Source organism: Schistocerca serialis, chromosome 3 (genome assembly GCF_023864345.2).
Source record: "Schistocerca serialis cubense isolate TAMUIC-IGC-003099 chromosome 3, iqSchSeri2.2, whole genome shotgun sequence".
Taxonomy (NCBI): Eukaryota; Metazoa; Arthropoda; class Insecta; order Orthoptera; family Acrididae; genus Schistocerca; species Schistocerca serialis.
Genome location: NC_064640.1, coordinates 691,122,245 through 691,194,333, shown reverse-complemented (window position 1 = coordinate 691,194,333; position 72,089 = coordinate 691,122,245).

The following is a 72,089-nucleotide window of genomic DNA, read 5'->3' as shown; positions in this document are numbered from 1 at the left end:
CATCTGATTCCCTCTCTCATTACAGCTCCTTTTATACACGATTGTCATGTGCAGTCACTGACGTTTTGCTGTCCAGTGCCATCTGTCTGAAATTTTCTGAACTTTGTTTTTGTTCTAATAAAACCCCATGTCATTCCAAGGATGTATGTCTATTTTTACCTCTTTATCTACATTATTCCATGGTTTATTAAGTTTTCAAATTTATACTGACTTTTTGATCACCCGGTACTTTCCTTTGCAAGTAACCACGCAAGCACGTGTTTAAAATTGCAATGGTGTGATGTAAAATTTTGCGACAGGATTTTGTACCCATCACGTTATCGGATGGGTAACTAAGTAAAATCAAATGATAGATATCGAATTCACAACTCTGATCCTCACTCCCCACCTCCTTTCCTCTGTCCTTTTCCTGGGCACCCTCTCCCCCCCTTCCATCCTCTTTTTTACCCACCTACCCTCTCTCTGCCCCTCTTCTCTCCCCCGAGTCCCTTTGCATTTCCCTCCTCTGCCTTTTCCCATTCCCTCTCGCGTCTGCCCTGCCCCTCTCCCTCCTTTGGTTCCCCCCCTTTCGTTTTTCCTCTCCTCCCTCGTTGTTTCCCCCCCCCCTCCCATCTGTCCAGGTCCCGCCCCATCTGCCCTTGGCTATGGAGTGTCATCTTTGTGCCGACATTTTAGTGCAGTGTTTACTGTTAGTGTTCAGTGTTGTGTGTCTTTTCCGAAGTGTTGCGAACGGACATCATACTGTCGCTGGGTGTGATTTTTATATCTCTTGCGATCAGAAACCAGACTGTCGCCATGTTTTTTAACTGTCTGTCTACTATGTTACCTGTCTGCTTCCTGTGTATTTTCTTAGCTTTGCCAACCCTTTGCTTTATGTTTTAACTTTCCACAATTTTCCGCCGTTTTACACTTTAAGTCACCGTTTTATCGCCTGCTTTTATTGTTTCTTATCTTCTTCTTGTGTTTTAAAAAGTGTGTAGACTGCAGAGCAGCGTAATAAGCTGCTGCCAGACCGCCCCCTTCGGGGGGAATCGAAATTCAATAAAGGAAAAAAAAAAACAATCGAATTCACCAGCAGCGAGATTTATCAGTATGTAATAACAATACACTCATTTTCTGCCCAGGAAACGAACCCGGCACCCACTGTCACCTTTATCAATCCATAAACAGATGTAAACTATTACCCGCTTGCTCACCAGTAGTAAGATGCTCACATATTTGACTAGAAATAATGGCAGCTATTGTTATTGTTGACAATTCATGAAGGGACATTAAAAATGAAAATTATTTTTCGCTGATAGTCCGGTGTGCACACACTATGGCTTACAAGGATATTATAAATATATTTGTACTGGACCAGGATTCCAACCCAGATACGTTCCATTCATAGAGAACCGAATTCGAACTCCATCACCAAAATTTTTCTCCGTCTCAAATATACATCAAATGTGAGCCCTGTGAACTAATGCCCATTGGGTCATTAAATGAAAAAAAAATTGTGTATGTTTACCCAAACAGAATTTCTGTCTTCTGCGACTACCGAATTTATTGTGGTGCAATTTGAACAGGCTCTGACCCTGGTGTTGGCGAAGGGATATGGTGTTTATGCGGATCCTGAACTATGGTGAGACATAATATTCTTCACTCGGCGTTACCAGAGATGCCGTAGATCCGTTAGTGAGTGTTAAAAATGAACGATCTATGTGAAAATCGAACCCACACCACACGATTATCAAACTAGGATCCACAACTATACCGTAACAGTAATTTCGTGTGCAATGGATACATACCGATTGTAGAAGTTAAGAATTGAAGGCTCTGCATCAATTCCGGTTCAGGTAGTGCAACATCATACACCAGCAGTGTACTCGTGATCCCAACTGCATTGTTCCTTTCACTTGATTCTGTAATCACTGAAATAAAATCACGTAACCTCCCAACACGAGAGGATTAATTTTGTTCCTCCATTCCTGCTGGGAGATTTGTTTTATTATTGATCAGCTCTTTTCCTTCCTGCCAGCGAAATGTGGCAAAATGTGGCCTGTAATAGATCCACAGCCCGCTATTTTAATGTTGTTGTAGGTGAAGGACTTTTGTTACCTCTTAAAACGTCTTAAGCAACAACGTTCTCTGATTTACCAAAAATGAAATGCTCATTGTCGAGGAAGGAAGAGTTTTAAATCAAAGTCCCCAAAGTCTGTCGGCATTAAGTACTTATCCTAAGAGGCATCACAAGTTCTGTTCGTATAGCTGTAGAAATCATTAGTAGAAGCAGAGTATAGCACCTGTAGGTATGGTACTGCTAGAAATACAGACGTATTATATACTGAAGGCTGAGTTCATCTTGAAAAAGAGCCGTATTATAATACGGTAGCTGCTGGAGATTAAATGTTCTTGATTTCCTCCACAGAGCATTCGAAGGCGTATACACACAATACTACAAATAATGTAAACGATAAAAGTAGCATTGTCCGTCTAAAGTAATAACTCGCTGTTTACATAAAATTATAAAATAATTACAATGGCAGGATTCGTACCTCATTCTAAGAGTTTTCAAACCTAGCGCTTGAGCCACTACGCTAACCCGACACTGGCTGAATGTATTGTTACAGACGTGTATGGCGTGCCTTAGCGAGAGCACCGTGACCTGAATCACTACATGAATCTAAATGTTGCTTTAAATCTCAGCAAACGATTTCATTATTACTATATATGAAGATTAGAGACAAAATAATTGTCGGTTCAAATACTGGTGGCGACCACACTTTTTCCTCCTCTGTAAAATAGAATCTCTAAGGTAGATCAACAATCAGTAAAGACATCGAACGAAAATCTCTCCGCCATTATATCACTATCTCTATTCTCTAGTCCGTGGATGTATAGACACAACATTTACAGAATTGGACACATGCTAATCCCTTTTTTTCTGCTGCTGTCAATAATATTGACTTAAGTGTGGCACTGAATGATTTTTTAACTTTATCTTGCTAATTTGTAATGATTTGGGGTATTCTGCCTTAAGAAGGCAGACTTTTTTTGTACCATTATCATGATAAGTTGTAATCAATTTTTATTACTATATTGCATACTGCATATGGTATTTTCGGTAGTTTATTAAACACAACACACAAAAATGAGGGAGATATTAATCAGCAGCAATGTAACTCCCATATGATTCACAACAACCTGACCAAGTCATCTGTAAAGCATACACTTGAAATTTAGCAGCAGACATTAACATCCCTGCATTTTGAATAGTGTTTTACCTCCAGATTTCGCATTTACAAGCATCGTTAGTATTGGGACAACCATCATACAACCCCAAAGTACCGTTATCCAATATGGCGGCGATGACGTCATTCAAGATGGCGGAGATGACGATATCCAAGGTGGCGGATTTTGGCGGCAAGCTTTAATTTTGGTGGGAAAGTGCCATGCCCCTCCCCCCTCCCCAGAAAAAATGGCAAGAACTTCAAAAACAGGATAATGCAGCACACCCTGGTTATCTCTACTAAGCTAAGAAAATCGCGCGAAGATAGCTCACTTGGGCTGCTTCCACTAACCTAAGTCACCCGACCGCCACTTCCTCCTATGAACTGGCGCCGCGTTTGAAAAGATAGCGGATTTTGGTGGGAAGTTTGAATTTCGGCAGGTAGAAGGTCAATTGGGCTACCTCCACTAACCAACCCCCCTCCCCCAGAAAAATGGCGCGAAGTTCAAATTTCAACAGAATAATGCATCACACCTCTACTAAGCAAAGAAAACCGCAGGAAGATAGATCACTTGGGCTGCCTCCACTAACCTAAGTCACCCGACTGCCACATCTACCTATGAACTGGCACCAAGTTTGAATTTTGGCAGTAAACAAAGGTCAATTTGCATATCTCTACTAAGCTAAGAAAATGGTGCAAAAGAAAGGACACTTGTACTAACCTCAGTCACCCGACTGCCACCTCCTCATAAGGATTCGTGGGAAAAGGACTTGGACATAAGTCTTATTTAATCTTTTTCATATACTACAGCCATCCAGTGTGTTCACCACGAGTTCCAGACTCCAGCTGACTTAGTACACATCACTCTCATCTGTGACCTAATCCAAGATGGGGGCAAACAGTATGTTTGCCAAGAGGTCTGGACTCAAACTGACTTAGTACACAGTACCGGCACCACAGGGCGCTACCGTGACGCCAGCACCGTTGTCTGAGATGGAGGCACACAATGTGTTCACCAGGAGGCCTAGTACATATTGACACCGCCAGAGTGCACTACTCTGGACTTGGAATGAATTTTTGGGAATACAATGCCCACCTGGACTTGGAAGGAAGTAGTTAAAGTCTCCACCACGATCCTCAGCCGACCACCACATCCCCTTACTAACCCATGTTGTTGGGCTAACGTGCACTAACGTGTACTAACGTGAACTAAAGTGTACTACCGTGCAGAGCACATGACGTCATCCAAGATGGTGGGGCGAAATGGCTGGAAAACGACTCTGCTTATGATGGACATTAGTTTTTATTTTGAAAACATTGTCTCCACCAGGAGGCCTAGACACCAACTGACCTAGTACACATCACTGCCACCAGATGGTACTGTCATCCATCCTGGACCTAATCCCAGATTGTGGTCTGCAGGGGGAAAATGGCGCGAAAATGACTGAGGCTGCCCTGGGCTGCTGGGGAAGGAGTGCACTCTATTTATTTTCGAACATCTTATTTAGGGATGGAGTATATTTTCACACTGACACAAAACACTCATCCTGATGTGCTTGTGATCACAATACACAGTCTGTAGACACGCAAACAACTCCCATTTTTCCGAAATAATTTCAGAACAGACCTGCAAAATGCTCCTAAATAATGCAGCACAGTGATGTGCCGACACGTCCAGTACTCGTAAACTGTCCAAATAGCGCATAGCGCAGCCCACAGGCCCGTTCGCAAAATAATGCAATCAATGTACGCAAGCACCCCCCCCCCTCCTCCCCCCACACCCTCTCCACTAGAACGTGTAGTGATGCGGTCGTCAGTTGTCAAACCACGCACAGACGCCCGCACACATGAGGTGGGGACATCCCTTTCGTACTTGACACCAGAGAAATTCCTATCCAAATACGTAATCACCTAGGTATTTGTAGTGCATTCTTTCTCGAGACCATATCAGAGGTTCCACAATATACCCAGTGAGTTATAGGCGATGACTGATGGAGAAGGAACACAAACAGTAGTAGTAGATGATGTGCCCATTCAGGTCGTGAGAAGAAAAATGTGCACTAGCTTCTCAGATCTCTGGTGTTACATTATCTGCTAGAAATGATCTCAATGATTTGGAATCAGGTCTCTCCATTCGAGCACATACCTGCGTTGAATCCTATTGGCAATTCCTTTAATGAGTACAACCACTATTCAGTCATATTTCCTGCACTCTCATATCTTGCAACGAGTCACCTTTCTCGAACCTGGCTGCTACAGTAAAATTACAACCTGGTTTAAGCCAGTCCCTACACATGCTGCAGCTGCGCCCATTTCTACAGCTTCGCGCATGTCTTCATTCCATTTTAAGTCAGAACTGATCAGAAGTCAGAGAAGACCATACCCACCACCTTCTGCAACCCGTGTAGAAACAGAACGACTTGAGTTAGTACAACAGGAGCATGTTTTGACCATTCGATGGAAATGCGTGAAATGCGATACGTCTCCAAACTACACGCAAGCACTACAAATTAGCGTCCATTCAAGTCAATCAGCCCAACATGCTATCCTCTTTATTCTCTCACCCCAAACAGAGAAAAATTAAGAACTATAAAATTTCAACCGATTTAGAAGTCACCTAGGCACCGATGCTGACGCAATTACGCTAAGTTGCGGCGGGGCTCCAACACCGGGAAAGAGATTTCGCAATGCTTCCCAAGAATACCGCAGCGTGCAGGCATCCAAGCCTTCCTAACTGTTTACCAAGTCCCTCACCGAATTTACACCTCAAACTGCTACTGCTACTGCCGCCTATTAAATATACAGGCACCGCAGAGGACACTTTAAACTTTGATCACCTTTACTATAGGCGAATGATTCTATCCCACAGACTATATTAAGTCGCAAGAGAGGCTTCCTCTGGTCCTGCTTCAAACAGTCTTTCCTAACACGCTTTTCTAAAGTGCCAAACATTTCCTTTTTCTGCCTCGACTTCGAGGTCAGTGTCAGGTTCTAAACTAACATTAAGAAGTTCTGATCCACGGCCTTTCGCAGGAAACTATACCTTGCATGGTGCAAGTCATATTGTTACGGCGGATAGCATAACACGCCGCACATGGGTTGATTTTAAATAAAAGACAATTACAAGATAAGCAAAGTGGAAGAGTTTTGCTCCGTTGGCGTAGGTCTCCAAACTACAGTCCGAAGGTGATTCAAGAGCTCTACATTTAAACATGTCTCTCACACTGACGGAATAGCTGATGACTGCGTTACATTTCGACTGATTCCTCATATTGCACTCATGTACGCGATCAGTGTTACGATGCTATCCACCCCAGAAGTTGCTGTCCATCCACCAAAACTTTTTCCCCAACTCAAAGGAGCGATGTCAGTCAATCATTATGTGGTAGCCAGCGCACGGATAGGGTGGAAAAGACAACATCGATGTACTCTAACAATAAGCATCACAGTTGATAGCGCGAACAACTTTACAGTAACCTCAACACGGACCGGTAATGTGATAGCATGTTTCCCCAATTTCAGTATCACAGCTAAGCCACCCCCTTCTCCACTGTGCGAGTATCAGTGCGAACATGGATAGATGACTGTGCAGTACATCCATTCAGTGTTAATTCTCGAACAAAAAACAATGGCTCTGAGCACTATGGGACTCAACTGCTGTGGTCATAAGTCCCCTAGAACTTAGAACTACTTAAACCTAACCAACCTAAGGACATCACACACATCCATGCCCGAGGCAGGATTCGAACCTGCGACCGTAGCGGTCTTGCGGTTCCAGACTGTAGCGCCTTTAACCGCTCGGCCACTCCGGCCGGCAATTCTCGAACACATAAATCATCAAAGTATACCAAACAGCGCTCTACATATTTCTGTCACCTCGAGCATAGTTTTTAATTTACGATCTATCTCTCTGCGTATGGGAGTCACAGAGCATTCTCGCTGTCTTAGGGTAAAATTAGAGAGTGAAAGACCCTCCTCACATTGTCACTGACCAACCCACCATGCAACACCGTTAGCCAATTAATCTGCAACCGATCAGAAGAAGACAGCTGCACTCCACCTCTCGTGAATGAATCGAGTTTCTGAGTCCTCACCCGTCTCGAGATGCATCCATGTCGAGGAGCTTAGTACTCTTATCGATGTATAGTAACTGATTTCAATGTGTCGGAAGTAAAAGCAGACATTTAAGAAGAACAAGAAACGAATAATTTTAATAGGCGATGGAGCTCCTGACGGATGGAGTTCGACGCATTTTGACGTAAATCAACGAAGCTATCTGCTCTAAAGTACTGTTCTAGAGTCTAGGATCGGTACCTGGAAGGTATTGGTAAGAGAGATCATAAACACACGCATTCCTAAGGCTACAACGTTCTGCACTTAAAACGGGCCTATAATGTTAGATCACCTGCTTTTCCGACCTATCAGGCGTATGGAATGTAGCATTGTTAATATTCTTTTGTGAGAAATGTATTTCAAGCGCATGACATACATTCTCATTCCCGCTTTCTCTACGAAAATCTATGTTATCGAACGGTAAAAAACTTGCTCTGCGTGATACGAGCGCACTATAGCTTTCCGGAGATGTATAGGGTCCACTGTTCACATCCGAGCACCGTTCATAAATTATACGATGACTGCATCAGACCTATATAAAATGATCGTTATTAGCGGAGGATACATCCTACAGGGAAACAAAGAAACGCATAGCAGCAGCATCCGACATGTGAAAATTACAAGTCATTCCATCACTAACTCTGTAAACAGCACATCTGTCGGGCAAATGTGTACACGGGGATTGCACGCCTCACAAGCTTCTATCGCTAACTTAGATATGACGCTGAAGTCTCAATTTTACACCCAAAATGCGATAGGGGGGATCGCATAAATCAAAGTCCGTTTAGAGGAATGTGTCAAGTTTCATCACACATGAGATGGAAGTCCTCTGATGACCGACAGGTTTACCGTTAACGATCGCAGGTAGACAGTGCTTTAAACCGCATACAGAACACGTGGCTGTATAGGAGTAGAACGCAGTCTGTGTCACGTGACTGATGCATCCAGACAGAACACTGGAAAAAAATTGACCTGCAGCAACTACTCCTACTCCAGAATGAATCAGTCAACCATTAAATCGTACCTCGTTACAGCTCTATCTCAATCGATCGCCCCGTCCACTCTCTGTTATCCTTTAACGCAGATGCAAGTAAGTTTAGAGGTGAATGGTGCTCTGTCCTCCTGAAAAGCATCATATTCAGTAGTCAACTGGCATGTATCATTGGTACCTCAAAAGACATACCGCATAATACTGCCTCAACGGAAAAAAATTGACTACTTCCCTGATTCCCTTCGTTTCGACGTCGACGTTTTCCCAGATTCCTCCTATTGCCGCATACTTGTTGCCATGTATAAATTGTTTGCTGCAACCGGAAGATACGCAAGTACTTCCCCAATTTCACACCATTTCGGAGTATATTCGGCCAATTTATACCTATTCCCTCGTCATTTTTCGCAATTCTATTGATTTTAGGTCAGATCTATCCATGCGATCACGGCATAACATCTCGTTCCGTTTTCTAAAATTGCCTGTAAATAAAGCACAGCTACCAACACCTAGCCCAAATGCATTGATCGGGAGACATAATACAACACTATACTCGACTGTATCCAGCCACTTCCACATTCAGAGAGCGTTTGCCCTGTTTTCTGTATGCATGTGTATATAAAAGCCTAACGGACGGCTTCCAGGACCCTCAGTAGACCCGAGTTAATGCTCGGATGTGGATCCGCCGAGTGTTATATCCGGATCGGTGTTGAGATGCGGATCCACAATATGCAGCGCATGGGATAGGGTTTTAAGGTGGATCCACCGCGCACTATTTCCGGGTTGGGTTGTTTGGGGGAAGAGACCAAACAGCGAGGTTATCGGTCTCATCGGATTAGGGAAGGATGGGGAAGGAAATCGGCCGTGCCCTTTCAAAGGAACCATCCCAGCATTTGCCTGGAGCGATTTAGGGAAATCACGGAAAACCTAAATCAGGATGGCCGGACGCGGGATTGAACCGTCGTCCTCCCGAATGAGAGTCCAGTGTGCTACCACTGCACTATTTCCGGAGCAGTGTTAAGATGCGGATCCACAATACAGCGCGAATGGGATAGGGTTTGAAGGTGAATCCGTCACGCGCAATGAACGAAGCGGTGTTGGGATGCAGATCCACAACATATCACATCCGAGTTAGCGTTCAAATGTGGATCTGCCGCGCACTATATATGCGGACCTATGTTCGGAGACGGATCCACCACACGCCACATCTGCGATAGGGTTCGCGGGTGGACCAACCACGCATCATGTCCGGACACGTATTCTATGTTCGAAGTTTGGTCCACCAGTGGAGGGGGTTGGACGCAACAACACAATCAGGACGTTGCCAACTGTGAGTTGCAGTGGTCTGCTGGGTTTTCTTTATCTTTCATTTTGGATTGCATTCAACCCACAGGTTCGAATGGGTCTGTGATGAAATTTTGCACTACAAAATAAATATTTCTTTTTTATCCCAAAGAAGTGATGCACTTTGTCTTCTTACTTGGAAGTGAAGATAACTTATTTTCTTTTTATTTCTTTATTTTATGACCTCAGAGTGAGTTGTGATTTTGTATTCTAAACGAGCAGTTTGTTCTCCATGAACGGACATGGACCTCTATCTGTATTAAAGAAGAACTTTCCCAAGATTTTAGTTACTGGTCACCTGTGGCTTCTTTTAGAATTTGGATACTTTATTTTGAAGATTTACATTTGAAGAGGTACAGTGTTTTTTCTTTCCATGGAATGGATGGATGCTTTGCCTTTGCAGAAGAAGCTACAATCGTTCAATTCATTTAACAAGATCCTAGAGAGAAGCCGTCAGTGACAAGAGTCTACCACAAACGATATTATAGCTTTGAAGCTCGCCGCTGAAGGCATTATTTGGTGAGAGCAAGGAGGGCTATAAGGGGAGATGGGAGGCCCTAAAAAAAAAAAAAAAATAAATAAATAAATTCGTTGTTTGATAATTGCGGGTATAGGTTCGATTCTCACTCATGGCGTCCATTTTTAACATTCACGGAAAGATGGTAACGCAAAGTCCAGAATGTTATGTCGGACTGTGGTTCAGAATACGCATCAAACACAATATCCCTTCACTACCAACAGCGTCAGAGCCTGTTTAAATGGCGCTATGGCAAAGGTGGCAGCCGCCTAAGGCACAAACTCTGTCGCCAGTAAACTAGCACTAAACAGTTAGTTTCATTTAATTTAGGAATGGTTATTTCGTTCACAGTGTTTGTATTTAATTTGAACTTGCGACGATGCAATTTTTGGTCTTCCACTGGAATTCGAATTCGGATCTCTAGGAATGGAACGTATCTTGGTTGCAATTCTGGTCCAGCACAAACATATTCTTAATTTAATTTTACGCCCTAACATGTGCACACTGACCTACCACCGAAAAATAATTTGCATGTTTAATGTCTGTTCATGAATAGTCAATAATAACGATAGGTGCCGTCATTTCTAGCGAAACATGCGAGCATCTCATTACTGGTGAGCAAGCAGTTGATACTTAACGTCTATTTATGGATGGCAAACAGTGATAGTATGCGCCAGGTTCGATTCCCGGGCAAGTAAAACAAATTGTACCCTCATCTCGCATTGATACAGCTCGCTGCTGGTAAATAAAATCGATTTCTAACATCTGATTTTACTTAGTTAACAATCCGATGACGTGCTGGGTAGAAAATCCCGTCACAATATTTTAAATCATGGAATTCCAATTTTCAGCACACCCATACTTGGTTACTTGTGAAGGAGAGTATATTAAACGTCTTTCGTGGTTAGTTAACAGGGCGATAATGGTTTTGATGTAATAGAAATAATTTCGTCATTTCGTTTCAAGTTCATATGTGTTAACTAATACTGGTGAAAACCTGTATATTTCACGTCTCTTTACGGCTAGTCATCATTAATGATCGTTGCCTTGATCAAGTCCCGGGCACGTGCGAAAGTGTATTTTAGTTAGTAGTGGCTATATCTACTGGGTTCCTGTCCAGGTCCAGAACAATAAATTTCGTCATGTCATTTATAGTCCAAACATGTGGGCAAATAATTCTTCATAAATAATTAGTACAGTGACGTTACTGATTACACTCCATTAATATTGCGGTTTCTATAGAGCGTTTACTGTTGTTTATAGCGTATTCTTTAACTAGTTCCTTTAACGACCAGTTTATGCAAAAACCAATCGTCACTGAGACATTAAGCAGGTGCGGGAAAACCTTATACAGAGGAAAAATACTTCGAACTGTCATAGACCTTTATTAGTCCAGACATTGTCTCAGAACATCTTGTTCATGCAAACATTTATTTTGTTTAAGGATTGCTACATAGTTCATGTGCCATAGTTAGTTGTTTCAAATTGTAATGAGATGGTAACGCTTTTGAAAATCATTGTAACCTGTACGAGCGTTAGGAACTAACTCATCTCTAATTACGTGTTTTTTTTAGTTTTGACAGTATCATGGTGTGATGTTACATCGCACTGATTGCCTTAAAGAACAGTGTCGTCTAGTGGTCTCTCGTGGTATCCATTTTGTATAGTCGAACGTCTGTACCGCAAAGCGATTAGAGGACCCGCTAGACAGCTACGTTATGTTGGTTGCATGCAAATTAGGCAGATATCAATTCAAGTCGTTCGGATACTTTTGCGCATGATAGTACATGCCACCTTGCCGAGGAAAAACAAACTCCTTGTAGAGGCGAACATTCCCCAGAGTCTAAAGCTCCCTCCTCCTGCACGGACCTTTCCGACGACTGTAGCATGTTGTTTGCTTTCCGACATGCCACGCCGTACACGCCAACGGCCCTCTGCCCGATGGAGCATAAAATGTGATTCATTCGAAAAGGCTACCTGTCGCCACTAATTGGACGTGCAGTTGAGGTATTGGCATGCAAATTTCAGCCTTGGTCGCTGAAGAACAGCTTTCAGCATGGGTACGTGAAACAGCTGCCTGGTGCGGAGGCTCACACGCAGCAAAGTTTGCTGGACGGTTATTGAGGAACAGTGTTGGTAGCCCCTTGGTTGATACGGGCGTTCAGTTGCTCAACAGTTGCACGTCTGTTCGCCCATACAGATATCCGCAACCGACGTTCACCCCTGTCATGTACAGCCCGTGGTGAACCACAGTTGCCTCGGAACATGTTTGCCATGCACGATATACTGTAGCCACGGCGGCACACGAAGCATTTACAAACTTAGCCGTTTCAGAAATGCTTGCACGCTTGGCCCGAAAGCCAATTACGATGCCTTTTTGGATCAGGTGAATCGTTCTGCTTCCTCATTACGACAGCGACTGCATTGTTTTCCGCGTTCCCCCCGACACGCTTTATATAACCTCCAATGCTAGTGCTGCCACCTTCCGTTCGTGATTGGTTATTGCATGTTGACGTCGATCATAGGCGGTGGTCTCATTAATGTCTATGAACTATGTATACGGAAAGTATAACGTGTTATTGACACCTGCTTTATGAGACTGTATTGGAATGCCAAACATCTGCATATCCAAGCATGTGGTACACCTCTTATCAGTTTTATATTTGTGGCATGCCGCCTTCAAGTTGCTGCAGTTTTAATATCTCCGTGATCCTCAATGCTCCTCTCTCTTATGACAATCGTCTTTTTAATTACATGATTAGCTTTATTACATTATGCAGCATGTTACCATCTGCTTCTTTCTTCTATAAAATTATATTTCAATTAGTCGATTCTCATTCATTATGAGCTGTATCGAAACCTCCTAACTTGACGTGGGAGTCAAAGGATATGAAAAGGAGTCAGTAGTTGAGAAATTTGTTAATATCAAATATAAATTTAGATGTTAGGAAACCTTTTCTGAATATACGAGGAATTCTAAGGCTTAACTACATGTAGTAGGTACAGTTAGATGTAGGATGTAGCAGCTAGGTAAAGATGAAGAGATCTTCACAGTATAGGTAGCACGGAGAACTGAATCAAACCAGTCTTCGCATTAAGGACTTCAACAGTAAACAGCCCTAACCTTTTGTCTTGGGTGGAAACATTTTATGATACATATGCTTCGTTCTCACTTAGAGGTTCTTCATTTTAATTTTAGATATGCTCTTTGCGTTGACTAGATGTTCAACTATTTTCAGTTATAGCATCGTCAATATATAGTTTTTGGAAGTTACTCGGTTAATTACGATACTGTAATAACTTCTATCATTTGGAGTACGTTAAACTCCGGTCGGCTACCTCGATGTTTTCACTGTCACTTGCTCTAATACTTTCCGTGCTCTTCGTAATCCACCCCTCCCCCCCTACCCCCCTGTTAAAACTCCAGAGAAGGATATCTAATTGCCTCTACCACACCAAGTGTTATCTGCAGCTTCGCCTATGTCCCTTGTTAAACAATTAATTACATTTATCAACATCCAAGTAACCCCTCCTCCCTTCTCGTTTGCGGCATCGAAACCGCCTCCATCAGCTCTTTCGTTGCTACTGTTATCTTCATTGTTCTCTCACTGAATACTTTTGTTTGTTCGTGGTCTTGTACTATACTCGTGTTTCCACATTTCTCACCATTTGCTTCGTTCTCACATTTTATTTCTATAGTCTACACATTTCCAGCCAAAATTCATTCATAATTGGTTTTCTGTTTTTGCGTCGCTTTGTAGACAAAGTTTTTCTTCTTCTTGGGTGGTGCAACTAACAACGACGTTCCAATTTCTGTTTCTTATTCTTTAGTCTCTTCTTTTCTTGCAGTACTCTATCATCGGTTCACAATGTTTTGTCTTCCTGTCGTCTGAGCACTTCAGACTAGGTTATTCACTCTCCCACTTTGGAATCCTTCCACATTTAATATTTTTTCCATAAATACTTCTCTGTCTGTTGTGTCTTAAGCTTTTATATTACATTTTATAAAACCTTCTGTAGTTTGTGGCGCCCCTGGCGCAGTGCGTCCTATCTTTGACTGACACCTTTGGACTATCTTTGTTCTATGCTCTATTGACGCGCACTTTTGTCCAGCCATGTTAGTTCTCGCTTGCTTCAATGTCTAATAAATGCATTTACGATATCTAAAATGTGTTTTTACCGACCTGCGACACCTGATAACCATTACTTCATGGATCCACCTTGTTGTTGACTTCTTTTCCCACAAATATTTGAAGATCTTTTTGGTTAATCTACAATTTCACATTCGATATAAATGTCTAAGAAATATCAGTTTACTTTTTATTGTTATGTCTAATATGTTTACTATGTTCCGATAATTTTCATCGTTGCTATGTAATTTTCAACCTTACAAAGTTTCTCGTGAGCCGAATATTTCCCTAATGATTCGCCTTTCCAGCATTTATAATTTATCTAAATTATAGTTTAATGCCGTACATTCGCTTGCATATATAAGTTCTGGCTTAACTACTCTATTGAAATGCCATAGTTTTGCATTTTGGACATGCATTTTCTGTCGTAAAATTCTTTAAATCAATATATGTCTTTCCCATTTTATGTATCCTTTCCTCTACACCAGTTTCTTTCAAAGCATTTTCTAGGATTATCTCTCCAAGATAGCTAAATTTTTTAATCTTTTCAATTTGCCCAATATCTGATTGAAGAAATTTAGCTATTCTTCTAAAAGATTAATTCGCGTTACAGCAGACATCGCAATTTCAGAAAGTATTGAAAAGTCGTCTACTAATGCGAGACAGTTCTTCCTAATATTATTGTTTTCTCTTCCCAACCTTTTTGGTGAAATCTTACAGTCATTCAGTTTTTCATTCCAAATTCTAACAGTTTTTTTTTTCGAGAATACAGTTAAAAAGAACTGGGGACAGACCATAACCTTGCGTACACCTTTGTTTATTTCAAAGGGCTGAGATATTTCTCCTACAAATTTTCTTTACATACTGTGTCTTTTAAGCGTTTCAAGAATTAGATATGCTAATTAAGACCATCCACCAAATTCTTGGATTATCGTATCTGCAGTTTGTCTGACAAAGGAATCAAAGCCCTTTCTGAAATTGAGAAGCATTACTCCAATATCTTTTGAACTCGGTAATTTGTGGCAAATGACTGCCTTCAGAATAAATTCTTCTTCAGGACTTGATCTGCCTTTCATAAAACTACGTTGATATTCAAAAAAAAGATTTTTATTTTTTGTTGTTCACATAACATAAAATACTTAGATTAATGAAGATCTGATTAAGTCACTATTCCAATTTTTATTCCGTAAACGGATTTACTGAACATGAAATACATTCTTCTTTTGACAGCTGTCGTTGATCACAAAAACAATTTCGAGAAGTGTTGAACAAGTTAGTAAAAGTGGAGAAACCACCTGGGATATTACATGAAGATTTCTTACGGGAATCGGTAGATTGACTGCCGCGAGTAATGAGTATAGTGGGCAAGGGCACTACAAATGTAGTGTGTGCACAGTAAGTTGGAAATGTAGGTCTTACGGGGAGAGCGAGCCAGAGGTAAGTCCCTGCAGTCGCACTATCGACTGTGTCCTCGCTGGCTCAGACGGATAGAGCGTCTGCCATGCAAGCAGGAGATCCCGTGTTCGAGTCACGGTCGGGGCATACATTTTCAACTGTCCCCGTTCATATTAATCAACGCCTGTAAGCAGCTAAAGGTCTGGATTTCATTGCAATTTCACCTAGAATACTTGTCCTCCTTCTAACCTTCGTTACGTATAATTGTTTAAATTCTTGATAACAGATAGCAAATTTAGTCGGAGAATAATCGGTCTCTGCACTAGCCATGATTACTTTGAAAATGAATAAACCTCCGTGAATTTAGGCCTGGTACACACTTAAAGAATACCATTACCTTGCTAAATAATAAAGTTTCTTGTGAGTACAATACTAGAGATCAAACTTCAGCCCGACGATTAATTTATCCTGAAATACGAGTTTTTCCAACAGATAACGTCAACGTAGAGATGTGCAACATCAATTTCAACATTGCAGATTTGCAATAAACACTAGTGTTGGAACGAAATAGTTACTCACAATGTATTTAGTTACGGCACTCTCATTCACCACGCTTGTGGAGTACAGGAAATAAAATTAATGGAATCATTATTAATGAAATTCGTAGTTAAGAAGGGACGTCAACAGAGATCAATATCGTCAACAGCAATAACATCACTAACTGCAACAAGCTACCTAGAGTAATCTTGCTTGATAAAGCAATCGGTGGACATTATCAATGTATACACGTAAACGCCTCTGAGATGCAGTCAATAGTAGTTACAACAGTACATACACGTAAACATCTCTGAGTTCCACTCATTGGAAGTGTACAAGATGTAACATTAGATATTGTATCAGAGTCGGATAACGATTATTATGAAGGTAGTGTCGCAAAAAAAGTCATCACTTCGTTCTAGAATCGAGTGTATTATGTTAACACAATATGAAGAACAGATGGAGCTGAAATGCCTCTTGAACGGACAGAACTACTAACTACACAAAACATCCAATTTTCTCGAAGTAATAAAATATTTTTTCTACCAGGTGGTAACTCTAACCACATTGGATAAGACCGTGATTGCAATGATCTTCCAAAAATGGCGTTTCGAACCTTGTCGAGACGTAGTGAACTACCACAGTACAAGACGATTTGTTTGTCAGCTACCATATTATTGCAACGAAATTTGTCAGACAACTTTGTATATCGACCAATGAAAACTTGTGTAGCTACCAGCCACGTTACCCATTCACATACAATGATGCAGCACCAGTTATAACTGTACGTTAGCAGTACAATCCCAAACGTCTGCTACGATATTGAATAATTACATTACGTTAGTCTGTCTCATTATTTTCCTTGGGACCTCGCTAATAGATTTTCGACCACTATTTCCACCTTCATTTCCACTCCTGATGCCACACATATTTGCAAATCCTTAGGCTGGACTCAAATCTTACAAAATACATACACGTTTCATCTCATAATAACACTTATTTCTTCCACCTTTGCCATACACACAAGTAAATTACAGTTATGGACGTTTGAGCGAATGCAAATATTTTCTGATCGCTGCACTCCAATGCAGTGCCACCGAAATTATTATCTTTGACAGCTCATAATTTAATGCACTCTTCTGCACCTCTCACAACTGCGGACTCAACTCAAGCGTAAGCTTTTGGTGACCGTTGGGATTTTCATACTTTAATATTAACGATTTTTTACTCTCGTGGCCTGGCTGGAAACAGAAGGCGTGAATATAGAGCTAGTGCTAGAGACAGACCACAATAACAAACAGGGCTCAACCGACGCAGGGAGAGTATACAGGGCCGGCCGAAGTGGCCGCGCGGTTCTGGCGCTGCAGACTGGAACCGCGAGACCGCTACGGTCGCAGGTTCGAATCCTGCCTCGGGCATGGATGTGTGTGATGTCCTTAAGTTAGTTAGTTTTAACTAGTTCTAAGTTCTAGGGGACTAATGACCTAAGCAGTTGAGTCCCATAGTGCTCAGAGCCATTTGAACCATCTTTTGAGTATACAGGGTGTATCAATAGGTATGTTACAAGGCGTCATGATTGTTGGATGGGTACCGTTTGAACATATTCTCCTAATAAACATACCTTAGAAGACAGTTGGCGTCATAGCGCCTCTGAAACGTGGAAGAGGGCGTAGGCAGTGTGGACCACACAAGCTATGCGAGGCGCAACGAGATAGTGTAAATTGCATTCAAAAACTGGTTCAAATGGCTCTGAGCACTATGGGACTCAACTGCTGAGGTCATTAGTCCCCTAGAACTTAGAACTAGTTAAACCTAACTAACCTAAGGACATCACAAACATCCATGCCCGAGGCAGGATTCGAACCTGCGAGCGTAGCGGTCTTGCGGTTCCAGACTGCAGCGCCTTTAACCGCACGGCCACTTCGGCCGGCTAAATTGCATTCCAATAGCTACTTGAATGGCACGTTTGGCAACGTATGGATCGTACGTGGAGGTCTAACAGCCTACCCTCCCCGTTACGAGGACGTGACAGCGCTGGAGTTTCATTCCTGGGGGTACAAAAAGCCCTAGGCTATGAGACACCCGTAGATTGATCACGAGCTATCGTGGGATGGATACAAGTACGAGATCAAGTCATCCGTAATATTCCGGGAATTTTTCCTGATTTTCAGCAAAAGATATCAGATTGTACACAAAATGTTGATGGCGGTCATAAAGCACTTCGCGTAAATTAATTACACTGGTCTTTACTGACAATATTGTTCAGTGTCACCTTCACACCTTACCTATCTTTCGTTGTAAAAAGTTCCTTCATCCTCCTCCACACTTCAGAGGCGCTAGCATGCGATCGAAGTCCTTCTGAATATTCGGTTAATGGCACAATATGTGTACGTTTTACCCATCCACCAACCACCACGACATGTAACATATCTTTTCATATATCCTGTATACAGAGAGAGAGTTGTCATATGAAAAGTCGCAGCATATGATTGACTTTCAGCTGTGATGCAATATTTCACTAGCGGGAATATTTCGCATCGAATGCGTGGAGTGCTTTCCAATGCGGAATATTGCTTTCAAGATTCGTCGAAACTATTGCAATGCATTTGACTTATTTAGGATTTGTTATGTGCACTGTACGTGTTTGCGCTTTGGTCAGGCATCACCTCGTATACATTTTATGCCTGTGGGCGTAAGTATAAGCTGTTATCTGACAATGAAAGCTCTCTCTTCGAAGTTAAATGGTAAAGTATTCGTCATGAAAACAGCACAATTTTGACGTCAACATAGTAACATGTGTACTTGTTGTTCTTAAAGTTTCCCATGAAAGGTATTCAGGCAGAACCTGAGAACGATTCTGCAAAAACGTCGTATGATTACTGTTTGTTATGCTTTTACACACTCGTTAACCGCCAGAGACAGACAATTTCGTACGATTTTATCTTATCTGGCAAAATGCGTATTCAATTTTTAATTTTTTGAACTTGACAAAGGTAACAAATCTTACAACATATTTGTGGTATATGTTCTTGTTAGTATAGTGATGTATCTCCTTATAGAAGGTATATCCCCCTGGTACACTACAAAATATCACACAATGTAATTGTGAACTGCCCTTGAAAACAGGTAGTCAGCGTAATTAAAGTATGACAGTGTATCATTAAACTATTTCCAAATTTAAGATCAAGAGATATCGCTACTATATTTGTGTGTCGACAGCTGTTATTATTGCAGTGCAATGATACACATTTTTTTCTGTTCCTCCTCAACAGATCGATCATTGAATATAACTAACAAGGGGAGGCCGCCAATTGTGAAATTCAGATTCGATTCATACTGAGCATAATAAAAGCTCATGGCCAGAGGTGTAATGTGGCAAAGCACCAAGATGCACTTCTCAGCCGTTGTCGAGAAAATCGACAGTTAAAAGAAACCGTTGCGGTGAAATACTCTCTACGATTAATAAGTTTCTACAGCGTCGTGGCGCAGCGGTAAGCGCTCGGGTTCGTAACCCGAAGGTCACCGGATCGGATCTCGCGCCATGCTTCCCGGAAATCAGTTGCAACAATTATGCATATAGTAAGTTGTTGAAAGTCGTTTGTCGTGGAAAAATAATACTTGAAATAAAACACAATATCACAAATAATATTCAAGTGGATACAATTCATTGAAAAGTTCCGTATATACTCGCACATAATTAATAATTAGTGACCAGAAGTAGCTGGAGTATCGCACGAACCAGAATGATAGTTATCAATAGAAACATGGAAAGCAGAAAACAGCACGACATCGAGCACATCTGATAAACGATGCGTTTTTACAAGAACAATTGTTTTTTTAATTTTCTGTTGGGAAACACACCTGATTGACATTCTGAAAAATTGTTCTATCATTCGTCATGTCTGATGCACACCAAATTTTTTACCTGCCGGTAAAAATACACGTCACACGGTTGGACGAGAGGAGTGCACTTTGGAGGAATGACTTTTATAGTGCACGTTGGTAACTTCTTATCGTCCTGGAACATCTCATCGTATAACGCCGGGTTCGTTTGCCCACCCCAAGAGTCGATCAGAAGGAGAAATTCTTTCTTTTTTACGTATGGTTGCAAAGCATTACGCAAGGAGTCCATGAACAAACCCGTTGTTAGTTTAACGGATTTGGAGGATGTACTAACAACGTTGGTATACTTCTTGGCGTACTCGTCGACTGTCTTCTGTACTCTGGGGCCAAACGTTCCTGAGGACTCTTGGAGGCATACGAAAACAAGAGGCAAGACTCGTCCAGACATCGTGATTGAATATTGTGCCGTATACGAATGCGTCACCTTGTTCATGTCGTGTCGGGTTACCAGGACAGCCTTTGACCCTTTCTCGGCGAGAGCCCTGTTTAACGCGGACTGGTACTGGCACCCTGACAAACAAAATATAAAAATATCGTTTATATAAGAAATATACGAAATTTGTGTTGTCTATCATATATCAGATTATCATATTCTATCATCATGTCATATGACATTTGTGAACAGCTCTTTACGCACCTGTTTGATCAGTATTAATTATGAAATCTTTGTCGAAGTTAGTTATCAACGTTCGCGTCTGGATCCGAAATGTGTCCGCTGCGGCCAAAATTTCGTCTCGGGCAGCCGTCTCTTTCCGGGAAACAAATTTTGTGATTTTCCGTTGCCGAATCCCACGCTCCTTCTTAAATTCGGTGACCCATGTTTTTGAAGCTTTGAAGTTGAAATCTGGGAACTGACTTGCAGCGCCCAAGGCCCACTGCTGCAGGTTTCTGGTAGTAACTTGCTGGAAGTTTTGTCGAGCGTCTACGAAGCGACCACACACCCATGAATCGATGGTACAATATTTGTCAAATTTGCTACCGCCACGTTTGATTTGCTCTTTCCACCTGGATAAATGGCCCATATTTGTCAAACGAGAGCACCTCTTTTTTTTGTAGAGCTTTGAGACTCCAGCCTGGATGTTCTTTGGCCAGACTGACAGCTCTAATTTTGTAAACCAGAGAAATATAGTCGTACCCTTTTTTTTTCTTCTCGTCCAGCTCGTATTCGTCTGATGATACGTTGGCAATGGGACTCGTCTCAACGTCTTTGTAAGCATTATTATCGTCGATTTCATTAATGTCTATCAGTTCCTCATCATGAACGAGGGTTTTTTCGGCGAGCATTTGCAGCGTATTCTGGAACATTTCTTCCCCAAGTACCATGGCGTCTTCGTTGATTCATGATGGCGGTTCTGCTGCGATGCGATTACTGTTACGAAGGAGGCTTTCAAAATACACCAACGCATCTTTCAATTGTTGTTTCGCCACTTCACTGTGTGTAGAATCTTCTTCGATCACATCACTTTCATGCGAAGGGCCCGGATCGCTCTCCAATTGTACCGCCTCCATTTTTCCATTTGTTTAACAGGGTGTACCTGTAGTGGACTGACCCGACAGCCAATCCACTATGACTTGTAGCCGAATAGCACGCGTTTAAACTCACGCAGGCTGGCGTGAGGTCTGAAACAGGATACGTAATGAATGCTATAAAGAAAAGTACGTAGCTGCTGGAATACTTAACTTTAATCCATAATTGGTGTACATCGCTCTTGTTGATACAGTATTATCATCTCAATATAACTTGGTGATGGCGCCTTGCTAGGTCGTAGCAAATAACTTAGCTGAAAGCTATGCTAACTATTGTCTCGGCAAATGAGAGCGTATTTGTCAGTGAACCATGGCTATGAACGTCGGCTGTACAACTGGGGCGAGTGCTAGTACGTCTCTCTAGACCTGCCGTGTGGTGGCGCTCGGTCTGCGATCACTGACAGTGGCGACACGCGGGTCCGACGTATACTACCGGACCGCGGCCGATTTAAAAGCTACCACCTAGCAAGTGTGGTGTCTGGCGGTGACACCACATTCCTCCCCTGCAAATCGGCGGACGGTTGTGTTATAAGGCTTCCGCCCGCCGTGGGGAGGACCCCATGTTGACGTATGCGACGAGGTGGGGAGCCTAACAACAGGCGAGGCTGTGCCACCCGCACCCGGCCATTCGGTCCGAGGGGAGCTAGGAAACGCCTGAAAACCTAGTCCAGGGTGCACGCCAACATGTGGTGTATGCGCCCGTAAAGTGACAGGAGGGGCCGAAGATTCGACCTCCATCACGTCGGGGCAGCCGACGGGCGAAGACGACATCTGGTACGGAGCGGGCAAGAGGTCCATGTCGGAGGACAGCTGGTCACGGGAAGCGATCGGCGGCGCGTGACCCAGGGAGGCGCTTGGCGGCTGCAGCGACGCGTCCACTGCGGGCGGCGCCGGCGGGAGAACAGGCGGCGGCGGCGCGTCGCCATGGGGCAAAATGGAAGGCAGCGTCGGTAACACCTGGGGATGAGGCGAGCCAGTAGATGGGTCCCCAGGGCGTTGACCAGACGGCACCGTCGCTGAAAGCAGACGGGGAGCGGCAGAACCCGTGCGACGACAGAGGCGCAGCTGATTGAGATGCCGACGCACCTCACCAGAGGCCCCCAAAACCAGATACATAGCGCGGCCGAGGCAGCGAAGAATGCGTCCTGCGAGCCAACGCTGTGAACCTCGATAGTTGCGGTAGTATACAACGTCGCCTGGAGCAAAGGCAGGCGTCTGCCGCGGCACAGGAACCTGATGCGGCGGATGCAGCAAAGACATCAAGGTTCGAGGAGGACGACCGTGGAGCAACTCAGCCGGCGAGCGACCATCTCGGGGCTGAGAGCGATACGAAGACAAAAAGAGCAACAACGCGTCCTCCCGACAATGCGACTCTTTCAACTTCAACATCTGTGACTTGAAAGTCCGGACCAATCGTTCAGCGGCACCGTTTGACTGAGGCGAAAACGGCGCAGATGTCAGATGTTGAATACCATTGGTCTTACAGAATGACTGAAATTCTGTGGACATGAATTGTGGGCCATTGTCGGAAACAATAGTCTGTGGAAGACCTTCAATGCAGAAGATAGCGGATAACGCTTGGATGGTAGCAGATGACGTCGTAGAAGACATCCGGACAACAAAAGGAAAATTACTGAAAGAATCGACCACAACCAACCATCGAGCATTCCAGAATGGACCAGCAAAATCGATGTGTAAGCGTTGCCAAGGGGAAGTGGCTTTCGGCCACGCAAAGAATTTCCGCGGTGGTGCGGATTGTAGTTCGGCACACGCCATGCAAGAAGAGCACATATTCGTAATAGCAGCATCGATTCCGAACCAAGTACAGCGCTGACGAGCAAGTTGTTTCGTTCGCACTATACCCCAATGTCCTTGGTGGAGAGCCGTAAAACAGAGGACTGTAACGAACGTGGGACCACGACCCGGGACTGATCATTATCAGAACGGAACAACAAAACACCACGTCGTACAAAAAGTCTGGATGAAAAAGCGAAGTCAAAGGTTTGTAGTCTGTAATGATGGTAAAGTGACGACCATACAAGAAATCATGAAACTTTGTAATACCAAATACGAGAGCCAAGGCTTCTTTCTCTATCCGTGAATAATTTCTTTGCGCAGACGAGAGCAATTTGGACGCAAAGGCAATAGGGCGATCGTGCGCTCCATCTTTGTGCGCAAGCACAGCACCGATCCCGAAATACGATGCATCGACCATCAACAAAAGGGGTTTCTGGGGATCGAATGGCGTAAGGCAAGTATTTGAAAGCAACGCCGATTTCAACTGGCGAAAGGCGCCTTCGCATTCCGTCGTCCAGATGAACGGAACACCTTTACAGCGTAAGCGATGAAGTAGAGCTGAAATGGAAGAAGCGTGCGGCACAAATTTTTTATAATAATTAATTTTTCCCAGCACACTCTGTAGCTGCTTCAAATTCTGCGGCGAAGGCAAGTCTTGTATGGCACGGAGGTGCTCTGGACTAGGATGTATGCCTTGGGCATTGATTACATGTCCCAGATATGGTAAATCACGAGCAAAAAACACACATTTGTCCTTCCGCAAGCGAAGACCATTTTGGCGCAAGAGCTGAAATAATGTTCGGAGATTGGCTAAATGTTCTTCTGCCGTATTTCCGGAGATCACAATATCGTCCAGCTAGTTTGCTGCAGTAGGGACCGAGGCACAAACAGTTTGTAAATATTGCTGAAACAATGCAGGGGCGGATGCACACCCGAATGGCAGTCTTTTGAATCGATACAAACCAAGATGCATGTTAACCACCAAAACGCGCTGAGATTCGTCGTCCACAGGTATTTGCAAGTACGCATCTGCCAGGTCCAACTTCGAAAAATATTTACCCGGGCACAGTTTGTCAAAAAGATCTTCCGGGCGGGGTAAAGGATAAGTTGCAATCACTAGTTGTGGATTCATCGTAGCCTTGAAGTCCACACAAAGTCTCAACTTTCCGGAAGGTTTTGGCAAAATTACTAAGGGTGATGCCCAGAGAGAAGCCTGCACACGTTCAATCACACCTTGTGATTCTAAATCGGGTAATGTTCTTGCGACCTCATCACGCAATGCGTGGGGAACATTGCGCGCTCTGAAAAATTTCGGTTGCGCGTTTACTCTCAGTTCCAAATGTGCTTTATAGTTCTTAGCACAACCAAGGCCCGGTGCAAAAATGTCTGCAAATTCTTCACATAGACGAGAAACACTGGCTGAAGGCACAGTCTGGTTCACTGATAGGACCTGATTGACTATAGACAAGTTAAACAACTGAAATAAATCCAAACCAAACAAGTTCACTGCAGAAGAATAACGAAGTACGTAAAATGACACAAGTTTTGTTTGTCCCTTGTATGTGGCAAGAAGGCTGCACTGTCCTAACACAGGGATATTCTGACCTGAATATGTAGTTAGCTTAACATTTGCGGTACGCAACGGAGGTGTGCCCAGTTGTTTGTACGTGTCGTTATTGATCAATGAAATTGCAGCTCCGGTATCGAGCTGGAATGTCCAAATCTACAAAAAGTTTATTGTCCTGCTGACGACAAGAGCGACTGTCTCGTGCAACGTGAACATACACTGGTACAGAATCACTTGCTAATTGACGTGATTTCCGGCGATGTCGACGCACACTTTTTGTGGGACGAACACAGTCACTGTTAGAGAGATTGGCACTGGGCAGAGTGGAATTAACTACATGAATGTCCATGGGCGAAGAGTCACGAGCCGGAGTAGTCTTGGTTCGATTCCGGCGCAAAGCAAAGGGCCTGGAATGGTTGTTAGTGTCCGATCTGAGCTTTTTCTGGCAAACACTTTGAACATGTCCTTTTTTATTACAGAAAAAGCAAACAGCTTGGCGTGACGGGCAGTTCTCACGCGAATGTCTGGTTGCACACCGCGGGCATGATTTTAGCACTGCATTTGCCTGCTTACGCGGCACACGTGGCTGCGCAGACGGGCGCGAGGGTTGTTTACAGTTCCGTGCAGCTCGCCCGGCGGGCCGGTTAATGTGACAAACGGCTGGCGAAGGTTCAAACGATTCCTGAGCAAAGTCAAGTGTGTCTTGCCTATCCAATATGTCTATCACTTGTTGAAGGGAGGGAATGACTAGTTTCAAAATTTGCTCCCGTATACGAACACCAGAAACGTTCTGTGCAATTGCATCACGTACCATAGTATCTGAATAAGGGAGTCCACATTCACACTCAAAAGCACAATCCCTAGTAAGGCCTTGCAAAGTTGCAACCCACTCCCGATTAGTTTGACCGGCCATACGTTTTGTACGAAAGAATGTATACCTTTTTGCAACTACATTGACTGATTCCTTGAAATATGCATCTAATGCAGACAAAATTTCTTCTTAGGACAGAGTTGCTACATCGCGGCGGGGAAAACATTTCACTATCACACGGTACGTATGGACGCCGACACATGATAATAAGTGAGGCTGCCGCTCATTACCTTGAATTCTGTAGGCGGCGAGATGGAATCCAAATTGGCGTGACCACTCCGTCCAGCTTTCCATCGCCGCATCGAATTGACGAAAAGGTGGTGCACCTGCGTGTTGTGGCTGTGGTAGCGGTGGAGCGGCGGCTGCCGCATCGGTTTGCATTGCACGTTGACCCTGGACGAGCTGTCCAAGGGCATCCAATAAAGCCTGCATCTGCTGATTCTGCAAGCGATAAAATTCGGACAGTACATCTGGAGATTGTGGCGAAGCCATGACACAAGTAAATTAAGGCAAGATCAATTAGTACAAACGCGATTTAGCTCGTCGCCAATTGTAGTGGACTGACCCGACAGCCAATCCACTATGACTTGTAGCCGAATAGCACGCGTTTAAACTCGCGCAGGCTGGCGTGAGGTCTGAAACAGGATACGTAATGAATGCTATAAAGAAAAGTACGTAGCTGCTGGAATACTTAACTTTAATCCATAATTGGTGTACATCGCTCTTGTTGATACAGTATTATCATCTCAATATAACTTGGTGATGGCGCCTTGCTAGGTCGTAGCAAATAACTTAGCTGAAAGCTATGCTAACTATTGTCTCGGCAAATGAGAGCGTATTTGTCAGTGAACCATGGCTATGAACGTCGGCTGTACAACTGGGGCGAGTGCTAGTACGTCTCTCTAGACCTGCCGTGTGGTGACGCTCGGTCTGCGATCACTGACAGTGGCGACACGCGGGTCCGACGTATACTACCGGACCGCGGCCGATTTAAAAGCTACCACCTAGCAAGTGTGGTGTCTGGCGGTGACACCACATTCCTCCTCTGCAAATCGGCGGACGGTTGTGTTATAAGGCTTCCGCCCGCCGTGGGGAGGACCCCATGTTGACGTATGCGACGAGGTGGGGAGCCTAACAACAGGCGAGGCTGTGCCACCCGCACCCGGCCATTCGGTCCGAGGGGAGCTAGGAAACGCCTGAAAACCTAGTCCAGGGTGCACGCCAACATGTGGTGTATGCGCCCGTAAAGTGACAGGAGGGGCCGAAGATTCGACCTCCATCACGTCGGGGCAGCCGACGGGCGAAGACGACATCTAGTACGGAGCGGGCAAGAGGTCCATGTCGGAGGACAGCTGGTCACGGGAAGCGATCGGCGGCGCGTGACCCAGGGAGGCGCTTGGCGGCTGCAGCGACGCGTCCACTGCGGGCGGCGCCGGCGGGATGGTGCCTTGCTAGGTCGTAGCAAATAACTTAGCTGAAGGCTATGCTAACTATTGTCTCGGCAAATGAGAGCGATTTGTCAGTGAACCATGGCTGTGAACGTCGGCTGTACAACTGGGGCGAGTGCTAGTACGTCTCTCTAGACCTGCCGTGTGGTGGCGCTCGGTCTGCGATCACTGACAGTGGCGACACGCGGGTCCGACGTATACTACCGGACCGCGGCCGATTTAAAAGCTACCACCTAGCAAGTGTGGTGTCTGGCGGTGACACCACGGTACCAAAGCTCTCACGTACGCAATGATTTTCGACGATGTTACAAGTTGCGCTAGGGACCGCATCTACTTTCTTTCGAAGTTAGCAGGCAACTACGCTGTTATGCGGCGGCTCGTTTCGGCCCATTCAACATCTGTCCTTCAAGTGTAACGAGCGAGTAACGGAGTTTATATTTCATACCTGCCACAGCAAATTTGTGTTCGTAGGGTCTCTATTCTAATTCGAACGTTTGACTTACACTATACGTATTCGTTTCGGAATATCGTTTCTACGTCTTCCGTTAACTATACGTGGTAAACATTATGAAGACAGTTAATAACATTTGTGAAATACAAATTTGTTTGCAGAAAACATAATGATGACCAAAGTCGCCAGTTTTTCCATGACAAACGACTTGCAACAACTAATTATATGCATAATTCTTGCACCTGATTGCCGGGAATTATATATATATATATATATATATATATATATATATATATATATATATATATATATATATTTGAATTACAAAAAACAAATAATAAAAAAAAGTTGCATGGCGCGAGATTACGACCCCGAGCGCTTACCGCTGCGCCACGACGCTGTAGAAAATTATTAATCGTAGAGAGTATTTCACTGTAACGGTTTCTTTTAACTGTCGATTTTCTCGACAACGGCTGAGAAGTGCATCTTGGTGCTTTGCCACATTACACCTCTGGCCATGAGCTTTTATTATGCGCAGTATGATCGAATCTGATTTTCACAATTGGCGGCCTTCCCTTGTAAGTTACGTTTAGGACTGTTTGTGGACCTGACTTTCACTGCCTTGTAACCATAGAACATGTCGACTGTCATACTCATCATCTTCTGGTGATTTCAGTGGCTGTGTCTTCAATCTTGAACTGGGCATTCTGTCTTGTGTATTGTGTATTCACGTTGTCAGCATGCTGTAGCGGGCGATATCAAACACAGACCGTTGGCCCATTGTCGCTTTGTGGTTGTTTTATCAGTTGACGTTTCGACAGTACTAATGGCCGGCATACTTACTGGATGATTCTCTATTTCTCGTGGTTGGACTGACGTAGAGCTCGCGGATGTCTTATCTGCCCTCGACGGCGTTGTCCGAGACGTTTCCTTCGTCATTCCCACTTCACACTTGCTACCTGTGGATATCAGTCTCTGTAAGACGGAATTCTTACACTAGCCTTTCCTGGGGCCTTTCATTGCCTTGTCGAAGTTGTTACCGTGTTTGTAGATCTCTGTCACTTCCCACTGTGAACGGTTGTGGGAATTCCTTTCCACAGAGAGAACTTGACTTTCGGTGAATTTTATATGTTTTTTCGCATTGCGTAACGCGTGCTCAGCCACGATCGATATCTCTTCTCTCCCACCCTACAATTTTCGTTTATGTTCACTGATCGTTATATTAACGGGTCGTCTCGTCATTTCGGTATATATATATATTTGGCTAGCGTACGGATTCTGCAAACCACTGACGTTATAAATGGGCCTCGTTTTCCTTAGCCGATCTGAGGCACTAAATCATTTTCTTAATAGGTCTGTGTACTATCTTTAATCTCCATATTCGGAGTATCCCAAGATTCTATCCGTTACATCGCTAATGTATGGCAGGAAGGACGAACAGTGAATTTCCTCTTTAAATATCATATTTCGTGTGGTATTGTGCTTTGTAGCACATTTGATGTCCTTCGTGGAATATTCGTTACAAATGTAGTATCTTGCTTCCGACGTGCCGCAGCTCGTATATCCTTCTGGCTTAGATGATGATACTCATTCAGGTAACAAGTGGAGAGCCACTCCAGTAATGAGCACGGAAAAATCTTAGGATAATGCCGCCCGACGGCATATTACCGCCGCCCGCGTCGTCAACATCACACCATCACGAGCAGTGGACAATAATTCATCGCGAATACCAGCCACTCGTTCTGGCGAAACGCCAAATAATCAGTCGACATCGAAGAACGCGGAATAATAACCTACACGAAAGATCTGAAAATTGGCCTCAAAAGGCTCAAACAATACACAATAGACCTTAGAGAACCTACAATGCTTTCTTAAATCAAGCTAAGCTTGCATTATAAGGCTTTCAGAGGTAACCGTTACGAATAAGGACACGTAGAAGAAAAGGAACAAAGTTTCAACGTTATAGTTAATCCTTTGTATTTGACCATATCATCAGAGACCAAACACACGTAAACTAGTGATACTTCGAAAAATTAGAGATCGCAAAACACGGGTTTAACTGCCTCAGTACGAGGCCAGTATCATTATTGTGGCCCAAAGTACTTGTCGCCCACAGAGCTAAAAGTACATCAATATAGTTGGCGTATAGATTTTGCAGTCGTGTTCTTGATTCTTGAAGGATGGGAAAAGAAGTACAAACACATATCTGTCATCTATATCGCTCTTTCGAAAGCTGCCATACTTAATTATCACGTTTGATATGAGGATAACAGAATATTTCAAAAATTGAGAGAAGATATTGTCTCATGTTCAGGAACTGCACGCCACCGTCTTTTTACCTGTTGCCGACTAACTTCTAACGACTAAGATTTAACCAACCGATCTGAATTTAAATGTGTTTCCGTGCATGACGACATAATTTTGATTTAGCCATACAATCATCAAAGGGACGTAGGTGATGTTGTTCTATTGTAAATGAATTCAAATAACCGGCAGCTGTTTCCAAGTAGGAGACCAGATGTGTACCGCTGTGGACTCGTAAGTGTCTAGCCAAAAAATTTTATAGACAAATCCTTTTAATACTCCAGATCGCAATTGTATGACATTCGGTGATTACTAGTTTTGGTTGAATATTCAGTCATATTCAGATCTGAAATGACAACAAAAAATTGCACTTAAAGGGGAAGAACCTTAAAGAATTACCTAAAATTACAAAAAGTATAAACGAGTCCAGTACATACGAGTTATCAGAAAGTCAGCAGTGTCTGATCCTGAGATTGGGTGTAGACACATTGCCATCAGCATAGCAGTAGCTCATATACAAGACTGACCACAGTGAAATAATGGGATGCACCATTACGAAGAAACGTTATGTAAGCAAAACCTAAAAAATAAACAGTGAAATCATTAAGAAACCCGACACAAAAGGCAAGCAGCCCAGCTTAATTACTTGAGGAAAAAAACCTTTTTTTACAGAAGCCTGTTAGTACAAGGTATTCTGTATACGGTCTCAGTAACTTGCCAACAACATGTACTATGTGGTCATTTCAGAGCAATAAGCAGATTAACAGGCAATGTGTGCTCATGCTCGCAGGAAAGCGAACTGCCGATAGGTGCCACTCGTGTAGACATAATTAAACGAAAGAGTACTATAAATAGAGAAACACAATAACTGAGGAAAATATGAACGAAATAATAAAATAATGAACTTTATATCTTAAAAGCACAAATTATTTTTCCAAATATACATGCAAATGTGAAAGCAAATGTATAGAAATAATTTAATCATGTCCAGTATGTATATTTATACAACAAAGCAAGAAAGACGGGGCACTGGTTACATACACTATTGGCCATTATAATTGCTACACCACGAAGATGACGTGCTACGGACGCGAAATTTAACCGACAGGAAGAAGATGCTGTGATATGCAAATTATTAGCTTTTCAGAGCATTCACACAAGGTTGGCGCCAGTGGCGACACCTACAACGTGCTGACATGATGAAAGTTTCCAACCGATTTCTAATATACAAACAGCAGTTGACCGGTGTTGCCTAGTGAAACGTTGTTGTGATGCCTCGTGTAAGGAGGAGAAATGCGTACCATCACGTTTCCGACTTTGATAAAGGTCGGATTGTATCCCGTCGCGATTGCGGTTTATCCTATCGTGACATTGCTGCTCGCGTTGGTCGAGATCCAATGATTGTTAGCAGAATATGGAATCGGAGGGTCCAGGAGGGTAATACGGAACGCCGTGCTGGATCCCAACGGCCTCGTATATCTAGCAGTCGAGATGACAGGCATCTTATCCGCATGGCTGTAACGGATCGTGCAGTCACGTCTCGATCCCTGAGTCAACAGATGCGGACGTTTGCAAGACAACAACCATCTGCACGAACAGTTCGACGACGTTTGCAGCAGTATGGACTATCAGCTCGGAGACCATGGCTGCGGTTACCCTTGACGCTGCATCACAGACGGGAGCGCCTGCGATGTCGTACTCAACGACGAACCTGGTTGCACGAATGGCAAAACGTCAGTTTTTCGGATGAATCCAGGTTCTGTTTACAGCATCATGTTGGTCAAAATGGTTCAAATGGCTCTGAGCACTATGGGACTTAACTTCTGAGGTCATCAGTCCCCTAGAACTTAGAACTACTTAAACCCTACTAACCTAAGGACATCACACACATCCATGCCCGAGGCAGGATTCGAACCTGCGACCGCAGCGTCGTGCGGTTCCAGACTGTAGCGCCTAGAAACGCTCGGCCACCCCGGCCGGCCATGTTGGTCGCTTCCGTGTTTGGCGACATCGCGATGAACGCACATTGGAAGCGTTTATTCGTCATCGCCATACTGGCGTATCACCCGGCGTGATAGTATGGGATGCCATTGGTTACACGTCTCGGTCACCTCTTGTTCGCATTGACGGCACTTTGAACATTGGACGTTACATTTCAGATGTGTTACGACCCGTGGCTCTACCCTTCATTCGATCCCTCCGAAACCCTACAGTTCAGCAAGATAATGCACGACTGCATGTTACAGGTCCTGTACGGGCATTTCTGAATACAAAAAAAGGTTGGGCTGCTGCCCTGGCCGGCACATTCTCCAGATCTCTCACCAATTGAAAACGTGTGGTCAATGGTGGCCGAGCACTTGTTCGTTACAATATACCAGTCTCTACTCTTGATGAACTGTGGTATCGTGTTGAAGCTGCATGGGCAGCTGTACCTGTGCACGCCATCCAAGCTCTGTTTGACTCAATGCCCGGGCGTATCAAGGTCGTTATTACGGCCGGAGGTGGTTGTTCTCGGTACTGGTTTTTCAGGATATAGGCACCCAAACTGCGTGAAAATGTAAGCACATGTCAGTTCTAGTATAATATATTTGTCCAACGAATAGGCTGTTATCATTTGCATTTCTTCTTGGTGTAGCAATTTTAATGGTCAGTAGCGTAGTTATTATTTACAAGAAAAGAACAAGTGTTGATGTGAAAGAATAGTGCGTCGTAACTCGAGTCACTGTGCATCATTGGAAGTAAAGCAGGTTTCTACGCTGAGTGGCAATTAGGCATTACGAAATGAATGGCAAAAATTTTTACAAACAAGAGGGAAAGAAAATCATGTAATGATTACATAGTTGAATTAGACATATACAACATGTCGTTGACCAGTTGCTGGTGTATTGAGACTGTATACGGAATGATATATACTAATGTGTTTTAGTAAGAAAAGTTTGTTCCTCATGTACCTACCATGGACCGATAGCTGTATGTGTCACGTTTTCATTGCTTCGTCGTTTTCTTTCTCAGGTGTTGCTGACATAATGTTTCATAGTAGTGGTACATGCCATTATTTTATTGTGGTCCTTCTTATATATGAGCTACTGATATGTTGATGACACTGATAATAGATATGTATTAGAATTGTTTGTATTTTTAGTGACTGAAATTAATTCTTTATATATCTTCAACATTAAGTGCAATATCCTGTTCCCATTTCAGATCTAAAGATGGATGAAAATTAATCCGAAACGAATACTCACTGAATGTTATACAACAGCGATCTGGACTGTTAAAGGATTTTGTCATAAATTTTTTGGATTGATTAAACTTGTCTCCTCCCTGACTGTGTCAGGAAATAAGATGTTCAATAAATGGCCTGTCAACCTCTCCCTTCTTTTAGTGTACTTATACTATAAATTCCTTTGCATCAGAATTCGGTTCTCCAACTGCACATTAGTTATTCGATCCACTGATCCAATCTTCAGCATTCCTCTGCAGCACCACATTTCAAAAGCTTATATTCTCGTCTTATTTGAACTGTTTATCGTCCATATTTCACCTCCATACGAGGATACACTCAGGATAAATACTTTCAGAAAAGACTTTTTCACATTTAAACGTAACATATGTATTCCATGTCAAGAAATTTTTCTTTTTCAGAAACTCTTTCCTTGCTATTGACAGTCAACATCTTATAACTACTTAGGCCATCGCCAGTTGCTCCACTGCTCCTAGTAACAAATCTCATTTACTACATTTAGTAGTGACTTATTTCCTAAACTATTTCCCTCAGCATTACTTGATTAATTCGACAACATCTCAATACTCTTCCTTGCTTAACTTTTGCTGACGTTCATCTTATAACCGTTTCCCCCACACTATCTATTCCACTCAACTGGTCTTCCAAGTTTGAATTACTTCTCCTTGACTTTTAATTGCCTTTCCAAAACTCTCCTTGGTTTTTTGTCACAAATTGCTCACTGTGCGGGTAGGATAACACTTCCACTCTGTTCTCAACAACTGCTTCCCTTTCATGAATACTCTTATAAGTGCAATGCGGTAGCTGTAGAAACTGTAGTTAATTATTCGCTTCTCGCATATTATCCACGCTACCTTAAGTACTTCAAGGAGTGTATTCAGTTCAAAGTAGGTACATAGCTTACTAAACATAAATGGGATAACCAGTATTTACACTGTGCGATTTTGTAAAAACACAGAGGACCTAAATACGGATGGCCAACTGCCCTAGTTAATGATGCGAGTCCTGTATTCCAGTATTCTACTTTTGCGCCACCACGCTCTGTGTGCTGCACTGATAATGTTGGTCTGCAGGAGTCATAAGTGACAATACACAGTGCATTATGAAATAGTGTATTGTTCCCTATGATGCCTTGCAGGTAATAAAAAACGACGTTCCAGTCCGCCTTCTGTGGACCGTTACTCCGCGTCAACGTCCACTAGCCATAAGGTAACGGTTGTGGGCAAGTGTGTAACTCATTAAATATGAATTTTATTTTATTTTATTACTTATATGAGATGCACATAATAGAGCAGGTTCCTCGCTAGTAAGGTCCTCTACGGTGCTAATTGGAGTCTTATGCAGTGTTCACCACTGACGGTCAGGCATTGTAAATATTCGACTTTTATAGTTACAAACGAAACAATATCACACTTCTTAAGGCATTTCATTTTTATCTCAGAGTACTATTATGTTGTCGTAATAAAATACGTATAGTATATGTTTATAAACTTGGAATAAGCTTACTCATTTTTCTCAGTCCATAGATTCTGGCATCTTCCTAGGCCAATGTAGTAAGAAAATCATTTCACAGAAAATACCTTATAACATCAGTTTTTATTTTTTCGCTATAACTGGCAGGAATTTTCGTTTAGAATGAATTCCATTATGTTCTACACAAGAAACAGAGATCTCTTACGTTTGTTTTAAATTTTTACTACGATTAGAAATTATCACTAACTGAGATCGCGGTATGCAGGTGAGACGACCTTATCCATCTAGTGGCCTGACGACCACTACTGTGCCATAATAGCAGGCCATCAAGTTGAGCACTTCCTGCCACTGTTGGTCAGTTACCGACCATAAACATTTATTCTACCAATCTGATATCCATCTTATTCAAGCACATTATAGCACCATTTGGATTTAACTGTACAGGAAGTGGAAGGTGGTAAACGTGACTTTGTTCCTTACTACATAATCTTTAATAACTGGCAGCTGCTTCCGAAACGGAGAACAGATTTGTCTTAGATTTGTTCTACTGTGGTTGGTAAACTGCAAAAATCATAAGGCCCTTACACAGTGCATTAGGAAAGTCTAACAGATTTTAACGTCTTGCAGTCCATAAACAACTCCAGTCTCTTTTCTGTGTATCATTCCGATACACCATAGTTTTCCAGCCGCTGGAAAATCTTTGGGGGTAACAAAATTTCATTTTTATTGCTGTTGTTGCAGTCTTCAGCCCAAAGACTGTGTTGATGCAGCTCTCCTTGCTAGTATAGCTTGCACAAACCTAGTCATCTCTGCATAATTATTGCAACCTGTAATCACCATGAACTGAAAACAGTAGTCAAGCTTTGGTATCCGTCTACAATTTTTATGCGCCTTCTCACCACTACCTCTCGCACACTTTCCGCAATTATGAAAATGACAGTAACTGCAAGAAGTTGAATCTTCAGCAAGTACCCCGTCAACTGATCCTTTTCCTTACACTAGTTGTACCATAAATCAGATTCACTTAAACTCGATTCGATGGCCTTCCACAATTATGCGATTCAACTATCTAATTTTCAGCCCTCTTCTGCAGCACCACATTTCAGAAACTTACATTCTCCTTGTACGTAAAGTGTTTGTCGTCCACGTTTCTCTTCCATAGGAGGATACACTCCAGATAAATACATTCATAAAAGGCTACTTCTCATTTAAACATAACCTATATATTCGATGTCAAGAAATTACCCTTTTTCAGAAACACTTTTTGGCTATTGGCGGTCTACATTTCATATCTGCATAGGCCATAGTTAGAAGCTTTATTGCCCTTAGTAAAAAAAATATTGTTTCCTACTTTTAGTAGTAACTTATTTCCTAATCTAATTCCTTCAGAATTGCTTGATTTGATTCGACTGCAAGCTAATACCCTTCCTTGTTTAAATTTTGTTGATGTTCACCTTCTAACCTCTTCTCACGACACTGTCTAGTCTGTTTAATTGTTCTTTCAAGTTTCATTTTCGATTTTAATTGTCTTTTCGAATTTCTCCTCAGTTTCCTTCACAGCTCTCTCACTGTACTGACAGAATGATACCTCCAATCCCTTATGAACTACTGCTTTCCTTTCATGAATACTCTTATACCTCAGGTTGGTTGCTGTAGAAACTGTTGATAATCATGCTCTTCTCTTATATTATCCATGCTACCTTCAGAATTTCCTGTGGCGTAATCAGCATAAATATAAATACCAGCATCTGCATTGTAACATTTAGTAAAATCACGGAGGACCTAAACCTGGGTGGTCAGACGGTATTTTGAACTGCCGTAGTTCCTGATGTGAGCCCAGTGTTCTTCTTGTGCACCACCATGCTCGGTGTGTTACACTAATAACGGTGGTTCGCAGGAGCCATAAGTGGGAATACACACTGCGTTAAGTGAATGTCATTCTCATTTATGACTTCTTGCAGGCCATTAAAAACGACGAAGCAGTCTCTCTTCTGTGGCCCATCGTGCCACACGATCGTCCAGTAGCAGCAAGACAATGGCTGTGGATAAGTGTGTTGTTGTGGTCTTGAGTCCTGAGACTGGTTTGATGCAGCTCTCCATGCTACTCTATCCTGTGCAAGCTTCTTCGTCTCCCAGTATCTACTGCAGCCTACATCCTTCTGAATCTGCTTAGTGTATTCATCTCTTGGTCTCCCTCTACGATTTTTACCCTCCACGCTGCCCTCCAGTACTAAATTGGTGATTCCTCGATGTCTCAGAACATATCCTACCAACCGATCCCTTCTTCTAGTCACGTTGTGCCACAAACCCCTCTTCTCCCCAATTCTATTCAATACCTCCTCATTACTTATGTGATCTACCTATCTAATCTTTAGCATTCTTCTGTAGCACCACATTTCGAAACCTTCTATTCTCTTCTTGCATAAACTATTTATCGTCCACGTTTCACTTCCATACATGGCTACACTCCATACAAATACTTTCAGAAACGACTTCCTGACATTTAAATCTATACTCGATGTTGACAAATTTTTCTTCTTCAGAAACGCTTTCCTTGCCCTTACCAGTCTACTTTTTGTATCCTCTAAGTGTGTAGTTTATTAAATATGAATTTTGTTTTATTTGTATCGTATGCATATAACAGAGGAAGCTTCCGCTTATTGCAGTGCTATGGAGTGTTTTTGGATCCTTGCCGTTGGTCTCCAGTGACGGTCGTGGACTGCAAATCCCCTACGTTTACCATCATAGGTTATGGTACTTTACTTTTCTCTCGGAACACTTTTATGTTTTCTCGATAACATGTGTATCGCATGCTAGTGTGAACATGAAGAAAGTTCGTACCCTCTTCTCAGTTCATACATTTTAGTACTTCTGAACTTTTCGACGATCAATGGAGTAATTGATTATTCTTCTTGAATATAGCCTGTAACATCAGTTTTTATTTATTTTTTCCCATAATGACTGACAGGAAACTTGTTTTAGAATGAACTCCGTCTTATTCTACACTAAAAATGGGATGATTTGTATTTTTTTTTTCAGGTGAAACTACCATTTCAAATCTAATTTCATGACGATCACTACGGTACTATAGTAACCCAGTCTTTGCCAGACAGAGGAAAATGAATGGATCAAACGATAAGGCGGATGACTATCTGCCATTGTTCCTCTTTACTGACGACAAGCATTTATTTCTCCAATCTCAGAACAAACTTATTCCAGCACACCACAGCATCAGTCCAGTTTAATTATATAGGAAGCAGAGGGCGGTGTACGTGAGGTCGGGTCTTACTACATGATTTTTAATCAGAACAGAATTGTGACATAGATTTGTTACACAGTGGATGGTGATCTGCAACTATCGTAGGTGCCTTGACACATAGACTCTTCAATGTACGATATCGACGTTCGAAAGTATTGGGGGACTGTAAATGTTATAGTTATGATTGTTGTTGTGATCTCCAGTTCGATGACTGCGTCGATGGAGCCATCCATGTGAGTCTGTCCTGTACAACCCTATTGATCTCTGCATAATTACAGCAACCTACAACCAGCTAAACCTGCAAACCGAGAACATGCTACGTTATCCCTTTATAATTTTACCCCCTCCAACCCACCACTTCCATCAATTCCGAAACTGACGATCGCTTGGTGCGTCAGTAAGAGTCGTGTCATGACATGATTTAATTCGACTACATTCCAAGGTGCTTATTTAACTATTATGTAAGTAAATATTTTAATCTCTTCTCACATCACTAACCATTCCGTTTAACTGTTCTTCCAAGACTGAATGTTTTCACCTTGCATTATATTTGCATTTCCGAAATTCTACTAGGTTTCTTTCATAGCTTGGTCACTGTAGAGATAGGATAACAGTCCTCTTTTCTTAACTCCTGCTTTCCATTCCTGAATACTCTTGTAAATTTTGTACCTACAGTCTACTTGCAGCAGAAACAGTAGTTAATCATTCACTTGCAGTATATGATCCATTCTACGTTCAGAATCAGTGTATTCAGTTCAGTGTAAGTACATAATTTAATTAACATAAATACGAATATAAATAGCAGCAGTGATATATAGCGACTTAGAGAAACAACAGAGGAACTAAACATGGATGGATGAACTGCTATACTTCCTGATGCGAGACCAGTGCTCTACTTGTGAACCACCAGGCTCAGTGTGACACATTCATAATGGTGGTCTGCAGGAGTCATAAGTGAGCATACACATTGTTTTAAGAATATGTAGGTGCCCACTTATGACGCCCTGCAGGCCATAACGAACGCCGTTGCAGTCTCTCTTCTGCTGACTATTGTGCCACTCCATCGTCCACTAGTTGTTAGAAAATCGTTGTGGGTAAGTGTGTGATTTATTAAATATGAATTTTACTTCGATCTTCTACTTGCATAATACAAATATAATGGAGCAGGTGCCTACTTGTTGTAGTGCTATGCATTGTCTTCGACGGCTTGTAAGTCTAGTGCAGTGCTCTTCATTGATGCTCAGGAAATGTAAAACGATCTTTATTCTTATAGACGGGTCAGTTTCGCACGTCTTATGATATTCTATTTTTATCTCGGAGTACCTCTATGTTTTGTCGATGAAAAATGTACTCAAAGCAAGCAGAAACTTGGAGAAGGTTCAAACTCTTGCCTCAATTCACATATTTTAGTACTTACGGCATTTTCCACAGTCAATGGGTAAATATTAATTTTCTTGAAAATGTACTGAAACATTAGTATTTCTTTATTTTATTTAATTTTTACTGACCAGCACGAATTTTCTTTTACGATGGACACCACCGTATTTTACACTAGAAATGATCCATGCTGCATTCGGAATTTCAAGCATTGTACTCAGTTCACTGTAAGTGCATAATTTAATCAACATAAATATAAATACCAGCGTAATTAAACTTTCCCTGACACACACGAATTTTAACTTTATCTACGATAATGATATAAACTGAAGAAAATAATCAATATCTTTGCCACAGCCGATACTTCAGCCACGGTTTTATGGTTACTAAGCGCATATGCTAGCTCTCACAACACTATATCAGTACAGGTAATATACGGTCGTTCAATGCCCTCCATGGCACAAACTTCAATTCACGCCATCAGATTATTTCCCCGTCTTGAATAGTCAATATTGCCATAGTGGGAGTGCTACTCCAATACCAGAAAGCCTAGCCGAAACAGGCGATTTAAGGAGGGGAAAATAGGCTGAACTAATGTTTGCGTCAGGGAGAGTATTGGAGTACCGTAGTCAGTAAGGGTGTGATTCACGTTCTGGTGTAAGGACTAGCGCATTTGTCTAGTAAGCAGGAGACACAGGTTCAAGACGTGGAAATGCCACAAATTTTGATTTATTTCTTCAGCGTCTATCATTATTGTTGTTAATTACCACCATTGGAATTGCGAAACTTAGGGCAACCTCAGAGGACCTAAACATGGATGGAAGGATGGTGTTCTGAATTGCTGTATGTGCTGATGCTCGTCCAGTGTTCTGCTTGTGTGCAAACACACTCAGCGTTACAGACGAATAATGATGGGTTACACGGGTCGTAAGTGCACATACAGATTTCCGTAAGAAAATGTAAATTTTCACTCATGACGCCTTGCACTCCATAAATAACTACGTTCTACACACTCCTGTGGCCCTTTGTGCCACACGATCGTCCGTTTATTGTAATGCAGTGTCCGTGGCTATGTGTGTAATTTATTAAATATTAATTTACTTTATTATACTAATCTTTAGTGCAGTGATATTCAATGTTTGTGGAATTATATATAGTTTTCTCCACTGACCGTGTGTTACTGCTAAGAACTGAATTATAATGTTGTTGACGAATCATGTTCGCACCTCTTACGGTATTTTATTTTTATCTTGGAATAGTTATACATTTACGCGATATCTGTAAATGGCATGCCTCTATAAAATTGCCCAACATTCATCCATTTTCCCATTTTTGTCAGTGCATGTACTGCATTACTTCTGGCATTTTCAATAAAGTTATTCCTCTTGAAAAGATCTCGTAACGTGACTTGTTCTTTTTCTTAATGGCTGCCAAGAATGTTCATATAGAATGTACTCCATCGTATTCTACCCTACAAATAGAGATGTCATATATTTCCTTCGAAATTTTTACTACCATTTGAAATTATCACTAATTGACGATGTAGTATGTGAGGCAACCTATACTCAGCTACTTCCATGATAACCACTGCAATGCTCTAGTAGCCCATTTCGAGTAGCCATTGTCAAATGAGGTAGGTGAAAAATTTGGGCATTTTCGACCAATGCTGGTTCATTACTGACCGTAAAATTTGTTCCTCCCACATGAATTCCAAATTGTTTCAGCAAATTATGGCATCACATCGATTTTAGTATATAGGTAACGGAAGGTGGTAAACGTAACGTCGTTCTTTATTAAATGAGTTTTAGTTAGTGGTAGCAGTGTCCGAGAAAGAGAACAGAAATGTGACATGGCTTTGTTTCATTGTGAACGACGGTCTGCAGAAATCATAGTATCCTAGACAAAGTGCATTACGAAAGTTTAAATGCTTTTAACGACTTACAGTCCATGAACATGTCCAATACCTATTCTGTACGAAATTCTGGCACACCCTCGTGTCTATCCCGTGGAAAATAATGTAGTTATTGTTGTTGTGATCTTGAGTCCGAAGTTGGGTTGGTGCAACTTTCCATGCTTCTCTGTAATGTGCAATGCTCTTCCTCTCTGCATAATTAGAGCAACATACAACTATTTGAACACGTAAAATGTAGATTAGGATTGGTACCACCCTATGTTTTTAATCGCCCACCGACTTCCAAATCTTACGAACCGACGTTGATTTGATTGCTCAATACAATTTCTGTCAACCGACCTTCTCTTTTACTCCTAGTTGAACTATAATTTTCCTTTTATCACAGTTCGATTCTGTCAATATTCATTAGATATTCGATATAATCATTATTCTCGTCTTATTTGATCCATTTATCATCCACGTTTCCCGTCCGTACGAGGCTACACTGCAGACAAATACTTTCAGTAAATAATACTTCTCATTTAGAAATAACATATAAATTCAATGTTAAGAAATCACTCTGTTTCAGAAACCCTATTCGTGCTACTATTTATGGCAACTTAGGCCATCGTCACATACATTATTGCCCCTAGCAACAAATCTCAGCTATTCATTTTAGTGGTGTCTCATTTCCTAATAGAACGCCCTCAGCACTTCTTGAGTTAATGTGACTTCATTCCATTGTTTAACTTTCGTTGAAGTTCATCTTATAACCTCTTCTCACGACAATATCCAATTTGTTCAACGGTTCTTCCCAGACTCAAAAACCTTTATCTTGAACTTTTTAGCCTTTCCGAAATTCTCCTCCACTTCCTTCACAGCTTACTCATTCTGCAGATAGAACACATCTTCTCGCTTCTCAAATACTCCTTCACCTGTATAAATATTCTTAAAGCTTTTCTAACCGCTGTGTGAATACAGCAGAATGTTTAGCAAATCATACACTTGTCGTGTATGATCCGCTCTATATCCAGTATTTGAAGAAGTCTGTCGAGTTGAATATAACTAGATAATTTAATAAACATAAATGTTAATAAATATCAGAATTTGATGTGAGTGATTAAGGGGAACCAAAGAGGAACCAAACAGATTGTTTACGAACTAAATAGATCGTGTTTTGAACAGCAGTATTTCCTAATGCGAGTCCATTGTTTTACTTGTGCTTCTTCAAACTCAGTGTGTTACATTAATAAAAGTGGTCTGCAGGAGTCGTAACTTGTCGAACACATTGCTTTGAGAACATGTGTATGGCCATTTATGACGCCTTGCCGGCCATAACGAACGACGTTCCCGACTGTCTTCTGTGGCTCATTGGGCTACTCCACCATTCTATAGCTTTAAGAAAATCGTTTTGGGTAAGTGTTTGATTTATTAAAAATGAATTTTACTTTCTCCTTCGACTTGTATCATATGCATATAACAGGGCAATAGCCTGGTTATTCTAGTGCTATGCAATGTCTTCAAAGTCTTATACGATGTTCTTCATTGACGGTCAGTCATTACAAAACAACAACTTTTACCGTTGCTGACGGATTAGATTCGCACGTCTTATGATACTCTGTATTTGTCTCGGAGTACCTTAATGTTTTCTCAGTGAAATACATATTGCAAGCAAGTAGAAATTCTTTATCTTGAACTTTTTAGCCTTTCCGAAAATCTCCTTCGCTTCCTTCACAGCTTACTCACTCTGCAGATAGGAGAACACTTCTTCTCGCTTCTCAACTACTCCTTCACCTGCATGAATACTCTAAAAGCTCTTTTAACTCCTGTGTGAATACAACCGGAAGTTTAGCAAATCATGCACTTGTCGTGTATGATCCGCTCTATATCCAGAATTTGAAGAAGTCTATCGAGTTGAATATAACTAGATAATTTAATAAACATTAATGTTAATAAATACCAGAATTTGATGTGAGTGATTTAGGGGAACCAAAGAGGAACTAAACAGATTGTTTACGAACTAAATAGATCGTGTTTTGAACAGCAGTATTTCCTAATGCGAGTCCATTGTTTTACTTGTGCTTCTTCAAACTCAGTGTGTTACATTAATAAAAGTGGTCTGCAGGAGTCGTAACTGGTCGTACACATTGCTATGAGAACATGTGTATCTCCATTTATGACGCCTTGCCGGCCATATCGAACGACGTTCCCGACTGTCTTCTGTGGCTCATTGGGCTACTCCACCATTCTATAGCTTTAAGAAAATCGTTTTGGGTAAGTGTCTGACTTATTAAAAATGAATTTTACTTTCTCCTTCGACTTGTATCATATGCATATAACAGGGCAATAGCCTGATTATTCTAGTGCTATGCAATGTCTTCAAAGTCTTATACGATGTTCTTCATTGACGGTCAGTCGTTACAAAACAACAACTTTTACCGTTGCTGACGGATTAGATTCGCACGTCTTATGATATTCTGTATTTGTCTCGGAGTACCTTAATGTTTTCTCAATGAAATATATATTGCAAGCAAGTAGAAATTCTTTATCTTGAACTTTTTAGCCTTTCCGAAAATCTCCTTCGCTTCCTTCACAGCTTACTCACTCTGCAGATAGGAGAACACTTCTTCTCGCTTCTCAACTACTCCTTCACCTGCATGAATACTCTAAAAGCTCTTTTAACTCCTGTGTGAATACAACCGGAAGTTTAGCAAATCATGCACTTGTCGTGTATGATCCGCTCTATATCCAGAATTTGAAGAAGTCTATCGAGTTGAATATAACTAGATAATTTAATAAACATTAATGTTAATAAATACCAGAATTTGATGTGAGTGATTTAGGGGAACCAAAGAGGAACTAAACAGATTGTTTATGAACTAAATAGATCGTGTTTTGAACAGCAGTATTTCCTAATGCGAGTCCATTGTTTTACTTGTGCTTCTTCAAACTCAGTGTGTTACATTAATAAAAGTGGTCTGCAGGAGTCGTAACTGGTCGTACACATTGCTTTGAGAACATGTGTATCTCCATTTATGACGCCTTGCCGGCCATAACGAACGACGTTCCCGACTGTCTTCTGTGGCTCATTGGGCTACTCCACCATTCTATAGCTTTAAGAAAATCGTTTTGGGTAAGTGTTTGACTTATTAAAAATGAATTTTACTTTCTCCTTCGACTTGTATCATATGCATATAACAGGGCAATAGCCTGGTTATTCTAGTGCTATGCAATGTCTTCAAAGTCTTATACGATGTTCTTCATTGACGGTCAGTCATTACAAAACAACAACTTTTACCGTTGCTGACGGATTAGATTCGCACGTCCTATGATATTCTGTATCTGTCTCGGAGTACCTTAAAGTTTTCTCAGTGAAATATATATTGCAAGCAAGTAGAAATTCTTTATCTTGAACTTTTCAGCCTTTCCGAAAATCTCCTTCGCTTCCTTCACAGCTTACTCACTCTGCAGATAGGAGAACACTTCTTCTCGCTTCTCAACTACTCCTTCACCTGCATGAATACTCTAAAAGTTCTTTTAACTCCTGTGTGAATACAACCGGAAGTTTTGCAAATCATGCACTTGTCGTGTATGATCCGCTCTATATCCAGTATTTGAAGAAGTCTGTCGAGTTGAATATATCTAGATAATTTAATAAACATAAATGTTAATAAATACCAGAATTTGATGTGAGTGATTTAGGGGAACCAAAGAGGAACTAAACAGATTGTTTACGAACTAAATAGATCGTGTTTTGAACAGCAGTATTTCCTAATGCGAGTCCATTGTTTTACTTGTGCTTCTTCAAACTCAGTGTGTTACATTAATAAAAGTGGTCTGCAGGAGTCGTAACTGGTCGTACACATTGCTTTGAGAAAATGTGTATGGCTATTTATGACGCCTTGCCGGCCATACCGAACGACGTTCCCGACTGTCTTCTGTGGCTCATTGGGCTACTCCACCATTCTATAGCTTTAAGAAAATCGTTTTGGGTAAGTGTTTGACTTATTAAAAATGAATTTTACTTTCTCCTTCGACTTGTATCATATGCATATAACAGGGCAATAGCCTGGTTATTCTAGTGCTATGCAATGTCTTCAAAGTCTTATACGATGTTCTTCATTGACGGTCAGTCATTACAAAACAACAACTTTTACCGTTGCCGACGGATTAGATTCGCATGTCTTATGAAATTGTGTATCTGTCTCGTAGTACCTTAATGTTTTGTCAATGAAATATATATTGCAAGCAAGTAGAAATTCTGTATCTTGAACTTTTCAGCTTTTCCGAAAATCTTCTTCGCTTCCTTCACAGCTTACTCACTCTGCAGATAGGAGAACACTTCTTCTCGCTTCTCAACTACTCCTTCACCTGCATGAATACTCTAAAAGCTCTTTTAACTCCTGTGTGAATACAACCGGAAGATTAGCAAATCATGCATTTGTCGTGTATGATCCGCTCTATATCCAGAATTTGAAGAAGTCTATTGAGTTGAATATAACTAGATAATTTAAGAAACATTAATGTTAATAAATACCAGAATTTGATGTGAGTGATTTAGGGGAACCAAAGAGGAACTAAACAGATTGTTTACGAACTAAATAGATCGTGTTTTGAACAGCAGTATTTCCTAATGCGAGTCCATTGTTTTACTTGTGCTTCTTCAAACTCAGTGTGTTACAATAATAAAAGTGGTCTGCAGGAGTCGTAACTGGTCGTACACATTGCTATGAGAACATGTGTATCTCCATTTATGACGCCTTGCCGGCCATATCGAACGACGTTCCCGACTGTCTTCTGTGGCTCATTGGGCTACTCCACCATTCTATAGCTTTAAGAAAATCGTTTTGGGTAAGTGTCTGACTTATTAAAAATGAATTTTACTTTCTCCTTCGACTTGTATCATATGCATATAACAGGGCAATAGCCTGATTATTCTAGTGCTATGCAATGTCTTCAAAGTCTTATACGATGTTCTTCATTGACGGTCAGTCGTTACAAAACAACAACTTTTACCGTTGCTGACGGATTAAATTCGCACGTCTTATGATATTCTGTATTTGTCTCGGAGTACCTTAATGTTTTCTCAATGAAATATATATTGCAAGCAAGTAGAAATTCTTTATCTTGAACTTTTCAGCCTTTCCGAAAATCTCCTTCGCTTCCTTCACAGCTTACTCACTCTGCAGATAGGAGAACACTTCTTCTCGCTTCTCAACTACTCCTTCACCTGCATGAATACTCTAAAAGCTCTTTTAACTCCTGTGTGAATACAACCGGAAGTTTAGCAAATCATGCACTTGTCGTGTATGATCCGCTCTATATCCAGTATTTGAAGAAGTCTGTCGAGTTGAATATATCTAGATAATTTAATAAACATAAATGTTAATAAATACCAGAATTTGATGTGAGTGATTTAGGGGAACCAAAGAGGAACTAAACAGATTGTTTACGAACTAAATAGATCGTGTTTTGAACAGCAGTATTTCCTAATGCGAGTCCATTGTTTTACTTGTGCTTCTTCTAACTCAGTGTGTTACATTAATAAAAGTGGTCTGCAGGAGTCGTAACTGGTCGTACACATTGCTTTGAGAAAATGTGTATGGCCATTTATGACGCCTTGCCGGCCATACCGAACGACGTTCCCGACTGTCTTCTGTGGCTCATTGGGCTACTCCACCATTCTATAGCTTTAAGAAAATCGTTTTGGGCAAGTGTTTGACTTATTAAAAATGAATTTTACTTTCTCCTTCGACTTGTATCATATGCATATAACAGGGCAATAGCCTGGTTATTCTAGTGCTATGCAATTCCTTCAAAGTCTTATACGATGTTCTTCATTGACGGTCAGTCATTACAAAACAACAACTTTTACCGTTGCTGACGGATTAGATTCGCACGTCTTATGATATTCTGTATCTGTCTCGGAGTACCTTAATGTTTTCTCAATGAAATATATATTGCAAGCAAGTAGAAATTCTTTATCTTGAACTTTTTAGCCTTTCCGAAAATCTCCTTCGCTTCCTTCACAGCTTACTCACTCTGCAGATAGGAGAACACTTCTTCTCGCTTCTCAACTACTCCTTCACCTGCATGAATACTCTAAAAGCACTTTTAACTCCTGTGTGAATACAACCGGAAGTTTAGCAAATCATGCACTTGACGTGTATGATCCGCTCTATATCCAGACTTTGAAGAAGTCTATCGAGTTGAATATAACTAGATAATTTAATAAACATTAATGTTAATAAATACCAGAATTTGATGTGAGTGATTTAGGGGAACCAAAGAGGAACTAAACAGATTGTTTACGAACTAAATAGATCGTGTTTTGAACAGCAGTATTTCCTAATGCGAGTCCATTGTTTTACTTGTGCTTCTTCAAACTCAGTGTGTTACATTAATAAAAGTGGTCTGCAGGAGTCGTAACTGGTCGTACACATTGCTTTGAGAACATGTGTATGGCCATTTATGACGCCTTGCCGGCCATAACGAACGACGTTAACGACTGTCTTCTGAGGCTCATTGGGCTACTCCACCATTCTATAGCTTTAAGAAAATCGTTTTGGGTAAGTGTTTGATTTATTAAAAATGAATTTTACTTTCTCCTTCGACTTGTATCATATGCATATAACAGGGCAATAGCCTGGTTATTCTAGTGCTATGCAATGTCTTCAAAGTCTTATACGATGTTCTTCATTGACGGTCAGTCATTACAAAACAACAACTTTTACCGTTGCCGACGGATTAGATTCGCATGTCTTATGATATTGTGTATCTGTCTCGTAGTACCTTAATGTTTTGTCAATGAAATATATATTGCAAGCAAGTAGAAATTCTGTATCTTGAACTTTTCAGCTTTTCCGAAAATCTTCTTCGCTTCCTTCACAGCTTACTCACTCTGCAGATAGGAGAACACTTCTTCTCGCTTCTCAACTACTCCTTCACCTGCATGAATACTCTAAAAGCTCTTTTAACTCCTGTGTGAATACAACCGGAAGTTTAGCAAATCATGCATTTGTCGTGTATGATCCGCTCTATATCCAGAATTTGAAGAAGTCTATCGAGTTGAATATAACTAGATAATTTAAGAAACATTAATGTTAATAAATACCAGAATTTGATGTGAGTGATTTAGGGGAACCAAAGAGGAACTAAACAGATTGTTTACGAACTAAATAGATCGTGTTTTGAACAGCAGTATTTCCTAATGCGAGTCCATTGTTTTACTTGTGCTTCTTCAAACTCAGTGTGTTACATTAATAAAAGTGGTCTGCAGGAGTCGTAACTGGTCGTACACATTGCTTTGAGAACATGTGTATCTCCATTTATGACGCCTTGCCGGCCATAACGAACGACGTTCCCGACTGTCTTCTGTGGCTCATTGGGCTACTCCACCATTCTATAGCATTAAGAAAATCATTTTGGGTAAGTGTTTGACATATTAAAAATGAATTTTACTTTCTCCTTCGACTTGTATCATATGCATATAACAGGGCAATAGCCTGGTTATTCTAGTGCTATGCAATGTCTTCAAAGTCTTATACGATGTTCTTCACTGACGGTCAGTCATTACAAAACAACAACTTTTACCGTTGCTGACGGATTAGATTCGCACGTCCTATGATATTCTGTATCTGTCTCGGAGTACCTTAAAGTTTTCTCAATGAAATATATATTGCAAGCAAGTAGAAATTCTTTATCTTGAACTTTTTAGCCTTTCCGAAAATCTCCTTCGCTTCCTTCACAGCTTACTCACTCTGCAGATAGGAGAACACTTCTTCTCGCTTCTCAACTACTCCTTCACCTGCATGAATACTCTAAAAGCTCTTTTAACTCCTGTGTGAATACAACCGGAAGTTTAGCGAATCATGCACTTGTCGTGTATGATCCGCTCTACATCCAGTATTTGAAGAAGTCTGTCGAGTTGAATATAACTAGATAATTTAATAAACATAAATGTTAAAAATACCAGAATTTGATGTGAGTGATTTAGGGGAACCAAAGAGGAACTAAACAGATAGTTTATGAACTAAATAGATCGTGTTTTGAACAGCAGTATTTCCTAATGCGAGTCCATTGTTTTACTTGTGCTTCTTCAAACTCAGTATGTTACATTAATAAAAGTGGTCTGCAGGAGTCGTAACTGGTCGTACACATTGCTTTGAGAACATGTGTATGGCCATTTATGTCGCCTTGCCGGCCATAACGAACGACGTTCCCGACTGTCTTCTGTGGCTCATTGGGCTACTCCACCATTCTATAGCTTTAAGAAAATCGTTTTGGGTAAGTGTTTGAATTATTAAAAATGAATTTTACTTTCTCCTTCGACTTGTATCATATGCATATAACAGGGCAATAGCCTGGTTATTCTAGTGCTATGCAATGTCTTCAAAGTCTTATACGATGTTCTTCATTGACGGTCAGTCATTACAAAACAACAACTTTTACCGTTGCTGACGGATTAGATTCGCACGTCTTATGATATTCTGTATCTGTCTCGGAGTACCTTAATGTTTACTCAATGAAATATATATTGCAAGCAAGTAGAAATTCTGTATCTTGAACTTTTTAGCCTTTCCGAAAATCTCCTTCGCTTCCTTCACTGCTTACTCACTCTGCAGATAGGAGAACACTTCTTCTCGCTTCTCAACTACTCCTTCACCTGCATGAATACTCTAAAAGCTCTTTCAACTCCTGTGTGAATACAACCGGAAGTTTAGCAAATCATGCACTTGTCGTGTATGATCCGCTCTATATCCAGAATTTGAAGAAGTCTATCGAGTTGAATATAACTAGATAATTTAATAAACATTAATGTTAATAAATACCAGAATTTGATGTGAGTGATTTAAGGGAACCAAAGAGGAACTAAACAGATTGTTTATGAACTAAATAGATCGTGTTTTGAACAGCAGTATTTCCTAATGCGAGTCCATTGTTTTATTTGTGCTTCTTCAAACTCAGTGTGTTACATTAATAAAAGTGGTCTGCAGGCGTCGTAACTGGTCGTACACATTGCTTTGAGAACATGTGTATGGCCATTTATGACGCCTTGCCGGCCATAACGAACGACGTTCCCGACTGTCTTCTGTGGCTCATTGGGCTACTCCACCATTCTATAGCTTTAAGAAAACGTTTTGGGTAAGTGTTTGACTTATTAAAAATGAATTTTACTTTCTCCTTCGACTTGTATCATATGCATATAACAGGGCAATAGCCTGGTTATTCTAGTGCTATGCAATGTCTTCAAAGTCTTATACGATGTTCTTCATTGACGGTCAGTCTTTACAAAACAACAACTTTTACCGTTGGTGACGGATTAGATTCGCACGTCTTATGATATTCTGTATCTGTCTCGGAGTACCTTAATGTTTTCTCAATGAAATATATATTGCAAGCAAGTAGAAATTCTTTATCTTGAACTTTTTAGCCTTTCCGAAAATCTCCTTCGCTTCCTTCACAGCTTACTCACTCTGCAGATAGGAGAACACTTCTTCTCGCTTCTCAACTACTCCTTCACCTGCATGAATACTCTAAAAGCTCTTTTAATCCTGTGTGAATACAACCGGAAGTTTAGCAAATCATGCACTTGCCGTGTATGATCCGCTGTATATCCAGAATTTGAAGAAGTCTATCGAGTTGAATATAACTAGATAATTTAATAAACATTAAAGTTAATAAATACCAGAATTTGATGTGAGTGATTTAGGGGAACCAAAGAGGAACTAAACAGATTGTTTACGAACTAAATAGATCGTGTTTAGAACAGCAGTATTTCCTAATGCAAGTCCATTGTTTTACTTGTGCTTCTTCAAACTCAGCTTGTTACATTAATAAATGTGGTCTGCAGGAGTCGTAACTGGTCGTATACATTGCTTTGAGAACATGTGTATGGCCATTTATGACGCCTTGCCGGCCATAACGAACGACGTTCCCGACTGTCTTCTGTGGCTCATTGGGCTACTCCACCATTCTATAGCTTTAAGAAAATCGTTTTGGGTAAGTGTTTGACTTATTAAAAATGAATTTTACTTTCCCCTTCGACTTGGATCATATGCATATAACAGGGTTATTCTAGTGCTATGCAATGTCTTCAAAGTCTTATACGATGTTCTTCATTGACGGTCAGTCTTTACAAAACAACAACTTTTACCGTTGCTGACGGATTAGATTCGAACGTCTTATGATATTCTGTATCTGTCTCGGAGTACCTTAATGTTTTCTCAATGGAATATATATAGCAAGCAAGTAGAAATTCTTTATCTTGAACTTTTTAGCCTTTCCGAAAAACTCCTTCGCTTCCTTCACAGCTTACTCACTCTGCAGATAGGAGAACACTTCTTCTCGCTTCTCAACTACTCCTTCACCTGCATGAATACTCTAAAAGCTCTTTTAACTCCTGTGTGAATACAACCGGAAGTTTAGCAAATCATGCACTTGTCGTGTATGATCCGCTCTATATCCAGACTTTGAAGAAGTCTGTCGAGTTGAATATATCTAGATAATTTAGTAAACATAAATGTTAATAAATACCAGAATTTGATGTGAGTGATTTAGGGGAACCAAAGAGGAACTAAACAGATTGTTTACGAACTAAATAGATCGTGTTTTGAACAGCACTATTTCCTAATGCGAGTCCATTGTTTTACTTGTGCTTCTTCAAACTCAGTGTGTTACATTAATAAAAGTGGTCTGCAGGAGTCGTAACTGGTCGTACACATTGCTTTGAGAACATGTGTATGGCCATTTATGACGCCTTGGCTGCCATAACGAACGACGTTCCCGACTGTCTTCTGTGGCTCATTGGGCTACTCCACCATTCTATAGCTTTAAGAAAATCGTTTTGGGTAAGTGTTTGACTTATTAAAAATGAATTTTACTTTCTCCTTCGACTTGTATCATATGCATATAACAGGGCAATAGCCTGGTTATTCTAGTGCTATGCAATGTCTTCAAAGTCTTATACGATGTTCTTCATTGACGGTCAGTCATTACAAAACAACAACTTTTACCGTTGCTGACGGATTAGATTCGCACGTCCTATGATATTCTGTATCTGTCTCGGAGTACCTTAATGTTTTCTCAATGAAATATATATTGCAAGCAAGTAGAAATTCTTTATCTTGAACTTTTTAGCCTTTCCGAAAATCTCCTTCGCTTCCTTCACAGCTTACTCACTCTGCAGATAGGAGAACACTTCTACTCGCTTCTTAACTACTCCTTCACCTGCATGAATACTCTAAAAGCTCTTTTAACTCCTGGGTGAATACAACCGGAAGTTTAGCAAATCATGCACTTGTCGTGTATGATCCGCTCTATATCCAGAATTTGAAGAAGTCTATCGAGTTGAATATAACTAGATAATTTAATAAACATTAATGTTAATAAATACCAGAATTTGATGTGAGTGATTTAGGGGAACCAAAGAGGAACTAAACAGATTGTTTATGAACTAAATAGATCGTGTTTTGAACAGCAGTATTTCCTAATGCGAGTCCATTGTTTTACTTGTTCTTCTTCAAACTCAGTGTGTTACATTAATAAAAGTGGTCTGCAGGAGTCGTAACTGGTCGTACACATTGCTTTGAGAACATGTGTATCTCCATTTATGACGCCTTGCCGGCCATAACGAACGACGTTCCCGACTGTCTTCTGTGGCTCATTGGGCTACTCCACCATTCTATAGCTTTAAGAAAATCGTTTTGGGTAAGTGTTTGACTTATTAAAAATGAATTTTACTTTCTCCTTCGACTTGTATCATATGCAAATAACAGGGCAATAGCCTGGTTATTCTAGTGCTATGCAATGCCTTCAAAGTCTTAAACGATGTTCTTCATTGACGGTCAGTCATTACAAAACAACAACTTTTACCGTTGCTGACGGATTAGATTCGCACGTCTTATGATATTCTGTATCTGTCTCGGAGTACCTTAATGTTTTCTCAATGAAATATATATAGCAAGCAAGTAGAAATTCTTTATCTTGAACTTTTTAGCCTTTCCGAAAATCTCCTTCGCTTCCTTCACGGCTTACTCACTCTGCAGATAGAAGAACACTTCTTCTCGCTTCTCAACTACTCCTTCACCTGCATGAATACTCTAAAAGCACTTTTAACTCCTGTGTGAATACAACCGGAAGTTTAGCAAATCATGCACTTGTCGTGTATGATCCGCTGTATATCCAGAATTTGAAGAAGTCTATCGAGTTGAATATAACTAGATAATTTAATAAACATTAAAGTTAATAAATACCAGAATTTGATGTGAGTGATTTAGGGGAACCAAAGAGGAACTAAACAGATTGTTTACGAACTAAATAGATCGTGTTTTGAACAGCACTATTTCCTAATGCAAGTCCATTGTTTTACTTGTGCTTCTTCAAACTCAGTTTGTTACATTAATAAATGTGGTCTGCAGGAGTCGTAACTGGTCGTATACATTGCTTTGAGAACATGTGTATGGCCATTTATGACGCCTTGCCGGCCATAACGAACGACGTTCCCGACTGTCTTCTGTGGCTCATTGGGCTACTCCACCATTCTATAGCTTTAAGAAAATCGTTTTGGGTAAGTGTTTGACTTATTAAAAATGAATTTTACTTTCTCCTTCGACTTGGATCATATGCATATAACAGGGCAATAGCCTGGTTATTCTAGTGCTATGCAATGTCTTCAAAGTCTTATACGATGTTCTTCATTGACGGTCAGTCTTTACAAAACAACAACTTTTACCGTTGCTGACGGATTAGATTCGAACGTCTTATGATATTCTGTATCTGTCTCGGAGTACCTTAATGTTTTCTCAATGGAATATATATAGCAAGCAAGCAGAAATTCTTTATCTTGAACTATTTAGCCTTTCCGAAAAACTCCTTCGCTTCCTTCACAGCTTACTCACTCTGCAGATAGGAGAACACTTCTTCTCGCTTCTCAACTACTCCTTCACCTGCATGAATACTCTAAAAGCTCTTTTAACTCCTGTGTGAATACAACCGGAAGTTTAGCAAATCATGCACTTGTCGTGTATGATCCGCTCTATATCCAGTATTTGAAGAAGTCTGTCGAGTTGAATATATCTAGATAATTTAGTAAACATAAATGTTAATAAATACCAGAATTTGATGTGAGTGATTTAGGGGAACCAAAGAGGAGCTAAACAGATTGTTTACGAACTAAATAGATCGTGTTTTGAACAGCAGTATTTCCTAATGCGAGTCCATTGTTTTACTTGTGCTTCTTCAAACTCAGTGTGTTACATTAATATAAGTGGTCTGCAGGAGTCGTAACTGGTCGTACACATTGCTTTGAGAACATGTGTATCTCCATTTATGACGCCTTGGCGGCCATAACGAACGACGTTCCCGATTGTCTTCTGTGGCTCATTGGGCTACTCCACCATTCTATAGCTTTCAGAAAATCGTTTTGGGTAAGTGTTTGACTTATTAAAAATGAATTTTACTTTCTCCTTCGACTTGTATCATATGCATATAACAGGGCAATAGCCTGGTTATTCTAGTGCTATGCAATGTCTTCAAAGTCTTATACGATGTTCTTCATTGACGGTCAGTCATTACAAAACAACAACTTTTACCGTTGCTGACGGATTAGATTCGCACATCTTATGATATTCTGTATCTGTCTCGGAGTACCTTAATGTTTTCTCAATGAAATATATATTGCAAGCAAGTAGAAATTCTTTATCTTGAACTATTTAGCCTTTCCGAAAATCTCCTTCGCTTCCTTCACAGCTTACTCACTCTGCAGATAGAAGAACACTTCTTCTCGCTTCTCAACTACTCCTTCACCTGCATGAATACTCTAAAAGCTCTTTTATCTCCTGTGTGAATACAACCGGAAGTTTAGCAAATCATGCACTTGTCGTGTATGATCCGCTCTATATCCAGTATTTGAAGAAGTCTGTCGAGTTGAATATAACTAGGTAATTTAATAAACATAAATGTTAATAAATACCAGAATTTGATGTGAGTGATTTAGGGGAACCAAAGAGGAACTAAACAGATTGTTTACGAACTAAATAGATCGTGTTTTGAACAGCAGTATTTCCTAATGCGAGTCCATTGTTTTACTTGTGCTTCTTCAAACTCAGTGTGTTACATTAATAAAAGTGGTCTGCAGGAGTCGTAACTGGTCGTACACATTGCTTTGAGAACATGTGTATCTCCATTTATGACGCCTTGCCGGCCATAACGAACGACGTTCCCGATTGTCTTCTGTGGCTCATTGGGCTACTCCACCATTCTATAGCTTTAAGAAAATCGTTTTGGGTAAGTGTTTGACTTATTAAAAATGAATTTTACTTTCTCCTTCGACTTGTATCATATGCATATAACAGGGCAATAGCCTGGTTATTCTAGTGCTATGCAATGTCTTCAAAGTCTTATACGATGTTCTTCATTGACGGTCAGTCATTACAAAACAACAACTTTTACCGTTGCTGACGGATTAGATTCGCACGTCTTATGATATTCGGTATTTGTCTCGGAGTACCTTAATGTTTTCTCAATGAAATATATATTGCAAGCAAGTAGAAATTCTTTATCTTGAACTTTTTAGCCTTTCCGAAAATCTCCTTCGCTTCCTTCACAGCTTACTCACTCTGCAGATAGGAGAACACTTCTTCTCGCTTCTCAACTACTCCTTCACCTGCATGAATACTCTAGAAGCTCTTTTAACTCCTGTGTGAATACAACCGGAAGTTTAGCAAATCATGCACTTGTCGTGTATGATCCGCTCTATATCCAGAATTTGAAGAAGTCTATCGAGTTGAATATAACTAGATAATTTAATAAACATTAATGTTAATAAATACCAGAATTTGATGTGAGTGATTTAGGGGAACCAAAGAGGAACGAAACAGATTGTTTACGAACTAAATAGATCGTGTTTTGAACCGCAGTACTTCCTAATGCGAGTCCATTGTTTTACTTGTGCTTCTTCAAGCAAAGTGTGTTACATTAATAAAAGTGGTCTGCAGGAGTCGTAACTGGTCGTACACATTGCTTTGAGAACATGTGTATGGCCATTTATGACGCCTTGCCGGCCATACCGAACGACGTTCCCGACTGTCTTCTGTGGCTCATTGGGCTCCTCCACCATTCTATAGCTTTAAGAAAATCGTTTTGGAATAGTGTTTGACTTATTAAAAATGAATTTTACTTTCTCCTTCGACTTGTATCATATGCATATAACAGGGCAATAGCCTGGTTATTCTAGTGCTATGCAATGTCTTCAAAGTCTTATACGATGTTCTTCATTGACGGTCAGTCATTACAAAACAACAACTTTTACCGTTGCTGACGGATTAGATTCGCACGTCTTATGATATTCTGTATCTGTCTCGGAGTACCTTAATGTTTTCTCAATGAAATATATATTGCAAGCAAGTAGAAATTCTTTATCTTGAACTTTTTAGCCTTTCCGAAAATCTCCTTCGCTTCCTTCACAGTTTACTCACTCTGCAGATAGGAGAACACTTCTTCTCGCTTCTCAACTACTCCTTCACCTGCATGAATACTCTAAAAGCTCTTTTAACTCCTGTGTGCATACAACCGGAAGTTTAGCAAATCATGCACTTGTCGTGTATGATCCGCTCTATATCCAGAATTTGAAGAAGTCTATCGAGTTGAATATAACTAGATAATTTAATAAACATTAATGTTAATAAATACCAGAATTTGATGTGAGTGATTTAGGGGAACCAAAGAGGAACTAAACAGATTGTTTACGAACTAAATAGATCGTGTTTTGAACAGCAGTATTTCCTAATGCGAGTCCATTGTTTTACTTGTGCTTCTTCAAACTCAGTGTGTTACATTAATAAAAGTGGTCTGCAGGAGTCGTAACTGGTCGTACACATTGCTTTGAGAACATGTCTATCTCCATTTATGACGCCTTGCCGGCTATAACGAACGACGTTCCCGACTGTCTTCTGTGGCTCATTGGGCTACTCCACCATTCTATAGTTTTAAGAAAATCGTTTTGGGTAAGTGTTTGATTTATTAAAAATGAATTTTACTTTCTCCTTCGACTTGTATCATATGCATATAACAGGGCAATAGCCTGGTTATTCTAGTGCTATGCAATGTCTTCAAAGTCTAATACGATGTTCTTCATTGACGGTCAGTCATTACAAAACAACAACTTTTACCGTTGCTGACGGATTAGATTCGCAGGTCTTATGATATTCTGTATCTGTCTCGGAGTACCTTTATGTTTTCTCAATGAAATATATATTGCAAGCAAGTAGAAATTCTTTATCTTGAACTTTTTAGCCTTTCCGAAAATCTCCTTCGCTTCCTTCACAGCTTACTCACTCTGCAGATAGGAGAACACTTCTTCTCGCTTCTCAACTACTCCTTCACCTGCATGAATACTCTAAAAGCTCTTTTAACTCCTGTGTGAATACAACCGGAAGTTTAGCAAATCATGCACTTGTCGTGTATGATCCGCTCTATATCCAGAATTTGAAGAAGTCTATCGAGTTGAATATAACTAGATAATTTAATAAACATTAATGTTAATAAATACCAGAATTTTATGTGAGTGATTTAGGGGAACCAAAGAGGAACTAAACAGATTGTTTACGAACTAAATAGATCGTGTTTTGAACAGCAGTATTTCCTAATGCGAGTCCATTGTTTTACTTGTGCTTCTTCAAACTCAGTGTGTTACATTAATAAAAGTGGTCTGCAGGAGTCGTAACTGGTCGTACACATTGCTTTGAGAACATGTCTATCTCCATTTATGACGCCTTGCCGGCCATAACGAACGACGTTCCCGACTGTCTTCTGTGGCTCATTGGGCTACTCCACCATTCTATAGCTTTAAGAAAATCGTTTTGGGTAAGTGTTTGACTTATTAAAAATGAATTTTACTTTCTCCTTCTACTTGTATCATATGCATATAACAGGGCAATAGCCTGGTTATTCTAGTGCTATGCAATGTCTTCAAAGTCTCATACGATTTTCTTCATTGACGGTCAGTCATTACAAAACAACAACTTTTACCGTTGCTGACGGATTAGATTCGCACGTCTTATGATATTCTGTATTTGTCTCGGAGTACCTTAATGTTTTCTCAATGAAATATATATTGCAAGCAAGTAGAATTTCGTTATCTTGAACTTTTTAGCCTTTCCGAAAATCTCCTTCGCTTCCTTCACAGCTTACTCACTCTGCAGATAGGAGAACACTTCTTCTCGCTTCTCAACTACTCCTTCACCTGCATGAATACTCTAAAAGCTCTTTTAACTCCTGTGTGAATACAACCGGAAGTTTAGCAAATCATGCACTTGTCGTGTATGATCCGCTCTATATCCAGAATTTGAAGAAGTCTATCGAGTTGAATATAACTAGATAATTTAATAAACATTAATGTTAATAAATACCAGAATTTTATGTGAGTGATTTAGGGGAACCAAAGAGGAACTAAACAGATTGTTTACGAACTAAATAGATCGTGTTTTGAACAGCAGTATCTCCTAATGCGAGTCCATTGTTTTACTTGTGCTTCTTCAAACTCAGTGTGTTACATTAATAAAAGTGGTCTGCAGGATTCGTAACTGGTCGTACACATTGCTTTGAGAACATGTGTATCTCCATTTATGACGCCTTGCCGGCTATAACGAACGACGTTCCCGACTGTCTTCTGTGGCTCATTGGACTACTCCACCATTCTATAGCTTTAAGAAAATCCTTTTGGGTAAGTGTTTGACTTATTAAAAATGAATTTTACTTTCTCCTTCGACTTGTATCATATGCATATAACAGGGCAATAGCCTGGTTATTCTAGTGCTATGCAGTGTCTTCAAAGTCTTATACGATGTTCTTCATTGACGGTCAGTCATTACAAAACAACAACTTTTACCGTTGCTGACGGATTAGATTCGCACGTCTTATGATATTCTGTATGTGTCTCGGAGTACCTTAATGTTTTCTCAATGAAATATATATTGCAAGCAAGTAGAAATTCTTTATCTTGAACTTTTTAGCCTTTCCGAAAATCTCCTTTGCTTCCTTCACAGCTTACTCACTCTGCAGATAGGAGAACACTTCTTCTCGCTTCTCAACTACTCCTTCACCTGCATGAATACTCTAAAAGCTCCTTTAACTCCTGTGTGAATACAACCGGAAGTTTGGCAAATCATGCACTTGTCGTGTATGATCCGCTCTATATCCAGAATTTGAAGAAGTCTATCGAGTTGAATATAACTAGATAATTTAATAAACATAAATGTTAATATAAATACCAGTATTAGAAGTAAGTGATTTGGGGGAACCACAGAGGAGCTACACATATTGCTTAGAATCTAAATAGATATTGTTTCGAACTGCAGTATTTCCTGATGCGAGTCCATTGTTTTACTTGTGCGTCTTCAAGCCCTGTGTGTTACATTACTAAGAGTGGCCTGCAGGAGTCATAAGTGGCCATACGCATTGCTTTAAGAACATGTGTATGCCGACTTATGACGCCTTGCCGGCCATAACGAACGACGTTCCCGATTGTCTGCTGTGGCTCATTGTCCTACTCCGTCATCCCATAGCTTTAAGTAAATCGTTGTGGGTAAGTGTTTGATTTATTAAAAATGCATATAATAGAACGATAGCCTGCTTATTGTAATGCTATGCAATGTCTTTAAAGTCTTATACGATGTTCTTCATTGATGGTCAGTCATTACAAAACAACTTTAACCGTTGTTGACGGATTAGGTTCACACGTCCTGTAATATTCTATATTTATCTCGGAGTACCCTAATGTTTTGTCGATGAGATACATATTGCAAGCAAGTAGAAATTTGGAGGGTTTCTAACCCTTACTTCAATTAATGTATTTTTGTACTTCTGGAATTTTCCACAGTAAATGGAGTAAAACATTATTTTTCTTGAAAATACATTCTATCGTCCGTTTATATATTTTTTCTACTGACTGGCTAGAACTTAAGGATGGGCACCATCTTATTCTACACTAGAAATGAGAACTTCCTAATCTTTAATCCTAAAATTTCACTATCATTTGAATTTTCACTAACAATGTGATAAGCAGGTGAAACGACTAACTCAAATCTAGTTTCCTTATGAACACTACAGTACGACATTAGCACACTGTTTAGCACTCAGAGGCCTATACGTCAGGCGAAAGCGCTGTGTCGTTTCTGCTTCATTAGTGGTCATAAGCATTAATTCCTCCAACCTGAATCCCAATCTATTCTACAGCTTACAGCGTTACTTCAGTTTCATTATTTAGGATGGAGGGGGTGGTGTATGTGGCTTTGTGTCTTACTACATGATTTTTAATAAGTGGCAGCTGTTTCCGAGAAGCAAATGAAAATTTCATACACTGCTTTACGAAAGTGATTTTAAATGGCTACGAAACGGACGATGACTTGATGTCTCAATAAGGGTTCCGTCAAAATATCTTTTCTTTTAGTCATGTTGTACCATAAATTTATTTTCACTACAGTCTGATGCTCTATATAGTCATTAAAATTCTTACCTCCTAACCATTTAATCTGCATCATTCATCAAATCTTTCTTACTACTTTTAATAGTGTGTAATTTCATATTCTATTTCCCTGAGGATTATTTGACTTATGTCGGCTGTATACCAAGCTCCTAGTTTAACTTCTGTTCACGAACGTACTGTAATATCTTCTCGCGAGACTAGCCACTGCGTTCATTTATTTTCCAAGTTTGAATTTCTTCACCTTCAATTTAAACTGCCTTTTCGAAATTCCTCTTGCTTTCTTTCATACCTTGCCCACTGCAGCGACAGGAGAACGCTTCTACTCCCTTCTGACGTACCGCTCTCGCTTCATGATTTATTATTATTATTCTGCATTTACAATGTGAGTACATTTTTCCAGCACCTATTCTAGATTACAGTAGGTCACTAATTATTGTTCTCCACTCTTCCCTACTTGTCCATAAATCTTCAGGAATGTTGTTCTTCCTCATTGCTGACTGAACTCCCTGTATCCATGTATCAGGTGGTCGTCCCCTTTTTCTTCTTCCAATTGGTACCCAGTCGATTATGCATTTTGGTAGCCTTTCCTGTTCCATTCGTCTGATGTGTCCATACCATTTAAGTTGTTTGTGCTCGATGAAATCAATAATTGAATTTTTATATTTCATCTTGTCTCTGATTACTTCATTTCTTATTCTTTCTCGTCTCGATATTCTTGCTGAACGTCTCCAGAAATCCATTTCTGTGGCTAATAATTTTGATTTCAGTTGCCATTTTGTTGTCCACACTTCTGAACCATATGTAATAATGCTCCTAACAATTGTTTTAAAAATCCTTATTTTGTTATCAGTTGTTATGTGTTTGTCCCAGAGAATTCCATTCAATAAAGAGATTGTCGTCTTTCCAGAATTTATTCTTGATCTAATTTCTTTGTCGCTTCATGATTTAGCTTATAAATTTTATGACTGCCGTCAGACTGCAGCGGAAACTGTATATAATCATTCACTTGCTGTGTATGACGCTACGCTCAGAATTTAAAGAAGTTTATTCAGTTCATTGTAAGTACAGAATTTAAAAACCTAAAAATAAATTCAAGTATTATCGCTTAAAATGAGTGATTAAAAGAAACTACAGCAGACCTAAACGAGGTTACTGTACTTACAGTGTTCTACTTGTTCGCCGCCACTCTGTGTGCTACGCTAATAATGGTGGTCTGTAGGGGACGTAATTACGCAAACACATTGAGTTTAGAAATGCAGCTGCCCACTTATGATGCCTTACAGGCCATAAATTCAAACATGGGAAAATGTGTAATTTATTAAATCCCAATTTTATTTTAGTTTAATACCGCTTAGTGCTGCGATATGCGATGTCTCCAGAGTCCTTCATTGTCGGTCAGTCATTGCAGAGCACTAAAGATATTCGTTATAGACGAGTCAGATTCGCACCTCTTACGGTAACTTGTTTTTATTCTGGATTAGTTTTATGATTACTCTATAAAAATAATTTCTATGCCTGTGTGTACTTGGAGAGCATTCATCAATTTTTATCGTATCACATTCTACGTAACGTCTGCTGTTTTCAATGAGAATAGCTTAATACACCTGTTGTTACTTTTTCTTAATGGCTGCCAAGAATGTTCTCACAGAATGTACTCCATAATATTCTACACTACAAGTAAATGTTATTCTCATGGTTGTTTTTGTGGTCCTCCGTTCGAGAACCTGCAAACCGTAAACATGCTCCGGTATCCCCGTAAAACTTTATCCCCCGCCCCAATCTCTTCCAATAATTCCGCATCTGACAATCGCTTGATTCCTCAGTAAGTGTTGTATCAACTGTTTCCTTCTTTTCGTGTAGTTGTACCGTAAATTCCTCTTCATCACCGTTCGATTCTTTACCAGTTATTAGATATCCGATGGACCCACCTAATCTTCAGCATCATATTCCCAACGTTTATTTTATCTCCTTCTGAAATTGTTTGTCGTCTGTGTTTCATCTCCATATGAGGTTACACTCCAGATAAACACTTTCAGAAAGTACAACGTGTGATTTAATAATAAGAGATCTATTTGATATTCTGAAACTACTGTGTTTAAGAAATCCTTTTCTTGCTACATTTTGTATCTACGTGGGAACTAGTAATAAAACCGATTTGCTGTTTTTACTAGTGTCTCATTTTCTTTTCTAATCCCCTGATCATTACTTGATTTAATTCGATTACATTCCAAGATGCTTGTTTAACTGTTATGGATGTTCATCTTTAAATCTCTTCTCACATCACCAACCATTTCATTCAACTGTTCTTCCACGTTTGAATTTTTTCAACTTGCATTATATTTGTGTTTGCAAAAATCCCCTTGGTTTCCTTCATAGCTTGGTCACTGTATTGATAGGATAACAGTTCTTCTCATTTCTTAACTCTTGCTTTTCTGTCATGAATACTCTTGTAAATTTTATAATTGTGGTCCAATTGCAGCAGAAACAGTAGTTAATCATTCACTTGTCGTATATGATTCGTTCTACGTTCACAAGCAATGTATTTAATTCAATTACAGCACATAATTTAACTAACATAAATACAAATGTAAATATCAGCACTGATATTTAGCGACTTAGAGAAACCACAGAGGAACTGAACATGGCTGGCAGGATAGTGGTTTGAACTGCTGTACTTCCCGATTCGAGTCCAGTGTTCTACTTGTGTACCACCACGCTCAGTGTGTTACATTCATAATGGTGGTTTGCGGGAGTCATAAGTGCGTGTACGCATTGCTTTAAGAAAATGTATACACCTACTTATGACGACCTGCAGGCCATAACGAACGACGTTCCAGTCTCTCTTCTGGGGCCCATTATGCCACTCCATCGTCCACTAGCCGTAAGGAAATAGTTGTGGGTAGGCGTGTGATTTATTAAATATTAATTTTACTTCGTTCTTCTGCTTCTATCAGGCACACATAACAGAGCTGGTGACTGCTTGTTGTAGTGCTATGAAATGTCTTCGAAAGCTTGTAAGTTTCGTGAAATGTACTTCATTGACCGTCAGGCATTGCAAAATAGTCAATAGAGTAAAAACTGTTTTTCTTGATAATACAACATAAAGTCGGTTTTTATTTCTTAATTTTGTACTGACTGGCACGAATCTACTTTTAAAATGGATACTATCAAACTCTACACTAGAAGTTATCCATTCTACGATTAGAATTTCAAGCAAAGTATAGAGTTCAGTGTAAGTACATAATTTAATAAACATAAACACAGGGTGGTCCATTGATAGTGCCCGGGCCAAATATCTCACGAAATAAGCATCAAACAAAAAACTGCAAAGAACAAAACTCGTTTTGCTTCAAGAGGGAAACCAGATTGCGCTACTGTGGGTCCGGTAGATGGCGCTGCCATGGGTCAAACGAATATCAATTGGGTTTTTTAAAATAGAAACCCCCATTTTTTTTATATATTCATGTAGTACGTAAAGAAATATAAATGTTTTAGTTGGACCACTTTTTACGCTTTGTGGTAGATGGCGCTGTAATAGTCGCAAACATATAAGTACGTGGTATCACGTAACATTCAACCAGTGTGGACGGTATTTGCTTCGTGATAAATTACCCGTCTTAAAATTTACCGTTTAGCAATTGCGGAAAAGGTCGATATCTTGTGGATGTATGGCTATTGTGATCAAAATGCCCAACGGGCGTGTGCTATGTATGCTGCTCGGTATCCTGGACGACATCATCCAAATGTCCGGACAGTTCGCCGGATAGTTACGTTATTTAAGGAAACAGGAAGTTTTCAGCCATATGTGAAACATCAACCACGACCTGCAACAAATGATGATGCCAAAGTAGGTGTTTTAGCTGCTGTCGCTGCTAATCCGGACATCAGTAACAGACAAATTGCGCGAGAATAGGGAATCTCAAAAATGTCGGTGTTGAGAATGCTACCGTATTTCTACCATATTTCTACGCACCAGGAACTGCATGGCGACGACTTTGAACGTCGTGTGCAGATCTGTCACTGGGCACAAGAGAAATTACGGGACGATGACAGATTTTTTGCAGGTGGTCTATTTAGCGACGAAACGTCATTCACCAACAACGGTAACGTAAACCGGCATAATATGCACTACCGGCCAACGGAAAATCCATGATGGCTGCGACAAGTGGAACATCAGCGACCTTGGCGGGTTAATGCATGATGCGGCATTATGGGAGGAAGGATAATTGGGCCCCATTTTACCGATGACAATCTAAATGGTGCAAAGTATGCTCATTTCCTACGTAATGTTCTACCAATGTAACTACAAGATGTTTCACTGCATGACAGAATGGCGATGTACTTCCAACACTCCGCCACATTTCTAGAGAGACTTTCGTTGGGAAACTATTAAATGCATCTCGCATTGAAATCCGCACCACATTCAGTGAAACTTCGGCAATCTTGGAGATATTGCGTTCGTCTAAATTATACTTGCTTTTTTCGGTGTTCCTGCAGCAGCTTTCTCTCGTGTTTTGTGTACCATGGGGGATCAGTTACGTCTCTTATTAATTTATTTGGTATGAATTCTCGAGTGCTGTTGATACTGTGTCTTTGAACTGCAACTACATTTGGTCTTCACTTACATAATTTGGAAGCATTGGAGACTGTCTATTACAAAGACATCAACCGAATTTTTAGCTCCTTTTTTAAATAGATACATTTCGCGTTTAGTTTTGGTGAATTCCTTCGTTATGGAATTGAGCGTCGCTATGAATGATGTTCGCTAATCCCTGTATCCGTCGTGATGATCAGGATTATTTGTGGCTAAGAGGTCAAGTGTGTTTTCGTAACCATTTACAATTTGAAAGGCCTCGTGAACTAATTGTTCAAAATAATTTTTCAAAAAAGCATTTAGAACAATTACGAAAGTTGTTTTCTATCTACAGTAGGGTCTGAAAATGTATTTTTGTCAACATACGGAATGTAGATTGAAATCTCTGCCAACTATAATTGTATGAGTAGGATACCTATTTGTGATGAGACTAAAGTTTTCTTTGAACTCTTCGGCAACTGTTTCATCTAAGACCGGAGGTCGGTAAAAGAAGCCAGTTATTAATTTATTCTGGCTGTCGAATATAACCTCTGCCCATACTAAGTCACAGGAACTATCTGCTTCAATGTCGCTGGTAGCTGGAACACACATTACATTATTTTTCCTTAAGTTTTGCTTCTTGTTTCTGTTGTAGTGCAGATCATTACAATTACGACTTTTCCCTCCAAAACCTTGGATGCTTTCTCTGCGATCCTGTAAATACCGGAGCTAAACAATGTAAAACAACAACGCGCGTGACAAGCATAGCATTCTGTATTACTTCATTTCCTTATTTCTAACATTTTAGAACTGTACGTCGACTTTAGGTGACATGTCAGTCATAGATGTTCTTATCTCTATTTAGTAAACGTTTTTTCAGTCATATTTCGAACATTGTCCCGCTACTCTTTATTAACTAATGCTTCGCCGCAAAGGGATATCGCATTTTAGGGAGTAAATTAATATGGAGTATGTCGTTCTTCTTTTCAAACATTCACTTAGGCATTTCTTCTCTCCTTGTTGTCTTTTGGGCATAGAGTTGTAGTAATTAAAGTAGGCACAAATGCAGAGATCAAAAAGAAACGATTAGCGTACATTCACATTATCTTTACATCGTTCCTTTCTTGTTGCTCCCATGGCGATGGACTGTTTCTATCGCAATCAGTAAGCGTGAAAGGAAGCTACCGTACTGAGAGATGGATCTATATTTATACTTGGCCGAATTAATTACATACTGACATAATCGTCGGTATTTCTTTCGTTTCCCAGAAGATATAATATTTCGATTTCGGAAAAGAAGCTCAGTATTTGACCATGATGTGTAAGAAGAAGGTCCCTTACGTACTTTTTTTTTGTATCGATTAAGATGTGGAGACGGCGGTTTGAAAGCGGACAAAGTAGTACGTGGAAGGGCTTCCCATACCTGAGGGATCTCTGCTCAAGCTACCTGCGAAGGGGCAAGAGTGGCAAATGTCCGGCGTGGCATATGTCCGGCATTCGAGGCGCCATGTCAGGAATTGCGCGGCCCTTCCTCCCGGAGGTTCGAGACCTCCCTCGGGCATGGGTGTGTGTTGTTCTTAGTATAAGTTAGTTTAAGTAGTGTCTAAGTCTAGTGACCGGTGATGTCAGAAGCTTGGTCCCTTAAGAATTCACACACATTATTTTGAAATGCTGATATCTTACATTTTCCACTCAATTTTTACTGCCATCTGAAATTACCACTTACTGATAATGCAGTATATATGTGAGACTACGTTTACTGACGTAGTTCCTTGACGTACCTCAGTTCCAGCACCCAGTGTCAAGTGAGACAGGAAATAAATCTGACCATTTTCTACTAGTTCAGATATAACTGACCATAACATTTATTCCCCCAACACGAATTCTACCTCGTTCTGTCACAATATAGTATCATAGTAAATTGATAATATAGGTGAAGGAGGTTGGTAAACGTAACTTTTTTCCTTACTACATGATTTTTAACAAGAGACAGCTGTTTCCGAAAAGCAGAATAGAAGCGTGAAAAGATTTTTCCACCGCCGATGGTGATCCAGAGATTTCATAGGTGCCCTCACACACGGCTTTGTAGAAGTTGTATTCCATTAAGAGGTATAGTCTCTCTTCCGTGTACCAATCCGATATACGACTGTGTACAAGTCGATGGAAACTGTTTGGGACAGAGTAAATGTTCTTATTGCGGTTGTTTTCGTCGTCCTTTGTCTAGGACTATCCATGTTAGCCTGTGCTGTACAAGCATCTTCGTCCACGCATAATTACTGCAACCTGCAAGCAGCTAAGCTGAAAACCGTAAACTTGCTTCATTACCCTGCTATCGTTTTACCCCCTGCCCTCACCAATCCGATTCCGAAACAAACGATCGCCTGATGCAACAACAAGTCTCGTGCCAACTGATTCCTTCTTTTAGTCTAGTTGTACCGTGAATTTGCTGTTCGATTCTGTACTATTCATTAGATGTCCGATCGACCCAGCTGTTCTTCAGCATTCCTTGGTAGCATTATATTTCCATCGGTTTTTTTTTCTCCTTATTTGAACTGATCATGATCCATGTTTCACCTCCATACGAGGGCCCAATCCGTACAAATACTTTCAGAAAGTACAGCGTATTATTCAATAATAAGAGGCTATTTGATGTTCTGAAACTACCGTGTTTTAGAAACTCTTTTCTCACTATTGCCAATCTACATTTCACATCTATGTAGGCCCTAGTAAAAGACGCTTTTTACGTAATTTCCCCATCATTACTTGATTTAATTCGACTACATTCCAAGCTGCTTGTTTATATTTTGCGGACGTTGCACTTCAATCTCTTCTCATGTCACCAACCATTCTGTACAACTGTTCTTCCAAGCTTGAATTGTTTCACCTTGCATTACACTTGTGTTTGCGAAAATCTCCTTTGTTTCCTTAATGGCTTGCTCGCTGTAGAGATAGGATAACAGTTCTTCTCACTTCTTAACTCCTACTTTCCTATCATGAATACTGTTGTAAATTTCATAACTGCTGCCAATTGCAGCATAAACTGTAGTTAATCGTTCACTTGTCATATATAATGCATTCTACGTTCAGAATCAGTGTATTCAATTAAGTGTAAGTACATAATTTAATTAACATAAATACGAATATAAATAGCAGCAGTGATATTTAGCGACTTAGAGAAACAACAGAGGAACTAAACATGGAGGACGGATTGTGTTTTGAACTGCTGTACTTCCTGATGCTGGTCCAGTGTTCTACTCGTGTGCAACCACATTTAGTGTGTTAGACTAATAATGGCGGGTTGTACGGCTTGTAATTGCACATACAGATTGTCGTAAGAAAATGTAAATTTTCGCCCGTGACGCATTGCGCTCCATATGGAATGAATTTATACACTCTTCTGCGGCCCATTGTGCCACACAATCGTACATTTATCGTAATACAATGTCTGTGGATATGTGTGTAATTTACTGAACATTAATTTTACTTCATTATACTAATACTTAGTGCAGTAACATTCAGTGTTTGTAGAACCTAATATAGTTTTCTCTACTGAAGCTTAGTGTCATTGTAAAACAGTGATGTACATTGTTGTTGACGAATGAGATTAGCACATCTTATTGCATCTTATTTTTATCTTGGAATAGTTGTATATTTACTCGACATATGTAAACTGTATGCATCTACAAACCTGCAGAACCTTCAACCATTATTCCACTTTTTTCAGTGCGTGTACTTCATTACTTCTGGCATTTTCAATAAAATGTATTTATCCCTCATGAAAAGATCTCTTGACATGACTTGTTCATTTTCTTAATGGCTGTCAAGAATGTTCATATAGAATGTACTCCAGTGTTTACTACCATCTCAAATTATCACTAATTGACAATGTAGTATGTGAGGCAACCTCTACTCAGCTACTTCCATGATGACCACTGTAAATCACTAGTACCCCAGTTCGAGCAGCTATTGTCAAACGGGGTAGGCGAAACATCTGGGCATTTTCGACCAGTGCTGGACCATTAATGAGCGTAAAATTTATTCCTCCCACATGAATTCCAAATTATTTCAGAAAATTATGACATCGCATTGATTTTAGTATATAGGTAACGGTCGGTGGTAAACGTAACTTTGTTCTTTATTAAATGAGTTTTAGTTAGTGATAGCAGTGTCCGAGAATCTGAACAGAAGTGTGACATGGCTTTGTTTCATTGTGAACGATGGTCTGCAGAAATCATAGGATCCTAGACACAATGCATTACGAAAGTTTAAATGCTTTGAACGATTTACAGTACATGAACATGTCCAATACCTATTCTGTACGCAATTCCGGCACACCTTCGAGTAGTACCAGTTGGAAAACGTTGTCGTTGTTCTTCTTGTGATCCGGAGTCTAAAGCTGGGTTGGTGCAAGTTTCCATTCTTCTCTGTAATGTGCAAGCCACTTCCTCTCTGCATAATTAGTGCTACATACAACTATTCGAACATGTGAAATGTAGATTAGCTTGGGTAGCACCCTATATTTTCAATCCCCCCCACCACGACTTCCAAAACTTACGAACCGACGTTTTCATTGCTCAGTGAGGTTTCTGTCAACCGACCTTCTTTTTTTGGTCTTGTTGAACTATAAATTTCCTTTTACCATAGTTCTACTCTGTCCACATTCATTATATATTCAATCTAATCATTGTCCTCATCTTATTTGAACTGTTTATCGTCCACGTTTCACTTTTGTACGAGGCTATACGGCTGACAATAACTTTGAGAAAACATTACTTCTCATCTAGAAATAACATAAAATTTCCATATTAAGAAATCACTCTGTTTTAGAACCTTTTTCTTGCTACAGTCAATCTGCAGTTTTTAATCGACTTAGCCCGTTGTCGTATACGTTATTGCCCCTAGCAACAAATCTCAATTATTCATTTTACTAATGTCTCATTAGACTGGCAATGGCAAGGAAATCGTTTCTGAAGAAGAGAAATTTGTTAACATCGAGTATAGATTTAAGTGTCAGGAAGTCGTTTCTGAAAGTATTTGTATGGAGTGTAGCCATGTATGGAAGTGAAACATGGACGATAACCAGTTTGGACAAGAAGAGAATAGAAGCTTTTGAAATGTGGTGCTACAGAAGAATGCTGAAGATAAGGTGGGTAGATCACGTAACTAATGAGGAGGTATTGAATAGGATTGGGGGGAAGAGAAGTTTGTGGCACAATTTGACTAGAAGAAGGGATCGGTTGGTAGGTCATGTTTTGAGGCATCAAGGGATCACAAATTTAGCATTGGAGGGCAGCGTGGAGGGTAAAAATCGTAGAGGGAGACCAAGAGATCAATACATTAAGCAGATTCAGAAGGATGTAGGTTGCAGTAGGTACTGGGAGATGAAGAAGCTTGCGCAGGATAGAGTAGCATGGAGAGCTGCATCAAACCAGTCTCAGGACTGAAGACCACAACAACAACAATGTCTCATTTCCTAATTCAATGCTCTCAGCATTTCTTGAGTTAATGCGACTTCATTACGTTATTTAACTTTTGTTGACGTTCATCTTATAACGTCTTCTCGCGATAATATCCAATCTGCTCACCTGTTCTTCCAAGATTGAAATTCTTTATCTTGAACTTTTTCGCTTTTCCGAAATTCTCCTTTGTTTCCTACACAGCTTACTCATACTGAAGATAGGAGAACACTTCCTCTCGCTTCTCAACTACTCCTTCGCCCACATAAATACCCTTACAGCTTTTCTAACTACTGTGTGAATACATCAGAAAGTGAAGCAAATCATTCATTTCTTGTGTATGATCCGCATCTATATTCAGAATTTGAAGAAGTCTATTGAGTTGAATGTAAGTAGATAATTTAATAAACATAAATGATAATATAAATACCAGCAGTTGAAGTAAGTGATTTAGTGGAACCACAGAAGATCTAAACAGATTGCTTAGGACCTAAATAAATTGTGTTTCGAACTACAGTATTTCATGATGCGTGTGCATTGTTTTACTTGTGCGTCTTCAAGCCCAGTGTGTTACATTAATACGAGTGGTCTGCAGGAGTCGTAAGTGGCCATACACATTGCTTTAAGAACATGTTTATGCCTACTTATGACGCCTTGCCGGCCATAACGAACTACGTTCTCGACAGTCTTCTGTGGCACATTGTCCTACTCCATCATTACATTGCTTTAAGAAAATGGTTGTGGGTAAGTCTTTGATTGATTAAAAATGAACTTTTTTCCCCCTCCTACTTGTATCATATGCATATAACAGAGCAATAGCCTGCTTATTCTAGTGCTATGCAATGTCTTCAAAGTCTTGTACGATGTTCTTTATTGACGGTCAGTCATTACAAAGCAACAAATTTATATCGTTGCTGACGGATTAGGTTCACACGTCTTGTAAATTCTATATTTATCTCGGAGTACCCTAATGTTTTGTCTATGAGATACATATTGCAAGGAAGTAGAAATCTGGAGAGGTTCTACCTTAATACTAAGTCACAGGAACTATCTGCTTCAATGTCGCTTGTGACCTGGAACACGCATTACATTATTTTTCCTTATGTTTTGCTTCTTGTTTCTGTTATAGTGCGGATCATTACAATTACGACTTTTCCCTCCAAAACCTAGGATGCTTTCTCTGTGACCCTGTAAATACCAGAGCTAAACATACAGTGTAAAGGAAGAAC